The sequence below is a fragment of the Psammomys obesus genome, unplaced genomic scaffold (assembly GCF_907164565.1).
Source record: "Psammomys obesus unplaced genomic scaffold, mPsaObe1.curated_primary_1811, whole genome shotgun sequence".
NCBI lineage: Eukaryota > Metazoa > Chordata > Mammalia > Rodentia > Muridae > Psammomys > Psammomys obesus.
In genome coordinates, this window is record NW_026585644.1 from 12,693,276 (window position 1) to 12,764,804 (window position 71,529).

At 41.5% G+C, this 71,529-nt stretch overlaps 2 protein-coding genes and 1 pseudogene across 6 annotated transcripts; 1 reads left to right on the forward strand and 2 right to left on the reverse strand.

Annotated features, from left to right (window-relative positions):
- The first annotated feature begins 1,372 nt into the window (after nt 1–1,372).
- Cbll1 (Cbl proto-oncogene like 1) lies at nt 1,373–13,628 on the forward strand. Of its 4 annotated transcripts, none has more exons than XM_055624706.1 (6): nt 1,373–1,546; nt 5,474–5,641; nt 8,135–8,235; nt 8,551–8,634; nt 9,512–9,585; nt 10,204–13,628. In XM_055624706.1, exons 1-6 carry the CDS (start codon nt 1,534–1,536, stop codon nt 11,237–11,239), a joined length of 1,476 nt encoding a protein of 491 aa, XP_055480681.1. In that variant the 5' UTR covers nt 1,373–1,533; the 3' UTR covers nt 11,240–13,628. The 4 variants fall into 4 exon arrangements, with proteins under 4 accessions (XP_055480681.1, XP_055480689.1, XP_055480697.1 ...); XM_055624714.1 differs by having other exon boundaries at nt 8,138–8,235; XM_055624722.1 differs by having other exon boundaries at nt 5,474–5,632.
- A 4,189-nt stretch (nt 13,629–17,817) lies between these two features.
- On the reverse strand, nt 17,818–56,425 carry Slc26a3 (solute carrier family 26 member 3). Of its 2 annotated transcripts, none has more exons than XM_055624745.1 (21): nt 56,312–56,425; nt 47,646–47,786; nt 47,006–47,145; nt 44,906–45,016; nt 44,512–44,672; nt 40,274–40,438; nt 38,912–39,064; nt 38,219–38,301; nt 35,104–35,251; nt 34,880–34,993; nt 34,699–34,776; nt 31,112–31,207; nt 29,557–29,663; nt 28,179–28,248; nt 27,996–28,088; nt 26,772–26,867; nt 26,025–26,258; nt 23,740–23,794; nt 20,912–21,054; nt 20,747–20,812; nt 17,818–18,264 (listed from the first exon to the last, which is right to left on the reverse strand). In XM_055624745.1, the coding sequence occupies exons 2-21, from the start codon at nt 47,774–47,776 to the stop codon at nt 18,241–18,243; spliced, it is 2,268 nt and encodes a 755-aa protein (XP_055480720.1). In that variant the 5' UTR covers nt 47,777–47,786; nt 56,312–56,425; the 3' UTR covers nt 17,818–18,240. The 2 variants fall into 2 exon arrangements, with proteins under 2 accessions (XP_055480720.1, XP_055480717.1); XM_055624742.1 differs by having other exon boundaries at nt 47,646–47,863.
- A 10,130-nt stretch (nt 56,426–66,555) lies between these two features.
- LOC129691503 (U2 spliceosomal RNA) lies at nt 66,556–66,656 on the reverse strand (annotated as a pseudogene).
- Between the last annotated feature and the right edge of the window lie 4,873 nt (nt 66,657–71,529).

Here is a 71,529-nt window from a genome sequence, read left to right on the forward strand (position 1 = left end):
TAAGCTTCAGTTACACTTCCCCACCCCAATACCAGAAAATGAAAGCATTCTGAAACACACCCAGAGGTACAGAAACTTATATTTTAACAACAAAGACATCGACTTAGAAATGCCCTTAGTGGTGAGTATACCTACAACCTTGTTTGTAAAGCCACAAGGAGCGGGAGTCTCTGAAAGACCACAATTAAGACGGTCACTAAATAACACTTAGACTATGATCACTACAGTGTTAGTCACAGCTGTTAATGTGCAACACACCGGACACATTGCTACACACACTTTATTCAGAATGGAGTACTGTGAAAACATTTTTCGAAGAGGCCAACATAATAACGTTTTATTGATCCAGGAACTCTGGCACTGAAAGCGTGAACTACCCAAGGTAACGATGTCGTCACCAAGGGACGACCATAGATCCCAAATCCCTTGACTCTCAGGCTGATGTTTTCCACTAACTGCTTCTTTCCACTCATCTGAGAGCTTCAAGTGTAAAGGGCTGGAGAAGGCAGACGACCTATTATGAGCCAAATCTGCGACGTGGGGATGCTCTGAAGGTCCTCAGCAACCGCCGCTGACTCTTTTGTTTTGGCTGAGCAAGATGAAAGCGGCTACCACAGACCCCAGGGACCAAGAACTGGATCTAGGTATAGCCTGTTGTGGTTAACTCTCTTTTCCGTAGTCGGGGCCTGCCCTTTCTCGCCTCTTCCTTCCGGCCAAGCCCTAACGCTCTCACCCCTGACCCTCCACCCTTCGATCCCCATCCTTCGTCCTTCACCCCCACTGCACACCATTGCTCGGCGTCCCCGATGGACCAGGGCCTCCCGGTACTCCCTCCAGCTTTAGCAGGGATTCGCGACGCCTGGCGTTGTTCACGAGAGCGAGGGGGAATCAGCATTGTTCACGCGTTACAGCTGAGAAACTTCGGTGGGAGCCAGGGCAAACGTGCGTGCCGACTGGGTGTTGGGGACAAAGCGGTATTAGACAATGAGGACCTTGCCTCCCCTCCGGCGGCTAACTCAGCTTCCCCTGGGCACCTATGCAGCGCGCGTGTTTACACTTCTCTACACCCGGCGGCGGATCCGGGGGGCATTCCAAACCGTTACTCCGCCCGCTGGGGTGGGACCTGCCCAACGGCTGAGACTGCGCTGTGGGCCGGCCGACATCAGCGGACTACAAATCCCAGAAGGCCTCGCGCCGCAGGGGCGGGCAGCGGCTTACCTGCCCGCCGCGCTGCTCTCTGGTTCCTATTGGTTCCCCACTGCAATAAGTGTCCTTCCTACAGCTGAGGGCTGCCTCTGGGGAGCATTAGTAGACTCGATACCAAAGCCCTCGTGTCCCTGCTCTTCCTGCCTCAGTCCTGGCTATGCCTGACTCCCTCACCGGTGTCGGGTGGTGGCGGCGGCGAGGGAGGGAAACCCATACGAGCAGTCCCGGCGCACTTCCGCCTCTGCGCTCCGGAAGGTAGGGCGCACGCGCTCCCTGCGACTCCGGCGCGACTCACTTCCGTTCCCACTGTGCCCTGCGAGCCGAATCATGGATCACACTGGTAAGGAGGCGGAGGCAGCGGGGGTCCTGGTTTCTTGCCCCCTTGGCTCGTTTGGGACTGGTTGCCCAGCGGGCACGAGGGGCTACGCTCGCCCCGCTGCGCCGGAACGTGGCGGAGAGGAAGCAAGCTCACAGACCCGGTCCCGGGCTGGGCCTGCTGCTCCCCGGCCTACCCTTCGGAGCGATGCCTCCATCCTCGAGACCGGCAGCACCGCTTCAGTGGTGCTGCTGAGCTCGCCTTCGGGACTCTGCGCCGCGCGGGCTTGTTGGAAGGGGAGGGTGCTGGTTGTGTTTTGTTTTGTCATTTTTCCTCATTCCGGTTGCTCTTCACTTTGTGCTGGGGAAATAGGCGGGTGGATTCCACTCTCGGGATTGGAGAAGCGTCCGGGCGAGAGTGGGTTGGAGACTTCCTGCTGCCTCGCAGCTTCGGGCGGCTGCTGCAGTGGTCACCTCCGGTGGTTAACCTCCTGTGGTTATTGTCTGTTTGACTTTTCACGGGCTAGAGGTTAGAGAAGAGAGCCGGATATAGTTTTGGAAGTTAAAAGCGGAGCATCTTTTCTATCTAAACCCAAAGCATGCCCCGCCCTTCGGCCGTGGTCCTTTCACATCGTTTGGGGACATATACAAAAATTTTAAGATCAAGCTATTTTCATCGCATTTTACAAGTAAGAGTCGCTTCAAACCTTTCTGCTGGCTTCGTTTTCTTGTTCTTAGTTAATGAATGAGTGAGTGCACTTGTCTTTGAGTGCTTCAGACAATTATATCAACAAGCAGGAGGAAAGGCTTTTTGTTTTTTAAACTGACCGAGTTTTCAAGCACTACTTAATTATATAATTGCGTGCAGATACTTGTAGGCTTGGAGATAGAACGACGGAATGGTAAACAATAGTACTGCGTCCTTGTCCTCGAGTTTACATTCTGTCTAAGGAGGCAGGCAGGTTGGTTTCTTTTTTAAAAACTGCTTTCAGATTGTGGTGAGTACTTTAAGAAAACAGGTGCTTATGGAGTAGGAAGTTTCAGAGAGTACCAGGGAAAGGTGTTTTTGGAATGGTAGGAAGATACAGAGAAGGCCATATGTCTGTAGCCTAGTTAGCCCTAAGTTGAGATGAGAAGGAAATCATAAGTTACCTTGTTCAGGACTTTGAAAATCATGGTAAAGGGTTTAAGTGGCAATGAAGCAACTGAACAAAAGTAGGAGTATAATGTTTTAAGAAATAATTCCAGCTCTTCTATGGAGAGTGGTGCAGGAGAGGAAGAACAGAAGTAAATGGATAATCTAGGTGGTGGTTGCAGTATCCCACCCAGAGGGAGCCTCTGTTTGGTGAAAGTGTAGCTTAGTGGTAGCCTACTTACCTAGCTAGAGTGGGTCCTTAGTTCAGTCTGTTGTAGGGGGTGGGGAATGGAGCACATACAGCAAGCAATTGCAATAAATATTTTGGTGGAGAATTCCAACAGCTGCTAATGGATTGTTTTGTGGAAGCATGTGAGAGAAATGAGAAAACCCAGAGTTTCCCATTAGACCATCTTGCTACTACATGTGTGAAAGGATTATCCCAGTTTCTAAGTTATTAGTAAAAGATTGCCTGGGGAAATAAGTCATTCTAACAATTAAAAAAAAAAAAAATCACTGATGAGTTAGCAAGATAAAAAATGGGTTTCCAGACAGCTATCCTTATTTATTTCACATTAGCTTTTCTGGATTTTAAATCAGTTACGAGGCAGTCTCCTAAAGCTTCAGTGTTAATTGCTGCACTTTTTGAGGGGAAAGAAATCAAACTAAGCCAAAGACTCAAACTTTCACAAAACTAATAAACACAAATTTGAAAACTATTTGAAGCACAGAGCCTTTTGCAAAACAAGAAATGACAGCTAGTTAACAATTTCCTCACTGAATAGGCTTCTCAAAATAACGATTTTAATGTCAAAGGATCAAGAGGTCTTGTAAATGCAAGTATTGAAATAGACTTTTGCCAGAAAAAAAAATTCCAGAAAACTTAAAAAAAAAAAAAAAAGGCAAACACATAATGCTTTATTTGCTGTTTCTTTGCACTGCAGAAATGTCAGCAGCGGAGGGCACAGAGGGAATTGGGCAAACCTAAGGCCCTCTGGGATAGAGAGAAGCAGCAAAAAGGTGATCTCCCTGCAGCTGCTCCAAGGCCAGCCCTGTCCCTATGCTCCCAGGGCACAGAGGCAGCCAGGGCAATAAAGTCCCTACAAACACTTATTCATGCTTTGGTCACTGTAAGAGTTAGTGCTTAGGTAAAAGTAACCCAAATACTGCTTCATTCTTATTTGGGAGGTGGATGCTGGGGACCTGAATCCAGGATCCACCTTACAGATTTCCCCACTGAGCTACATAGCTGCCTTCAGTTCCTCAACTCCTTTATTCAAGATAAAATACTAAGTGTGTTGTTTTTGAAACTATTTAATAAAGTGTTACTACTTTATTATATATTTTAAAAGGTGTAGTTACATTAAATGGCCAGTTCTTTTTCCCTTATGTAATATCCAGATATTTCTTATTACATGCTTTGCCTTTTGTTACTGTGTGTGCGCGCAGCAAATTGTATGCTACTTTTTTATTCTTAATTTTAAAAACGCTCAAAACAAACCTCAGATTGTTGTGACTTGAAATCTGCGAGACAAATCGTAGGTTTAGAAGCAGCAGGCTCCTTGAAAGTGCTAGGCTTCGGTTCAAAAACTGGAGACCTGGGCTGTGCGCGGTGGCGGTGATTGAAAGGTTGTGCAGATAAAGTGTGTTGTTTTCATTCACAGAGGTAACACACTACGAATCTTTGTTATATCCTAATTAAGGGCAACAGTTTGGTTATTTCAGTTCTTTGGAAAGTCGGGAATACTTTTTGTGCAAGGGGAAAAAAGGTATCTGTCATATCTCTATGGTAGGTACTTCTATATAGACGAGAGAATGCAATGAAGACTGCTGGAATACATGAACAGACATTCCATTTTAGTGCAGTCTTGAAGATTAGTCAAGTTGCTTTGATTATAATTCAAGATTGTAGCTATTCATGTAATCCTTTTTTGTGAAAAATTTTGAGAAGAGTTAGCTGTTTTAAGAGTAGAAAGTAGATAGGAAGATGTTTAACCATTGAGACCCATTTTGAATTTTATGTTCATAAAAAGGGCAAATGGGTATGAATTTAATTTTTTGGGAAATTGCTTAGTCTTGGAAGTCGGTGCTAGCAGACTATCACATTTGGCTTTACTGAAGTTAATGTGGTCACCTCGGCTGTCAGTCTTGATTGTAATTCTTGCAGGAACTCTGTTCATTAATTTGTTGTGTTTCAGACATAATTTTATGGTTATGTTTGCATTTCCCATTTTAAGCATTTTCCTTTTTTTCCCTCTTATATTGTTACATATTTTTATGTACTCGAAAAAGTAAAGTTTTATATAAGTCAGCCCTGTGAAATAATGTGAACTAATCATGGACAAGAATTTTTTTTTCCATAGATGATAAGATTTTTAAGGACTAGAAAACTTCAGTTGTTGAGACCTAAGTGTAAATTATAGTTTTCTATTATGATGTTGGCTGTTAACTAAAGGTCTCTGTTACTTATGTCTCTAGAGTTTTTTATTTTTAAAAGGTTTATGTTTCTGTAAGCTACTGTGAAATTGTATAGAAATTTTTATTGTCCATTTTTAGACAGAGATAAAGGTTCTGTAACTTTTTGTCAACTTTGAACATGGTTCCATGTCTTAAGAGTAACCAGAAGCATTTTTTTTTTTAAGGTTTACCTCAAATAAAAAATATTAGCAGTTATACTTATCAGTCCAGTATTTAAAATCAGAACCAAGATCTTTCCTTTATGGTTTGATGTTGTTGATTTATCTTGATACTTATATAGAAGAGTTTATAAAAAGAAAAGTAAAAGCAATTACGATTTCTTTTCCCTCATTCATACAGACAATGAGTTACAAGGCACTAACAGTTCTGGATCCTTGGGTGGTCTTGATGTTCGCAGAAGAATTCCTATAAAACTGATCTCCAAACAAGCCAACAAAGTTAAACCTGCACCTCGAATTCAAAGGACTATTAGCAGGATGCCTGCAAAGGCCCCACCAGGTGATGAAGGTAACTTGTTAAACTAAGATGTTTAAGAGTTGTTTTGTTGAACTGGAGAGATGGCTCAGAGGTTAGAGCACTGACTTATCTTCCAGAGGAGCTGGGTTTAGTTCTCACAACTGTTACTCTAAGATCTGACACCCTCGAATGACATACATGCAGGCAAAACACCAATGCACATGAATATAAACAAATTCAAAAACAGCTGTTTATCTGAGTGCACCAGATAATATTTGATTTACTTAAACCTACCTTAAAATGTTAACCTTACAGTCTATTTTCTAATTTTTTTCTTCCTTTGTAAGTCCCCTTCCCCCCTTTCAAAGAATCTAATCAATATTGCACAAAGCATTACATTAAAAATAAAATGTGTTTTCACGATCCTCTTAAAGCTGTTGTTACTGTCTCAAGATTTTTTTTTTCAAGTAAGCTGGGTGGTGGTGCTTGCATGCCTTTAATCCCAGTACTTGGGAGGCAGAGGCAGGTGGCTGTCTGAGTTCAAGGCCAGCATTGGTCTACAGAGCAAGTTGGAGGACAGCCAAGGTTATATAGAAAAGTCTTGTCTAGAAAAATAAATTAAAAAATAAAAGGTTTAGCCAGGTGTGGTGGCATGGCTGAAATGCCAGCACTTAGGGAGCTGAGACAAGATGACTATTGTTTAAGGCCAGACCCTGTCTCAAACAGATGGATAGTCTTAGGTGTTTGTTCTATAGATATACTATAATTTACTTAACTTTTTTTTTTAGTTATTTCTTTTGCTGTAATTGTGTTGTAGTATGAACATTAGAAACTTGACTTGGAGGATGGCAAGATTGTTTTAAGTGGGTGAGGGCAATTGCCACATGAGCCTGGTGACCCCAAGTTTCATCCCTAGAACCCATGTACAAGAGGAAGGAGAGAACAGACTTCCAGAAGTTTTTTTCTGGAACCCCCACAGGCTACCGTGGCACATGTGCAAGCCCCTCCCCCTCCACGTCATGTACACAACAAATCAGTGACTTTTTAAAAAAGATTTGATTTATACATTTCAGAATTTATCAGATCCCGCTAAATTACTCTTCAGAAAGGGCTTGTTAGTTTATGCTCACGTACATCAATATTTTGTATTATTAACTTAAAAAATATTTTTTGAGGCAGGGTCTCTAACCCAGTCCTTGAACTTCAGCAGTCTTGCTGCCTCAGCTTTCTAGGCCTTGTGATCACAGGCAGAGAGCACTGTGCCACAGGGACAGAAACTTATATGTGGTTGGTTACCTTTTCATAGTATTAGCCATTTCTTTTCTCAGTTGCATTATCTGTTTTTGATGGTTGTCTTTCTCTTAATTTTGAGTTTTTTATAAAATTTGCTTTGTTAAATGCCTGTGTAGTTCATTTATCTTTTGGATTTTATATATAAAATATTATTGTAAAGAAGTTGAACATTTTAGGCAGTCAGTTAAGTAGAGCTTGCTCTTTCAAGTTTTAACGTAGTCTGAAAAAGCCTTTTCTGATTTCATAACTATAAAAACCTTTTCCTGTCTTCCCATTTGTTAGAAGTCAGCAAGCTGGCCTCAGGCCAAATTTGGTTCCTTTAAAAAAAGTAAAGTTACTTTTATTTGAGAATTATCTATAGCTGTTTCCCCACTATTATGGCAAAACTGACTAGATTTATATGACCTAGAAAGCTTAAAATTTCTACTGTGTGGCCTTTTGTAGCAACAATTTGTTGTGGCTCATGCTTTAGAACATTTATGGTTTTTATGGTTATTATTTTTTTTTAAGTGAGGTCTTTTAAAAATTTTCCCCCTAAACAGTTCACCAGCAACCCAAATATTGGGTAATTTGTCTTTTCCTTCCAGAATGGAAATCTTGCTCTTAAGGTACTTTTAAGCTCTAGAAGGATCTGTCTCACTCCTAAATTCTGTTCTGGTAATCTGTAGGTGGTTAAGAATAAATGATGATGATACATAGCTTTAGAACTTGTTCAGTAAACATGATGGTAATTGGTGAGGTTTTGTCCTAGAGATGGTCTGTGGAGTTTGGAAGAGTGTTGTTAAGAGACTCCGTTATAGGTCTGTTCTTGGTTCTGCCACTCAGCTTAGATGGTGGCTGCTGTAGCCACTGAATGTTGAGAAGTACAAGAATGGACTGAATAATAATGATCACTTCCAGGTGGCATTTAAACTCCACTTTAAAAGTGACAAATGTGCATTGTCTTTAAGTCTTTGGGAAAATGATAAGTATAATTAAGGCCTGGTTTTGTAGAGGTATATAGTTTATAATTTTTATAACATTTTATAACATAATATGTACAAAAAGTTAAAGGAAGTTTTATAATACCATGAATTTAACATAGTTATTCTTTTACTGTTTTAGAATAGCTTCATGAGTGTTGATATTCATGTTCTTAGAGCTTTGAAAGTCATCAGAAACATTTTTCAATAAATAGGCCTATTTGTCATGTAAATATACTTTAAAAATGAAATTAGAAGTTGGAAAATGTAATATACCTTTTTTTCTCAGAAGGATTTGATTATAATGAAGAACAGCGGTATGACTGTAAAGGGGGCGAGCTCTTTGGGAATCAGCGAAGGTTTCCTGGACACCTTTTTTGGGATTTTAAGGTATAACTAAAAATGAAAAATTAAGCATTAAGTATTTTATGAATTTTTAGTATATCTGTAACTTGTAGCACACACAATTCCACTTGCTTGTTTCTACTATCTTCAAAAATAATTTGAAGTAATTTTTATTAAAGCTAAGTAAAATCAGTAACCACTGTTAAAGAAGGAAAACAAACAAATGGAATTATACTAATCAACTTTTATTTCTGATTGTAGTAGCAGCTGTTATGAAATTCTAGCTATTTCACTGTGTGAATTGATAAGTACAATTTTCAGAATTGCCTAAAGAGGAAATTTTAATTATCATTTCAACAGATAAACATCTTGGGCGAAAAGGATGACACACCAGTTCATTTCTGTGACAAATGTGGGTTGCCTATTAAAGTTTATGGGAGAATGGTAAGTACAGTTAAGGCCTAGTTTTGTAGATGAAGGCATTTATGTAGAGGTAAGATTCTGAAATACAGTTTTTATGATTTTTTTATAACTGATTTTATAACATAATATATACAAAAAAGCTAAGGGAAGTTTTATAGCACCATGAATTTAATACAGTTAGTCTTTTATTGATTTAGAATAGTTTCAGGAGAAACACAGTAAGATAAAATAAGTTTAGTGTTCTTTTTCAGAAGCTTTTAAGTTGCAGAGACTATTTCAACATCTTTAGGTTCACATATCTGAAAAGAGAAGCAGGAGCCAGGCAAAGGGTGTATAGTCCTGTAATCCTAGCACTCTGAAGGTTGAGGCAGGAGGATTATAAGATCGAGGCCTGCCTCAGGCACATCAGAGTTTAAGGCAGCCTGAGCTGCACATGAGATCCTGTCTCCAAAAATAAAAAGCAGAGCATTAGCAGATGTGCATGTGTTTATTTATTGGGAAAAGAGCCAAAATTTTCAAAACATTTTCAAAAACTTGTCATTAAAAATTACTTCTGGGTGATGGTGTGTGTCTTTAATCCTAGCACTTGGGAGATAGCGGTAGGTGGATCTCTGTGAGTTTGAGATACGTTTGGTCTACAAAGAGAGTTTAGGACAGCCAGGGCTATGTTATACAGAGAAATCCTGTTTTGAAAATCTAGATACGTAGGTCAGTAGATAAATAGCGAGCGAGAGAGAGATAGACAATTATTAGCTGCTAATGGCATAGAATCTTAATAAGTCTTTATTTAAATAATTCCTGTGTGCCTTCTACAGTGTCTGTAGATCACTGTACTGACTGCTATTGAAATATACTAAGTTGTTGTTCTGTTACTTAACTATGATATTTTTGCCTACAGATTCCGTGCAAGCATGTTTTTTGCTATGACTGTGCTATTTTACACGAAAAAAAAGGAGATAAGATGTGCCCAGGGTAAGATATAGTCATCTTTAGATTATCTGATAGTAGTGGCTTATAAGCAAGCTGGGTTTAAAGGTTATGGAAATAGACAAGGCTAAGCCACTCTCTGTGAACCTAGGGTTGGTTTTAGCCTTCTCTGCAAGCATCATCCAAAAGAAAAGACTTTATCCTATTTAACATGGAGGTGTTTCTGAGTGTCTAATGAATTAGATGGCAGAAAAACAAGACGTGTGCAAAAGGGTCGTAAATTAGAAGCACACTGGCTGCTACAGTGAGGATGGGAAAAGAAACTGCTGAAGTCTTGACTTCTGTGGTTGTAAATGACCGATCCTTTGCTTTATCATTCCTGGCTGCAAACTGTAGAATGGTTAGAGAAAATTAATGAGCTCTAAATATTGAGAAATAGAAGGTCTCTTAAGACATTCTATTTGGGTACAATTCAGTTCTGAGATAAACTTTTCTCAGGTTGGTAGAGATGTTGATGATTAATGTCTGAGGCAGGTAGGGAAGATGAAAGGTTCACTAATTAAATATTCATTGTTAACCTTGCAAGTATCTTAGGTCGTATTTGAAAGTAAATAAAAGTGTTGTTTTATGTTATGGCTTAGCTAATTGTTTTCTTCTGTTTAGCTGTAGTGATCCTGTGCAGAGGATTGAGCAGTGCACACGAGGTTCTCTCTTCATGTGTAGCATTGTTCAAGGTTGCAAGAGAACATACCTGTCTCAGAGAGACTTACAAGCGCATATCAACCATCGCCATATGAGAGCCGGAAAGCCCGTTACCCGCGCTTCTCTTGAGAATGTCCATCCTCCCATTGCCCCACCACCCGCTGAGATCCCCGATCGTTTCATAATGCCACCAGACAAGCATCATATGAGCCATATTCCTCCAAAGCAGCACATCATGATGCCGCCACCTCCTTTGCAGCACGTGCCACATGAGCACTACACTCAGCCGCATGAGGATATTCGTGCTCCTCCCGCAGAGTTGTCCATGGCTCCACCTCCACCTCGTTCGGTCAGTCAGGAAACCTTTCGTATTTCAACAAGGAAACACAGCAACTTAATAACTGTCCCCATTCAGGATGACTCAAGTTCAGGTGCTAGAGAACCACCACCTCCTGCCCCGGCACCTGCTCACCATCACCCTGAGTATCAGGGCCAAGCAGTGGTGTCGCACCCTCATCATATCATGCCTCCACAGCAACATTACGCGCCGCCCCCGCCGCCTCCACCACCCATAAGCCATGCAATGCCACACCCTCCCCAGGCTGCAGGCACTCCTCACTTGGTATACAGCCAAGCTCCACCCCCACCAATGACCTCTGCCCCACCACCCATCACCCCTCCCCCCGGACACATCATAGCCCAGATGCCACCATATCTAAATCATCCTCCTCCAGGACCCCCCCCACCTCAGCATGGTGGTCCTCCTGTTACTGCACCCCCTCCTCACCATTACAATCCTAACTCTCTACCCCAGTTTACGGAAGATCAAGGAACTCTGAGCCCTCCATTTACACAGCCAGGAGGAATGAGCCCTGGTATATGGCCTGCACCAAGAGGGCCGCCACCTCCTCCACGAATGCAGGGTCCGCCTTCTCAGACCCCACTACCTGGACCACATCATCCAGATCAAACAAGATACAGACCGTATTACCAGTGATGTTAGTGTTTGAACTGAAGATGTGACAAGGAAAAAAGATGAAATTATTACTCTTTTAGTTAAGCTTTGACTGGGGAAGGAAGAATACCTCTTTTGAGGTGGCTATAAAACACAAAGTCTTGTCTCAAAATGGTTTTAAATCTTGACTTTAGGGGGTTGCTTTCACGTATCATACTGTAGTGCAGATAAGTGGCTCGGTTGAACACAGCTATATCCTAACAGCTGTTGCTTTGGTGTGGTAAACCGACCCAGAAGTGACTATTTGTAAAAAATTGGAAAAATTTTCACTGTTCCACTTTGAGAAATACTGCTTTTATTAAATCCAATGTTTAGTTTTTCTTGTGATGCATTTTGTTAACCTGTGTAAAAGGATTAAATTTCAAAATGGTTGTAAAAATGCTATTTTTATGTGAATTTAAGTGCAGCCACATTTTTTTTTTAATCCACATGTTTTACCACTAATTTTCCAAAGTTAAAATAAAATCCTAAAAGTAAAAAGCTACTAAAATTGTTACCAGGCAGACTGTTATATGAGAGAATTGTCTCACATTTTAGGCACTGAAATTTCAAGGTGTAGTGGTTGTATAGTGCACTCACTTGGATGCCTTTTCATGTTTGGATAGCCTTGGAAGCACCAAGATTCACCAGACTTCCTACAACTAGTTGTCTGACACAACCGAGCCATTCTAATAATTGGAAAATGACCGGCTTTGCAGGCTCTAAGCTGCGGATGAGATGCCATTCTCATCGTTGCTTTTACCTGGGTTAAAATCACATGATTTGTCACACTTAAAAATCTTAAGTTATAATATTTTATAGGATTTTTTAAATGGTGTTATTTGGATAAAATGTGTTCTGTGTTCACTGTCTTGACCTGCGTGTTTAGGAGTGATGGGGCTTTATTTAAATCCGAATTTCTTCACAGTTATTTGATTCTGGGCTTTAGTCCGTTCTTGTTTATGGGGTTATAAGCTGCAACCTGAATGCTGTGGAGGAATTTGACTAATGTTTTAGCAAATGGTGTTTCTTGTAATCACAAACTAGCATTTACTCAGGTTTCATTGCTGTGGTGAGTTTCTCGTCTAGGTTGAAATCTTAAAACTGTTATTTTTTTTTTTCTTGGTAAAACAGTCTAAAGTTGGAACATTTTAACATGGAATCAGTAGTGAAGACAACCAGATAATTTTGAATTGGACAGAAAAAAAATTAATCAGATTGAATTTCAGTGCCGTGTAAGGTGCCTTTAGAGTCAGTGTTTGCATTATAGGGGCTTAGTGAACTGAAGACAACCACTCACTTACACAGATTTCCTGTGTAAGTCAGCGTTCTTAGGGTATTGTTCATATCCTTTGAATCGACTAAACTCGTGTGAAGTTTTCTTCCTTTAAAATGGTGCAGAATATAAACATGGCAAGTAGTATGCAGATGTCATTTATTAGGTAGCTTGTAGTATATAAATTTAGAGCATTGGCTTTTGACAAAGGGTATACTGATAGCTGATTCACCATTTTATTCTGTCAGGTACAGAAAAACATTCTCATGTTGGATGACCAGATATAAAATCATTTCTGAACTTAGCACAGAAGTAAGAACTAATATAAACGGCCGTTTTCAGCCTTGGCTGGCCAAAAATAACTAATGAAGTTTTTTTCCTTGAGCAAGTGATTTTTTTTTTTTTTTCACATGTAACAGTTTGAGTCTGGTTTGCTCAAGCACTATTTCTAGTGAGAAGTTCTTGTTATTAGAAGCATGGAAGTGAAATAGTGTGACATGGTGGTGAGTGTTTCTGTCATATTACTGTAGGTACTTGGACTGGTGCAAACTTGATTCTTTTCATGCCCCGTTCAGGAGCTGTTAAAATGTTAGTGTTGAAATCTAAGTAACCCTTTGTTTCATATAACTAGAAAATAGCCAGAGTCAGGTCAGAGCTTCTTAGCTGTTTGTGAGAAGCTCTGTATTGAGATTTACTGGGGTGTGTTGTGGTAAGGAACCACTTAACCTCTGTTCTGGACCAAAAATCAGTATCATGAAAAAAATCCCACATTATGAGAATTCTTATAGGCTTTAAAAAAAATTTTCAGTTAGATTAATAAATTAAGCTGGGAGGCAGGTCAGATGAATGTCTTGTAATAGAATTTTAAATGTTAGACTTGAATTCATCAGTTTATTGTTTGAATGAGGGTGGGTGGGTAGACAGATAACAAGATTACTGTTTAGTTTTCTGTTCTTAAGGAAAAAGATGTGAATCCCAGCACATTTCAGGGAATCCTTTGAAGTTATCTATGACGGACGTAAGTCTAAATGTATGTATGTTTCATTAATTGCTCTTAAGACTACTGAGGTGGCAGTTTAATTCTTAAAAACAATAAAATGGAAGCATAAATACTAATTTGCCTAGATGAGTTTTTAACCTAATGATGACACATTTCAGAGACTGCAGAACTTTCCATGGCTCTACAGTAAAATTAGATTGACTTTTTAAACGCTTATGACCAAAAAGTGGCTGGTGCATTTCTTTGGCATATTTGTTCAGAGTATGTGACTACTTTATCGGTGTTTGGAGAAAGATCTTTTTCTAAGATGGTAAAGAGCTGTACTCATTTTGCTTTGTAAAAGCCACCTGGTCAAAATTGTGTAAATACTAGTCAGATATAATGGAAACAAATAGAAAAGAGTGGAGTATTTCTAGTTCTTAAGTAGTGGCTGTTTACTGTGTGAAGCAGACAGAACTACTTAAAGAGTATCATACAAGTTTTAGAGAAGGACCTACATTTCTGATTCAGCTAATTTGCACCAGAAGTACACGGAAATTACTACTACCTAAAAAACGCTTCTCAGGTTGGCCATCAGATTATAAGATTAATACTAAAGGAAGTTTAACACGGTCATACCTGAGTACTCTACCAATTTAATTTTATTCACTGGTTTATTGCTTTTTACATTGGGCTTAGGAAGCAAGCAGAATTGCTCATTAATAGTAGTTGTACAATCTAATAAAGCAAGGCTGGCTGTGCCAGCATTAGAGAGGATTGCTGGTGCGGGCACAGTGGCTTGTGCCTGTGATCCCAGCAGAGGTGGGCAGATCTCTTGTAGATCTTTTGTAGATCTCTGATCTACAAAAAGTGAGACAGCCAAGGCTATACTGAGAAACTGTCTCTGAAAACCAAAAACAAAAGTAGTGCTGTATAAGCCAAGTAACCATTCTAAAGCACTCCTAATAAAAACTGACTTGGTTTTTAAAGTCCCTTCAGTTTTTCCTCATTGAAGAGAAAAGAGAGCACTATACGAAGAATGTTGAAAGTACATACTAGTTTCCAGGTTTCACTGTCTCACCCCCTTAGTTTTCAGACCTCAGAATGACAGGTTTGCAGCAAACATCACAGTTGTGTTCTCACACATAGGGCCTTCCTTTGGAAGAAGTAATCTTCCTAAAATGTGTCCTAAATGTACCGTGTTTCTATTCTAAGTGCTTGTAAGCCCTGCCCTTCACATTGTATTTAAGGTCACAATTCTTACAGTGCCTTAAAAGTTGTCTTTAATTTGCCTTCCTTCAGATTGAAAAGCTGTGTCCCCTTTTACTTTGCTACTTTTAAAACCTTTAAATCATGTAGAAAAAAGTAATAGATAAAAGTTAAGTTCCCCACCCAAACCCCTGGCTTCCATGCTGGTCAGCTTCCCCTGATGAGTAGTTAACCTTTGACCTACATCTAGTTTTAGTTACAAGTCTGACAGCCGAATAGGTTCCATGAACTAGTAAACGTCCTAATCCCTGCTAAATGTATTTCATAAACTTTATTTAGTAATTCTATACTGAGCTACTGTGGGATGGAAAGGTTTGTTAGACAGTATTAAGCACGTGGGGTGCAGTCTTCAATATCTGTAAGTAGTAAATTATATGCCATGTTAGGTGTGTGTCAGTCCTGTGGGAAAACCAGTTAGCATAATTGGGTAGTTTGTAAGAAACTATAGAAATGATTCCTGAACGTATAGTCTTAGTTGGGTAGTTTGTAACTTAGTGGGAATGGCATTGAAAAGGCGGCTTTTGAGCTAGGATTCTAAGTAGGTGAAAGTTTGTTGAATGGGGGCAGAGTTTTACAAACTGCACAGGTAAGGAAAGGATCCAGTGTGGGATTTTGCCTGGCTTATTTTTAGTAATAGAAGAGAATAAATAAAGGTGAGGTCAAGGGCAGGATTGGTGTGGGGAGAATACTTGCCTAGCAGTCAAACTCACAGGTTCTGCTTTGGAGACTTGGCGAAGCGCCTGGTGTTAGATGTGGGTAGGTGAGGACTTTACAAGGCAGACACGACCTCCACTCTTTAGCAGCTTACACTCTTAAATCTTGATTGCAGAAGCATTTGTTTTCACCGTATAGTGGTCAGAAAAAGAATTTCATCCTTAAGAAATGGATTAGCGGGGCTGGAGTAAAGATCACTAGCTGCTCTTCCAGATGGCTCAGGTTCGATTCCAAAACCCCAGTCCCAGAGGATCTGATGCCCTCTTCTGGTCTCTGTGCACCAGGTACACAGATGTACATGCAGCCAGAACACCCATACACATAAAATATTTTTTTAAAATGGATTACCAGATTATAAACAAAAGTAAATAATAAAATTACAAAAATAATACAATTAATAGCTTTGCAGGTTGTGGTTAATTGTACAATTAAATTAGCAACTGGAACAAACATCATGTACCTATATTATTTCTGAGTTAATTCCTACCTGTAATTTTTAGACATTTTCGTCTCTTCTTGGAGGTAACGTATTCTAAAACCAGAAAGTGCAGGCTGTACAGCTGGACTGTCTGACAGTTTCTGCAGCTCTATCGTTTGCCCCCTTCCAACCTTGTTTTAGTTTGCTTTCCTAAATGTGAAGCTGAGCTGGGGGTAGGGGAGGGTGGTGCCCTCCTGCAGGCCAGGGCTTAGAGCATGGGGCAAGAGAAGTCAGGGTTGCAGGGCACCCTCAGCCGCGCAGTTCCAGGTCAGCGTAGGACGCAGGAGTCCTCGTCTCCAAAGCCTCGTCTCCAAAGTAAATAGAACTGGGGTGTCGCTCAGCAGCAGAGGGTGTGACTCTGAACTCAGCCCCTGGCCTCAAGAGTCCTCACTCTGCAAAGGCTATTTGAGAATGAAAGGATTGCATGTTGTATGGATTCTAGTCAAGGTTTCCTGACAGATCTTTGTTTTGTTTTCCTTTGGATCTTGAAGAATAGAGTCCTCGTTCACATAGAAAAGATGCAAAATCGGATGTGCAGGGCAGTTTCAACATGATGAAATTCTCTGCTCATGGATGGTAGAGCCAGGCTGCAGCCCCAAACCTTCGTAAGTGCTGCGCGACTCTTGTCAGCAACAATGCTTTATCAAAGCTAAATTATAAGGTAATTTTGGCAGGTATTATTTCAGCTAATCTCTTACTTTGAGTGATGTATCGGGCCCCGGCTCTTCAGTGTTTCAGTGTTGCCCTGCTTTCCTGAAGTTTGGTTTTTATCTCTACCAACGCCATTCTTAACCTCTCCCTGATCAGGGGTCGGGTACCAGTTTCAGTTTGGACTCTGACGAGCAGACGAGTCAAGGCACGGGTCCATAAATGTCTATACCTCAAAGCATCGCTGCCTTAGAGGAGGAAAGGAACCACTGAGAATGAGTTCTGCGAGCCTGTTGAGATGTTAGCTGTGTTAATAAAGGCACCAGGTCCGGGCGAGCTGTGCAGGCGCCCTGTGATTTCCGTAGCAAGACTGTAGGGGGCGCAATTGCCTGGGATGAAACTGCCATTCGCTACGGTTTTGAAGCTTTTGCCCAACTCCACTTTAATGAGCATCCGGGAAAACAAAAGATCTTATCCGGAGATTTACAGGGGCGTGTACGCGCATCCTAAAATAATGCACAAGCCCTGTAGGGTGAGCATGACTCTAAAAGCTTTAAACAATGTATTCTTTCTGTAGTTTGATTTAAGTCTAATGGACAAGCCCTTCTGGGCTGTCTCAGGAGAGGATGAAACTGTCCTTTGACTGGAGGCCACTGTAACACAGTGGCGGCAGCTTCGCCATTCACAGAGAGGTTTGGTGTGTCATCGAGCGCACTGAGTTATGCATTGGTGCTGCGGGTGAATTTCCAAGAGTCTGGTGAGTAAGCATACAATTGCCAGAAGAACAAGGCCAGTGAGGGACTCCGGAGCGCTGAACCTCACTCTCCAGCAAAAAGCTCGATGACCCTTCCAGCCCTGCGAATTACACACAAAACACGCCTTTTCCTACCAGCTCCTCTCCCGGTGAGACCAGGAAGCAATGGCTAGCTACTCACCTCCCTTTATTCTTCTTGCTTTGTCATTTTATAGCCCCTATTAGCTTATATGGTTTTCATACCAGGAAGGGAAGTAAGAAATTGCCTTTAAAGCCACTTATGTAACGCTTTCATGTATGGGGTTAGGGGCAGTGTTTCTGAATCTAGATGGGTTAAGGAGCCTTAAAAACTGGAGTGATAATCATAAAAGTCTGGCCAAAGAAGTCCTATTGCAAAAGTTCTGTTAAAAGTGTCTCATAGCAGTGTCGTCACAGCACGCAAGAACACATCCACAGCAAATGCTTGTCAGTAAACTAACAAATTTAATAAAACAGCACACACCCATACAACTTAATTGTTTAAAACAGAGATATATTAGCATGACCTGTATAAATTAGAGTCAGAGCAGTGGTGTGAATCCATGATGAAACATTGAGCATGAAGGTAGAGACTTGGCTAGGAATCCGTCAATGCTACAAAAATACATATAAACAAAATACTTTTCTGCCCTTGATAAGTCTACAAGGTAGAAAATTAGAAATATGTACATAATTTCATAACTAGATATGTGAAAAATATACCATGCTAGAACAATCTCGTTCCAAAGTTTGAAACATAATTCTTTCAAAAATATCATCCATACAACGTATGAACTTAGTGATAACTTTCTAGGTATAAAGTTGGTTATGATACGACAGATGAGAATCCTTCCAAACTGTATCTTGATTAGAATTTTGTTTCAACTGGCACCTGGAAGAAAGCAAAGCATTTGAAAATCTTAAATAATTTAACTTTTTTTTTTCAGAAATTCTTTCTTATGATGTGCAACTTAACACTTAGCGGTAAATTTTCTCTTTTAAAAGATTTAGTTATGCAGGTGTTTTGCCTGCATGCATGTGTATATATGTATATATATGTATGTATATATATATATATATATATATATATAGTGTGCATGCCTGGCACCTCTGGTGGCCAGAGGAGGACACTGGATTCCCTAGGACTTGAGCTGCAGATGTCTATGAGCTGCCATGTGCTGGAGTTGAACCCTGGTCCCCTAGGAGAGCAACCAATGCTCTTACTGAGCCATCTCTTCCGCTTGAAAGAATCTGCTTGGAGAGGCTGGCAGATCTTTGTAAGTTCAAGACCATTCCTGTCTACATAGTGAGTTCCAGGACAGCTGGAAAAAAGGTCAAGACACTCTTGAAACTTTCAAGTGCCTGGCCCCTCCCAAGTTTGCACAAGAGTAGTAACAATCGCTGGCAGATAGACTCTCCAAGCAGCTGCCTTTCCGGCAGCTCAGGCATGGATCCAGCATTCAGCTTTTGTGAATTGTCACCCATTTTAAAGTTGGCTTTCTGGTGATGCATCTGCCTTTGAGTCAGCTATTGTTCTGAAAGTGATATCTCATTTATATTCCTGTAACCCCAATAAACTCATTAGTTCACTAAAAAAATAATAATAATAAGAAGAATCTGCTTGGTTAGCACAGACCTGTGTGCTGACTCAAGCTGTGAATGTTTCAAATTTGTAGCTTAAGCAACATGACAGTACAGTATGTTGCCCATTGTATCTCCTTTGTTTTGAGTCACCCAAGCTCCAAGGAGCCTTGTGTGCCATCCGGACATCTTGTTTTTACTTTTCTCTTTACATTCGCTTATTCACTCACTTCTTTATTTTGTGGGGAGAGGGGCATGGCATAGCATACATGGGGAGGCCAGAAGACGATGTGAAGGAGAGAGTTGTCTTCTCCCATCATGTGGGTCTGGGGATGGGCCTTACGTTCTCAGGCTTGACAGCAAGCATCCTCACCCACCGAGCTCTCTCTCTCTGCCCTCACCTTCCATTTTTACGCCACAGCTAGAGGTCTCTCCACAACTATTGTTTTACTTTCCTCTAAGCCAATCCAGCTCCTGGTGTTAAATTTTTCTTTTTCCAGTGTGAGAAGCCAAGGTCTCTACCGTGGTACTGGCCTGATTCTGATGTCGCATTTAAATGCTGTTCTTAGAATTTATCCCTTAGTGCTTGGTGACAGCTCTGAAGCCACACTGGGTGGGTGTGTGCTGACTCGGCCTCGCCCCGCTCTTCTCTCTCCTCTAATGCCCTTTCACTTCTCCCCTGCTATTTGCAGCACTCTTCCCGTCTCAGTTATCTGGCCCTAGACCTTGATTTGCAGCTAATCTGCATTCCTGCTTGCTTTCTTAGGCCTTTCTTCATTTCAGGATTGCCATGGGCCCCCTCCTGTGCTTCTTAATGGACCTCAAGCAGTCTTTAACTGAAGGATAGAAGAGGGTACAGCAGTGAGGCAGGACACAGGATTTGTCATCAGTCCTTAGTTCAAATTCTTTTGCCAGCAGCCAGTGTGACCTTACACAAATCAGTTAAGTTCTTTGAGCCCAATCACCAACATCCTGATTTGAAATAGAAGGTATCATCTTTGTATTTTGTCCTAAGGATTTAAAATAACTTATTGGACCTACCATGTCGTGGTCCTACGAGAGAAATCTCTCTATACTATAGACATTGCCTTAAAGGACTGTATGTTTTAGAAGTCAATGTTCTAGAATGAATTGGAACTATCTAGTCAAATATTTGGCAACTCATTATAGTAAGAAAGAAAAGGCGCTTAACTTCCATGTTGAGCTAAGCCACTATTCTAGGGACTTCCATGCACACGTATGTCAGAGGGGGCCTACTGTTTCCATGCTTCGTGGAAGCTTCAGGTGGACTGAATGGTTCTACTGCCTTGTGAGGTATCTGAGTTAAAATAAGACCATGTTTGAAAATTCTGTTTCAACTTTGAAAACTGAAAGAGATGTGCTCAAGGTGACGCCAACTCACTATTTCCCACTTTTTCTCACCTGAGCTTATGCTACATCCAACTTGCCCATGAAATCAGGAAGCATTCCGTTAGTTCCCAAGGATGTTTCACAGAGGCTCAAGTAGGTACTGGATTTTCTACAGATGATGGCAGAAAACCTACTACTGAAAACTGTATGTGTGTGCATGTGAGGCCTGGTCAGTGAAAATTGCCTATTTTCTCTCATCATGAGGAGTTTGGAGAATGAGCTTTCGATTGTCAGGTTTGGCATCAAGCACCTTTACCTGGTGAGCTATTTCACAAGCCCATATTTAGACACACACACACACACACACACACACACACACACACACACACACACACACATTCCTGTAATGTTTGGATGAAGATAAATCTGTTGAAGAATCATACCTGATATTCCCGATTCCGTAATCCTCCATTTGTATTTATGGTAAAGTCAAATTTCATTTCTTTTTCCTAAAAAGAAGAGTGGAAATGGGGATCAGGGTCCAATGTTGGGATTCAGGGGAAGCACTTGATTGGCTACAACTGTGAATGTCATCAAAGCTCCTGTACCTGGCTGGAATTAAACTTTGAAGTGCTGTAGTCCTTCTTCATCAAAATGTGCAAGACAGCATCATGGATGGTTAAGAAAAATATTGAGTCTTTGACTTCATCATCAAAGAATTCACACCGAGCAAGTTTGTCAATGAAATCATCTGAAGAAAAAGAAGACACTATGTTACTTAGAAAGGAGACCTGTCTCCTCATGAAACTGTTATCTTGAAAATTTGTGTGTGTTTTGTTGACCAAGGGTTGACTGTTAGATACAGCAGTGTAACTTGTATGGCCTTTACATCTTTAATGTCCTCACGAGGGAAGGAAAGAGGAAAGGGTTCTGTGAGAAAACCTCAATGTTTCCTAGAAGAAATGATTGCACATTTATTTAGGCAGGAACCCACTGAGCTTGCTTCCTTATTCAATGACTGCAACAATTATGGCTATTACTAAAAACCCTCGTTCTTCCTAGTTAGAGACTATAGGCGTAGACCTGTATGTATGTGCCACAGTGTTGACTGTCAGATCTGTTATCTACCAGTGACCTAACTGTAGCCCATTTTCTCAGGTTCCTGGGTTTTATAAAACACCTTCCTTAGCTTCTGAGGTTACTTTTCTGATTGTCTTTGAGGAATCCCACATATGTAGGCACTAGCCAACATTTGTTTGCACAGATCACTCAACCAAATATGACCTTCTGTACAAAGCTCTAGCTAAGAAATAAAAAGGTAAAGAAGACTTCAGTCTCACCCATAAAGAACATTTATACATAACTGTACTACTGACAGGAAATGTAAAATAGTGGGGCAGCTTAGTCCCCCCCCACCCACCTTATTGTCTTCTTAGTTTTAAATACAACAACCAGCACACAGTAGGTCGTCACATTGTTTTGGTAAATTAATGAAAGTATAGAATATGCACTATGGAAATTCTGACAGCAGGTGACAACTGTTTCCTCCTGGTGAACATCAAGGAAAACTACAGCTCGACAGCATTTTACAGTGCTGAGGATTTAGAGAGAGGTGGAGAAAAAGAGGGAAAAAGGATGAATGATGGCGTAGTAGTCCATGGGAAGCTTTCAACAGACAGGTGACCTAGAAACATCAGGAATGAAGGTGACATCAGACTGAAAGGGGCACGGGATGGCAGAGGCAGATGGGTACATCTGCAATGGTAGAGAGGGAATGAAGTCCTCCAGTAAATTCACGTTACTGGGATCATGGAGTATTTGTATTCATAAGCCAGGAAAGACGCCAGTTTCTGAGAACCGTCCGTCACCTCTCCCTTACATGCTCTCTGCTGAGATGCTGACAAGATTGACTCCCATGCTTCAGGATGTCCCCGCTCAAGTGCCACGTTCCTTTATTTGATTAGGAAATGGCTTTCCCATGAAACTAAGCTCTGTGAAGTCAGGAACTTGTGCTTCACTCAAAACAGTGTCTGACAAGTGGTAGGTACTCAGAGAGTCTTCTCTGAATTAAATGCTGTTTCCTAAGAACTAGGCAAGAGACAGGGACTAGGAAGATGAACAAGACCAGTGCTGGCCTTGGAGGGGACAAGTGGAGACACTAACAGAACTAAGGGACAGTGTGGCCTGTGACCCAAGCAGCTGCAGGCTGAAGTCCCCGTGCTCTGCCTGGGGAAGGAAGTTTGCAGTTACTGCTGGAAAAACCTTGAAAAAAATCTTGAAGGATTTTTTTTTTAAGTCAGCTTTTTAGAGGAGAAGAGTCTAGAGATAGATAAATAGACAAGTTACATCTTCCCGATGGCTGAGGTAAGACTGAACAAGCGTTTGGAATAAGGCTTTGGAACCAGGGGTAGACTAAGAAGAAATATTTCCAGACCTGATAGCTCACACATTTCCAAGAGAAGGGGAGAAGGAAGGATTAAAGATGGCGCTGGGGATGTACACAGGGAAACAGCGAGGCTCTGATCGAGGTTGGGAAAGTGGCCGGGGGACATCCGGCTAATCTGCACGTGGGTCTCAGATATGATGTGGGTTGGAGATACAGTCCGGGGATTCGTTAACACATGGAAGAGATTGGCTAGGAAGGGTTCATGGAGTCACCATGGTAGATTTTTAAGACTGAAGCCTGGGGAAAGCTGAATGCTAGGCTGTGGGAGTAGCCAGTAGGGAAAGTGTGTTGCCACGAGAGAGGAGGGAGATATCCAAAGGAATGGGCTCAGGAATCAAGTAAGGAGAGTCTGAGGTCAAATGCTCAGGCAGGCTTCAGCTAGAGAGACCTTAAGAACAAGTCTTTAGTCTTGATAAATTGGATATCACCCTTGGATACCTTTGGCAAGAATGGCCTTACCAGCACAGGGAAGCCAAAGCCAGGTTGTTGTGGCTGAAGAATGCAAGGAGCCGAGGAGACAGCAAACAATGTTTCCAGCAAGTTCAGAGCGAAAAGTGGTTAACACACTTGCTCATTTGCTGTATCAATGAAATTAGGACCCAAATCATAACATTTATTTAATCACATGTTAATAACAAAACGTAAGCCTGTGGTTTCCATGGGGATTTTTATTGGCTCAAATAGAAATTCAGTCTCCTTCTTTGTGATCATATGACATAGTTATTCTTTGGATGGCCTGTCTGCATTGGCTGTGAGCCCGAGGTGACTGTCTGAACATTAAATGCAGTGAGAAGAACCAGGGCTGGGGCTGTTGCATGCAGCCCTGGTTCCATCTCCAGCACTGACAGAAGAGAAAACCCTGCTCCACCTCTAACCAGGCCTGATGGCACATTCCTGTACTACCAGCACTTGGGAGGCTGAGGCCAACCTGAGCTATGTAGCAAGATACTGTCTTAAAATAATAAACAAAAAAATAACAAATGAACTTACCATCGGTTCCAACAATATATACATCTACCTTGATCCTAATAAATTCTTGTAAAATCTGTTAAAACAGAAGGTACATCCATTTTAAGGAAGAGTTTTCACTGTGGCAACATAAACTATCATAGTGCCTTATGAGTGATTATTTTCCAAACCATTTACATATTTGAAAGAGTCAATAGGACTATTGTTTTTAACTAAGGTTAAAAACAAGGCTGCATGAGAAATATAAAATGAACCCTGAAGGAAAAAGCCTGCCTTAAAAAGAAATTAAACATTCTTGACAAAAGGATAAATGTTTTGTCTCAAACTTACAATATCACCTCTGATTCAACACAGTATGTTCTATGGAAATGACTAGAACTTTTCCACCCCCCCCCCCCTTGGGTTTTCAAGACAGGGTTTCTCTGTGTGGCCCTGGCTGTCCTGGGCTCACTTTGTAGACCAGACTGATCTCGAACTCACAGAGAGCCTTCTGCCTCTGCCTGCAGAGTTCTAGGAATAAAAGCTTGTGTCACCCCACCCAGCTAGAACTTTCTATCCATATAAGAAGATCACACAAACTAGCCCAAGTATTATTCAATGTTCCCGTCCATTGCAGCTGGCTGCATGCAGTCCCAAGGAGTAAAGGACTCAGGTTCCTGGTGTCTAAGCAAAAAGCAAACACCAGTGATGATGGGAGGTGACAAAAAGTAAGAGGAGGCTTTCATCCTTGATCAGGTTCGGGCATGAATACCACCACCATCAGCAAAAAGCACTTCTAGGCCTTCTACAGGCACATCTGAAAACTGCATTTTTTTTTTAAAGCTAGTTGGAATCTTTTCTCTTTCAGTTGTACTACTAGTATTTTTTTAATATGCATTTTTCTGAGCTAAAACAAAAAATATAAAAGAAAGAAAGAAGAAAGAAAAAGAAAGAAAGGAAGAAAGAAAGAAGGAAAGGAAAAAGAAAGAAAGAATTGTGTAAGTCACGTGATGTAAGTTGGGAAGCTAGGCTTGGTGGCACGCACCTGAGAGCCTTGCACTGAGGAAACAGGGGCAGGAGGATCATGGGTTCAAAGCCAGCCTAGGCTGTATAAGTTCAGGACACTCTGTGATTCATGACACCCAGGCTCAAAAAAGCAAAACAACCCCCCTCCCCCCAAAAAAATCCCAATAGCAAAACCAAATAGTAAAAATAACAAAAGGAAAAAAAATTAAGTTTATTCACTAAATTGACTTGTTTTTAAATTTGTGTTGAGTTCACCCATACTCAGTGGAGCTCAGCTCAGCTTAATTAGGCAGGTACCTGTGAAAACCTAAGAGAAGCAGAAACCAGGGTAGGGCTTATTAAATTCCCTTTGAGTTTTTCACGTCTGTTAGAAATCAGTTATAGAAATGCTGAGGGAATGATGAAAAGGAAGCAGGCCCCATTGCCATATTACACCATTTTTAAATCATGTGATTTTTATTTTTTCATATGGCTACTTAGTATAATTTAGTATTATACACACTTAATTAGCCAAGTGAAATTTCATCAGTTGGGATAAAAAAAAAAGCAGATATACCCACTGTTCTGTTTCACCGCAGACTCTCCAGGTCTCACTTGTTTTTAGAATAATGCAGACAGACACAATGCCCGTCAAGGTCTGTGGACACCAGTGATGCCCGGTTTTGAAAAGGATGTGAGTGTGTGTGGCTGCCTACCTGGAGCTTCTGCACACATTTTAAGTATGGATTCGGCCACCTTCAGAATTTTGTGCAGTTCCTCCAACGCTCCCCACCCCTGTCTGCTCCTCACAAGCTTAACTAAGGCTAAAATTCTAATTAAGTGTGTATTTCCAGGCTGGGGAGTTGGCTCAGAAGGCTCATGCCAGGGAGCATGAGGACCTTTGATCACCAGAACCCACACAAATAGTCAGGCTGGGGGGTGGCCTGGGTCTCTGGCTCCAGCCCTGAGGCAGGTATATGTGTGTGTTAGGGAAGGGGTGTGACACAGAGATGGGTGGCTCCCAGAACGCTTAGGCCCGAATCAGTGACTTCTAGGTTCAGAGAGAGGCCCAGGATCAAAACAAATGAACAAACCAACGAACAAGGAAAGCATCTGAGGAAGGCACTCAATGTTGATATCTGAACTCTGTGTGTGTGGGTGCATGTGTGTGCGTGCACATCTGTGTGTGATATGCATGGATGGTATTCATTTGTGTGTGTGTGATATGTGTGTGTGTGTTACCTAAAGGTGTTTCCTTCCATATATACAACTTTTGCCATTAGTAAATGATTCACTGATTCCACCAAGAAGACACAAATTACCGTTCTGAGGCCCCTCATTGAGGAGATGTCGAGGAAGGACACTGCTGAGAAGTCGAGGATGAGGCTGTGGAGGCTGACTTTGGGGACGGTGATGTTGAGAGGAAGATCCGCATTCCAGTCTATGTCAAAGGGCAAGTCTGCGGTGTTGATCGGCTGATCCAGTTCTTCTATCTGGTTGTTGTCCAGTTCTTCGTCGGAGTCTTTAAAGCCGTCAGAGGTGCAGATGAAGCCTTTCTGCAGGACAGGGGTAATCATGTGAGGAGTCCGGCTGTGAAATGTGCATCATGGACACACAGGAGCCCCTGAGCTTGGAGTCAAAGCTGGGTCAGCAACACGATTTGTAGCTGCGTTGTACTATTTGCTTTTGATACTCTTCCCAGGACAAAATAAATAAGTGAATAATATTTTTAAAAAGGAGATTTTCAAAGACGCCATTATAAAAATATGGCATTAGGGCTAGCAAGATAGCTCAGCAGGTAAGGGAGCTTGGCACAAGGCTTAGTTCAATCTCCAGGGATCACACAGAGGAAGGCAAGAACCAACTCCCAAAAGTTGTACTTTGACTTCCACATGTACAAAAATACACACACACAAATAAATGCAATAAACATGGCATAAGTTAACGCAAGGAATATGTTTAGCATTTCATTTAAAGTAATGGAACCAAGACCTTGAATTATGCTTTACTAAAAGTTTTTTTTTTTTTTTTTAACCCAAAACACATGGAAACGTGAGCAGAAAACTTACAGGTGTCACTTGTAGCAGGCCTTGTTTCTGCAGTTTTCGGATTTTCTTCAGAGCTTTATTGCGCTTGCGTAGAATTCGAAGTGGATTAAAGCCAACCTGAAAACCCAGTTGTTGTGTTACAGCGGAGCCAAGCGGCCTGCTGCTTACAGAACATGATGCCAATGACTGGCTGGGAGGGGCTGAGGGTTCAGGAATAATTGAGATAAAATGTTTTAAAATAAAATTGAGATGAAAGTTAAAAACAATACCAGCAACAATATTAAGACAGGGCTATGATTTGCTTAGCCTGCATGCAATTATCCAAGTTCTAAGATGTTCATACGGTTCAGAATTTACCCATAAATGATCCATAAATGGATTTAAGCTTTATTTTAATCTGGTTTGTGTTTGGACCTACAAATCTCCTAGGGGATTTGATTTTGTTGATTTTCTTTTTGTCAGGTATAGGTGGCACCTAATAAGACTTCTTAAGTTATTTTTATTCTATTAAAGGTTATGTGATTATATTTCTTTTCAGTGTATGTTAGTACAATTTTATAGTTCTGGTATTCAATTTGGGCCTCCTTAACAAACTAATCATTGTAATTAGACACAAAGTATGCCAAAAGGCATTTTTTTTAAGAATGATTAAAAAAAAAAAAAAAGAATGGATACCAAGCTTTTGTTTGCTTGTTTGTTTTTTTTTTCTTTTGAGACAGGGTCTCACTTCGTAATGCTGGCTGCCCTGGAACTTTCTCTCTCTCTCTCTTTCTGCAGAGCAGGCTGGCTTTGAACTCACAGAGATCTGCCTGCCTCTGCTTCCTGAGTGCTTTTGTTTCTTAACCTATAAAGATTGATCCTTGCCTTCTTTACCAGACTACTAAGTACTCATTGTCAATGAGCCAGTTACAGCTGCTCCGCTGCCTCCAGTGATGCAGCCAAACAGTTCACCCGTTTCTGACGTTGCTACCCCAAGAAAATGTCCTAAAACCCAGCTACCTAATGCCATGAGTGAATGTTCTGACTTTACAGCAGGATCTAAAGACAAGGATTCTATCTTAAGCCTCAGAGTAGGAGGCGTATTTTCCAACATATCAACGGGCCCTTTTAAGGTAGTTTTACCTACTCTACCTGTGTCTAAACACTGACACAGCTCAGATTTAACACACAAGGAGTCAGTGACCTTTATGTTAAAGAGGGAATGTTTCGCTTGTGATAGTCAGAAATTTTTTTTTTGAAACTTACAGCCTCAATAAGTTTCTGCTTGAAGAAACCAATGTTTGCAAAGTAGATCGGAGCTGGACATCTGAAAATTTTCACTCCTTCTGGCTCATACACCTATGAGACAGAGACGATGGTTAGATGAATCCCACCGCCTTCATTTGACAACATCTTAGCAAGTAAAAGACAACAGAAGGTCTTTCTTACGTCAGCATAATTTTTTTTATTCTTGTAGATGTTGCTCCTCCCGACGTTAGCCAGTGTGCTGCATTTTGGACTGCGGGGGGGAAAAACAAAACCCCGCCGCGTAAATCATTCCTGCATATGTTACACCCAACACTGATTTTTTTTTTTCTCTAGCTTATCAATACAGTCTTGCTTTTCAAAGTTTGAAGGTGTGGGGTGGGGAATCTTAATAGAGATTCTGGAGAGCAAACACCTTATCTCCATGTCCCAGAGCTTTGTAAACAGTGACTCTTCTTTACTATGTCACAATCTACAAAGCAACTCATAAGGCCACGGCAGTTCAATGCTAAATAGAACTGGTATTTGGTGAGGTAGGGTCCTATGCACTCAACTGTACAAACAAAAACATGGGGGAGGAAAAATGACTTGCCCATGTTTTTTTCTCTGTATTTGATGGACCTTGGATAATGAATCCAAGTCGATAAGAATACAAGGTATGAAAGAGGGAGAGACCAATAGGACTCATTTCCATGCCAGTTATGTTCCATTAGTCAAGGAATCATTTTAACGGTGGTAGCAACTTCAGTTTTAGCATTCCTGAATTTCCATTTCCCTGGCAGTTACACCATGTATTCCAGCTAGGCCATGTGACCACATGGTGGTGACACTACCTGACAAAGACTTAAAAAAAAAAAAAAAAAAAGCACAAAGATATTTGAACTGGATGGCTTTAAGACCCAAGAACGACAAGCTTTTATAGACCTTTTGGGATCGGGACGTCTTTGAGAAGTTCACAGAGCTAGCATTCTCAGCTGAAGAGAAAAGGGACCCCCCCCCAAAAAAAAAAAAGTCTAAGGCAACAACATTAAGCCTGTTAGGATGGAATCACGTCCTGGTCACAGGTGAGCAAAGCAGACTCAGAGATGCTTGCTATTTCTTTGCACCTGTATCTAAGCAGAAAGCAGTCAAGCAGCTGGTGTCCTCCTTGGGCTGGAATCTAGTGCTCCAAGCCTTTAGGTGGGGTGACTTGAGGAGAGTTATATTAGCCAGTCTTTTAAAAATAACCTTTTAGATTTCCTTGTTTTTATGTATGTGTATGAGTGCTTCACTTGCATGAATGTACCTGTACTACACGCACACCTGTTGTTGGAGGGGATTAGAAGGTGGCATTGGGTCCCCTGGAACTAGAGTTGTTGTGGGTGCTGGGAATCAAACCTGGGTCCGCTGTTAGAGCAACAAGCACTCTTAACCTCTGGGCTATCCCTCTCCCTCCCGGTCAGTCCTGATAGGTCCACATGCCTATCAAACACACTACTTTTACTCACTGACGGTTGTTTTTGCTCTTCTAATTGGGCAGGTGAGAGCCTGTGAGGTTGTACAGGGCACAGAGAACACTTACAATTGGGTCCTGAACACAATAGTTAAGAGCTGAAATGCCACACTTGCTGCTAGGCCCAGCCCGAGTCCCAGGACAATGGCAAAGATGAAGGTCATGATCCAAATCAACTGTGAGAAGAGAAAACAACTGAGTTAAGGGAGTACGGTGTTGTAACTCCAGAGCTAGAGAGAGCCTGAGCGTCTAGGGCCAAAGGCAGAGGTTGGAAGTTGTTATCTTGGGCCAGGGAACAAAGTATCTAGAAAGACATGTCTCAAGAGGTCATTTCATTTCTGCTGGCTCAGTGCTGGGCCACAGAAACTCAAGCAAATAAATGGAAAAGCTCTAACAGACAGTGTGTGTATTCCTATCTCATCCCAGAATAGATTCATGAAAGGGGATTGAGTTGTTGGAGCAAAAATTCCAGAGCAGTCTACTCTGACAACTCAGCAAATTAGGGCTTGGGTACAGCAGTGGTAGGACACTGGGCTAGCATATGGCAGGTCCTGGGTTTGAACCCTGGCACTGCAAAGAGAACAAAAACAAACAAACAAATGGAAAAAACCCAGCAGATTGACTGGGACAGCCTGTACTAATCTTAGCTTTGTACTATTGATTTAAGCAATGGCTATTATCATTAAAAAAATCAGTGCATTAAAAACCACACACAATGATCTATCAGGAACACAAGAGAACTGAATGTAGCTTATTACTTTATGCTCTTATATTGCCATAGGGTACGTCAACGAGGATTCTTATACTCAGACTTTGACCCTGATTAAATTATAAAGTCTGCTTTTTCAGACATGTAGGAGCTTTTGAAAAAGAATGAGTGTTTCCAGAAGGAATGTTTAGAATTCACACCCTCCGCTGGTTCTCTGGAGACTAACATATCATTTAACAAAGGGCCGAAACAGCATGCACCCTGAAGTTCAGAGCTCTGGTGTGGTGCTCAGCATAACCCAACAAGGTCGATGTCGACAGAGCGAAGGAAGGGCCCACACTTGTGTTCTATGAGACACTTTCTACTTTCAAGATCCCACCCATCTATTTATTATTGTTATTTTTTGTGTGCATATGAACTTTGTATGTGTGTGCTCGTGTGCCTTTCTGTCTTACTTCCCCTGGATGTCAGAAGAGCCTAATTAACGAATGCTAGGTTACAGGTATTTGTGAGTCTCCCAACATGGGTGCTGGGAACTGAACTCAGAACTCAGTGCCGGGCCATCTCTTTCCAACCTTATTTCTTGTTTTTGAAATAGGATCTCATCCTGAAGTTCAGGCTGACCTCTAACCAATGCTCTTTTTGCCTCAGTCTCCAGAGTGCTGAGACTACAGGCATGTGCCACCATCATTTTAAATTAAAAAAAAAAAAAATCCCATATAATGATCAGTTGAGCATGTAATTTCAAGATAGGAAATAAACTAAGCTTATTTGCAAACAGAGAAGTAGAAGCAAAATCTCACAGCATTTACAATTTAAATATAAACCTTATATAAATTTTTATGTAAATTTTTCATCAGCATTAAACTTACATTCTGATTTTTTGGTTTCTCAAATACCATTATATCTACTTACACAATCATATTTATCCTTTTTCCACAATCTGCCTATTTCAGCAAACTGCATCAGCATTCCCTTTAAGTTTCCAAGTGCTAAGGCTGCCAGCACAGACTGTGAAAGACATAAACCACAGATGTACTTTTAAGTTAATCAAATAAACCACATAGAAGCAAAGGTGAAGGCCACAGATAAGTCCCTGGGCAGGCCTCAAAGTATATCAAGGCACACACCCTTTTTCCCCGTGTGCAGTGCCCGATAGGGCAAGGATAGGGACTCTGACTTGTTTTCCTGCCGAGGTTGTTCCTTCCCAGTGAGCAGCTTTCTGTGACCACGCCATAGATGAGCTGAGGGCACTTACCATAGTCTATATCCTTCCTTCTTGCCATAGAGAGAGGCCAGTCTTAAACCCTCAAATGAATTATTCCCAAGCAAAGCAAAGATGTTTAAACAAAGACATCGGGTTGTTCTTTGAAAAAAAAAAAAAAAAAAAAAGAGGTTGGAGAGCTTGAGGTCGGTCTTGGACTGAGAACACAGACCTTCACTGGTGACAACCATCAAGGTGTTTTATAAAAGGAAGCTGATGATCAAAGAATGATTAAGAGAGGCTGGAGGCAGGCTCTGAGACCACTCAAACCATATCTGCCCTGTTCCCAGAGCGTTCTGCGGTAAATGGGTTATAGGAGGGGCTTAATGATTAGCCACTGCACGAGCAGGTACGCCAGTAAATGTATGTTTCCAAGCCTAGGAGTGCCCATCCACAGCACGGCCTCTTAGGAGGTCCCAACACCGGCAGAGCCCAGTGGTGGGCTCACCAACTTCTCCGATTGTTAACTCAGCCTGCCATAGTCTGCTCATCATCTCTGGTGGTTCACATACTGTAGTTAGTCTTGTAATCTCTGTTCCAGATTTTAAAAAAATGCTAAATAGTGACGTAGATGATGATCATTTGGGTCTAGCCCCATGGCAGGAAGCTTCCCTACCTACACCCCAGTTGGCTCCATTCTGAGCGCAGTGTGCGATGTGTGTGCTGTGGACTTTCACACCAAGAAAGCATAGCGACCAAAGGAAGCCACACAGGGCTTTCATTTTCATGTGAAGATTAAAGGGCCCAAGTATTTTAAATCTTTACAATCAACTATTTTATTTTAATATCTACTTGGTTCATTTGATTCACTGTGAGAACAGAGACTAGAGGTTTCCATGTAGAAGAAACACAGTCTTAGGTAACATTAAAAAGGGGGCTGGATGTCTCAGTGATAAAAGCACTGACTGCTCTTCCAGAGGACCCAAATTTGATTTCCAGCACCTACAGAGTGTCTCACTACCATCTATAACTCCAGTTCCAGGAGATCTGATGCCTCCTGCCAGCTTCCACAGGCATCGCGTGCGTGTGGTAAATAGACGACCTTCCTGCAAGCAAAACTGCCTATCCACATAGAGTAAAACGATAAAAACAGAGCGGAGCGTGATGGTGCACGCCCTTTATTCCAGCACTCAGGCAGGCTGAGGCAGGCGGATCACTGTGAGTTTGAAGCCAGCCTGGTCTACAAAGCAAGTTCAGGACAGCCAAGGCTACACAGAGAAATCCTGTCTTGAAAAAGAACAAGCAAACAAACAATCAAAAAAGAAAAACAAACAAAAAAAAAAAAACAAAAAAAAACAGAAAGTATGTCTGAATGAATGCCATCTAAAAAAAGAAGAAAATAGAATAAAATCATTACCAAATATCAAAAAAGTATTTTTCTATTGTCAAGGTTCTGGTTTTTGTTATTGTGCCACAGATATGAGTTGCCACCTCTGTGGTCACTGGTGAAGGGTATACAGGGCTACACAGTACAGTAGGTTTCCTATTTTCGAACGAGTTTAGAAAATATTCCAGTGCCTGGCTGGAGAGACCGTACCTTTTATTAGGCATTTCCCAAGCATTGTTCCACGGAAAAACAATTTGAAACCATTTACCGAGAAACACATATGCGGCAGAATGCTTGGTGACACAGAAACCACAGGCGAGGTGAGGTGGGAGGGGGGGTGATTTTAGAGTCTGCAGACACTTAGGAAGCTTTCCATACATATTCGGTAGTAGCCACTGCTACTGGCTGTTTTGACTTCATAGGATGAAAAAAAGCAGAGTCATGACTCAGGCCACATGAAGGGTTCCAGGCACAGTTGTACAGAGTTGATCCCTGGATTCTCTATAGCGGCTGCTTTGATTAACAGTCTAGGCAAAGTCCTTGAGTACAGAGAGAGAGGGAGGGAGGGGAGAAAGAGAGAGAGACAGAGACAGAGAGACCGAGACAGACAGAGACAGAGACAGAGTTTTAATGTCGGTTGTTTCTTCAGTGTCTCTCTCTACAATGATATGGGCAAGCAGAACTCACATGGAGGAAGCCCATAGGGCCTCTTCTTTATATAGAGGAGAGGGTGCAAATTTGTTTTTTAATTGAGCTATACACTTTAAAATTTTACTTTACTGGTGATATCTTGGCCTCTTTCATGATGTTTGTTTTGAAACTACAAATTTTGGTGTGTGGAAGACACGGTTTTAGCAAACAGTGCTCTGTGCTGCTTGGAGACAGATTCAGCCACAATGGTTTTTAGAAATGACCCTACCAGGAGTCCAGAGCCCTGGAGGTGAATACACATTCCAGCTACCAATCCACATGGAAGAAAGACCCAGATAGCAAACAATAGATATTGGTAGGCTGGATCCTACCTCTATGTCCTTTGTAGTCAGAGGTATAATGGGATGTTTGGCTAACCACATTAATGACTTCCTTAATCTTAGCGACCTGATTTAAGTACACCATGTGCCTTACATCATTTATTGTCACAGCTTCCCTGTAGGGCAGGTACCATTTCCTTCCTATTTTACACGTGGAGGGTTTGAGGTTCAGAGAGCTTAAAGCATTGACCTCAAGCCACACAGTAAGATGGTCATAGGGCTCCGGACTCATTTATATACACCTTTGAAATCCTAGTAACACCCTCGAGATGCACTTGTATTTACCATCATCTGCTTTCATAGGGGCTCTGTGGTTTCCAGGACACTGGGGCTATTTACAAGGATTAAATGAGACCAAAACAGTTACAGACAGGGAACTCGAGGGCACGAGGCATGTTCTGTGTCTGGCTGTTTACTCCCATCCTACAAGCCGACACTGTTGGTTTTGGAGTCAAACCAAACTCCTCTGTGCTGCAGGGTGTGTTCGTAAGACAGGTGCGGCGCTGGTAGCACCACTCTCTGCCTTAGATAGAGGGCCTGCTGACCCAACCCTTTAAGAAAATGCTCACTTCCATCAATCCCCAAAGCTGCAATGCCAGAGCACCTCCCTGCTTAAACATTAATTATGTTCTGCTCTATGCACCTGCGGAGAGTAGAGCAGATAAAGCAGTTTGGGCATCCACATTCCTGACATTCATAGAAGGCTGCCATAGAAGGAAATCTTTCTTGGTCCATACAGTGTTGACTAAGGAGAATATCTGTGAGTTTTTCAAGCACTCATTTTCCCTAGCTCAGTTTCAGAATCTGAGAGTTAAATTTAACACCTCAAGGAGAGAGATGTCTCTCCCCCCAACCCCGAAAAAAAAGAGAAGAGAATTACCTTCTGTAGTGGCTGCAGAAGGAACCCGATGGCCACAATGACAATCAGCACAATGACAGCTGAGAGAAGGCCTGCAACCTGTGAAGATGAGATAATTCTCAAGGCAGCTGCTGCTTCCCACGTGGCCTGTGTTCCCCCGTCGCCAGCAACGTGCTGGCCTCGCAGCAGAGAGGCTGGGTACCTGTGTTTTGCCGCCTGTGCTCTCCTGGACACCTGATCTGGAAAGGGCTGTGCTCCCTGCAAATCCTTGGAATGCCCCGGTGAATATGTTACTTACTCCCAAGGCAATTAACTCCTGCAAGAGACAAGGGGAGGAAGCTTTTTCTAAAGCGGTCTCTTTAAGAAGAATACTATTTGCGTGAAATAGTATATGTGGTTATGTAACCAGGCCCAGTGTAGACTTACCTGATTACCATCAATCGGATAATCGTATTTGAGGGAATAGACGCTGGCAACCGAAAAGGCCACTGCAAAGCCGACGATCGCGATGCCAAAGCTGTCGCCTATGGTGTCTCGGAAAACTTCCACACTGGGTGTAATAGGGGGCTGAAATCTGAAATCAAAAGCAAGCAAAACCATATGCCACCGACTTTCTCACAACCTCAAAAGATTATTGGGCAAATAAATGAATACAATCAGTGCTGAATTGTTTCTTTCTTTGAAGTATGGCCTAAAGAACTTGATTCCATTGAAAAGTTTGGAATTTCCCTTTTTACTGTGGTGAAGTCATGCTGCTGGTATTGGTAAAGGTTATAATCCAGCCTGACAATAATGGCAAGATGGAAACGATTTTGCCAGTGTACTTGGACGGTTGTCATGTGTTCCCATAGTCCCCTTCAGGCGACTGTCTTAGATTCTGCCTGCTGTCATGATGGCTTTCAAAGCATTGATCTCAGTGCTCTCAATAATTATCCATGGCTGAAGGCTCTTTGAGCAAATACAATTCTGGGACAAGGGAAGTAAAAATCTTCTTCCGATTGGTAACTTTTCATGGCGAACCCTGGTAGGCAGGCCTTGGGCTCTGCCCTGGGCTTTGACGAGCTGCTAGTGTCCACTATGCCCACAGGGGAGCAGCTTTTAGCTTAAGGTGATAAGAGCATCAGAGATGAGTGTGCACCGCAGGGGGTCTTTCCATGTTTATGCTCATACACTGGAGCAGTTTCGTACATTTGCTAGTTGTAATATAAAAGCCGCGTGCCTCAAGCAGCAGCGAACTACGAAAATGTTCAGCTTTCGTCAGCATCCGCTTCGGACCTCAGGCTTACCTGAAGTGCATAACTAGATCCAGTCAACCGTGTCTGTATTATTGTTTCATCTCTTATGTCTTTAATAATAAATACTCAGGTGTAGTCCTGAAAAAGTACTATTATTCCTTGCAAATTAGAAAGGTCGATTGCAACTTAGTTTTTAAAAATGAACCAGACAGCAGAGATACAATGAAAGGGCACATTTTATATCAAAACAATTAGGACCCTATCATTATTATAATTTGGCTTTTGTTTTGACTTCTCAGCATGACAGTGTGGTATGGCAGAGTTAACTGGCCAGACACCTTGGCTCTGCTTTCCCTGAGCCTGGCTCTTCATCTGTCCAATGACACGATCACACTGTTCTCCTGTCTTCACAGCTCTGTGTGAGTGTGGACACTGAATACCATAAAATAGAAGATGCCTGCTGTACGATGCCTCTAACACAGCTTCCTCCATGTTGTTCCTTTACCTCCTCAAGCACATCCCTTGGGCCAGGTTATGTGTACAGATTTGGTGTGTGCATATGTGACCCCCACCACCACACACACAATTTTTTTTTCTAAAAGTGGCATCTGTGTTAGTAGCAAACTAGCAAGAATTAATGATCATTATCTTGAGTAATAGTCTATTTTCAGTCAACAAAAATTTAAAATGCTCACTTGATCAGAAAAAAAAAAAACTGGCATGCATTAAGATGCATCATGTGCCTTGTATCTCATTTAGGTACTAAGCCAGCAAGTAGTAATGTTTGAACTCGAAAGAGATGCTGGCCACTGGCCATATGCATACATTCATTGAATGCTTCCAGGATCTTTACCCTTTTTGGCCCCTTTTTTATAACCAAGTTCTCGGAGGTAGCAGTTGAGTGAACTTGCCAAGGACGGGAGGGGTATCTGAAGTCAGGTGATTGAGGGCTGGAGCACTGAGCCTGGGTACTCCGTCACTGCCTCTCTGGAGAATTCATGGTTAATAAACATGAGCTATGTCCATCCCTGCCCCACACACCTGGTGGGGTAAGTGCACGGATAGCTGATATATTTACTAAATAAGGATTATCACTCAGTGATCTTAACTTTATCGTTTATTTTCAAAACCTTCCACTTCTGGCAAGATTCTCTTTGATTCTTGCATTTGTTTTCTGATGGGGTTTCTGTCTCCAAGTCAGTTAAATGAACTACAATCACTTGAAAATTACAGAGTGGGAAGAAGCCCAGAGACAGCTGTTCCCAGCCTTATTTCTCACAGTTTAAAAAAAATGATTTTTTTAATTAAGTGGAGCACATGAAGATATGCGTATATGTATATCTGTATAAATATATGTTGCTTTAAAAGCCACACATCTATCCGCTCTTAAAAGAATTCAGCTATATTAAGATGGATATAGATATAGTAACTGTGTGTATAATTTCTGTAAGTATCAAATACTTGTTAAGCTTAGAGAAAAGAAAATCAGTTTTTATTTCAAGAGGAAAATGGCTTTCCTTGGCAAGGAAGTCGAAAAGCAACCAATACTGTCTGTGGTTAGAGGTGAGAGAGAGAGAGAGAGAGAGAGAGAGAGAGCACAGCATGAGCCCAGCTCTCCTCACTTTCAGATTTCTGTGCCCAGCTTCCCGATTTCTGTACCAGCCATCCCTCCAGCTTTCCTGAGTGTGATCATGAGACAGGACAGAGCGTGCTGCCTGGGCTACTCAGCTGCTGTGCCTCCTGTGTGTCTGCTGGCTGTTGTTTACAGTAATTTGTGGATCAGGAAATCTGGTTTCAGCTGATTCCTTTTTATAAGAAGAAATGATTCTTTTTTGAACTTTCATTATGTTCCTGATTTTCACTCTTTTATTTTTTTAAAGGTGTGTGTGTGTGTGTGTGTGTGTGTGTGTGTGTGTGTGTGTGTGTGCCTGCCATCAGGGTGCAGATCTTCACTGAGGTCATAAGAGGAAGTCACATATCCTGGAAATGGAATTATAGGTGGTTGTGGGCTGCCATGAGGGTGTTGGGAACTGAACTCAGATTCTCTTCAAGAGTAGCAAGTGATTTTAAGTGCTGAGCCATCTCTCCAGCCCCGGTTTTCACTGTCATGAGTCCTTGGTTGCCTGGTTTGTGAGTTTTTTCTACAAGGAGACTCCTTCTAAGTGCTGAGGATCCTGAGATTCTTTTTGACTGCTTGCTCAAGAGAGAGGGTACACAGATTTCTTAAGGGGCTTGTATGATCCTTGCAACTACGGTTGCTTTCTTCACTGAGAGCTCAAAGATGCCAGCACTGAAGATCCACTTACCCAAGACTCATGTTCCCAACCACGGCCACACCAAACGTCTCTCGAAAGTTACAGCCATAGGACACGCCTGTTGCGATTACAGTCTGCAGAGTTCCAAATTACCCACATTAGAATGTGAGGTGTAACTAAGAGTCATACTTTGGAAAAAAAAAAGTAATTTCCCCAAACCCAAACCACCTAGGTGTCAAGCCTGACTATCTGAACTTGATCCCTGAGATCCACACAGAAGGAGAGGATTGACTCCTGTAAGTTTTTCTCTGACCTCCTCATGTTCCCAATATATATAATAATATATAAATAAATATATATATAATATATATATAATAATATAGAATTATATCCCAATAATATATAGATAAATATAATTGAAAGGTTAAAAAAATAGCCACTGCCTGGGCCCAGTTACATTTTTAAAGCCTCAGGGCAATTCTAATTTCCATGGGCATCACAGTTCAGGCCAGGAGGGTCTTCTTTTTTCTAGCGTGGCTGTGGAGGTCTTGCTCTTCCTACCTTGGAAAGAATAAACCCAGATAATGAGAGGAACTGGGAAATTCTGATGAAGAGAAATCCAACTACATATTAAACCCAGAAACTGGGAGCTAACGCCCGCCTCACGGCAATCTGGGGTACAGACAGGCTTCTCTCCTCAACACTCTAGATTGTAAAAGATACTCTTCTGCTGGCAATCATTACCATGATGAGTTCGATGGGGATGGGCACTGGAAGCTTGTTTCTGTAGCGCTGATTGATTTCTTTGACGACAAACACAACCACGAGAATAACCACAGATGTCACGAGATCTGCAATGTTAGTCTTCTGAATTTGCGTGAAGATTGACTCCAGGACCTGTCGTCAGAAACACAGATGCACTGACGTCCTATATGAATTCATAATTCAAACACATTTCTCTCCAAGACTGAACCCAAATCTAAGGTCTCACCCACACTAGGCAATAGTATTTTTTTAAATTTCATAGAATTTGCTACTGTTCTGTCTAAGGAATCATTTCTAGTTTCTGAGCATTTTCTTAAAGTACATCCTTTCACAATACAGACCTTCTCTGGGTCACATGGGAAATGCCTGCACCATGCAGACTAATTCTTGAAGGAAGTTGGGTTTTTATATCCACCGGCCCAAGACAGTTCAAGCAGACCTAAGCTAGATTTAATGTACACCCAATTTTGGAATACTTCTGTGGGGAGTGGGAGCGCTTGAAGCAGGTGCTATCTCAGAGTCCCAAAGACAATCCTGTGAGAAGTCCTGAGGACGTTACCTGCTGATAAGCGGATAGAACGCCACTGTTTTGTACTGCACTACTTCGCTAAGCCCCTACAGGCTGGACCAAAACAAAATGGAGTCATGTACGCTAAATGCTGCACAACCAAGCTGACAGTTTAAGGGAGCAGATTGATTCCAAGCATAACATTCTTTCACCCCAACAACAACAACAAAAAAGAGCCCAATCTAACTTAGTCTGATAAGGTAGTTGTCTCTGCTTTAATCCAAACTGGGATGGAGTTTGAGAAGGGAGAGTAGCTGGAAGTGACCTGCCATGAACCAATTACATTTCTGTTTTGTCCTATCTGATTCCTACCTTATCAAGCTCACTATTTCTCAGTGGGGTTTGAGACCAAATAAGACCATTCTTGAGGGTAACAGAGAGAGTTGTCAGTATCCAAAGTTCTGGTGAATATATCATAATAAAAAGCTGATCAAAAGGGAGAAATTAAGTATGTGCAAAAGCTGTCCCTATGCACATTTTAAACTTTTTTTGCATATATAATAATTTAGTGTGATATTTAACTGTACTGGAGTACAGACATGGAACAAGGAACTTCATGTACTTGTGTGTATGTGTGTGTGTGTGTGTGAGAGAGAGAGAGAGAGAGAGAGAGAGAGAAACAGAGAGACAGAGACAGAGAGAAAGACACACACACAGAGAAAGAGAACAGGCTGGCCTTGAACAGACACCCACGTGCCTCTGTCTTCCAAGTGCTGGAACTAAAGGCCCCTGTGACTGGCTTTCAGTGTTCTTTAAATGATAGGAATACTTACTTTGAAAATGGAGAAGGGGTCACTGTGCGCTGGGACGTTCAGCTGTAGCATGAATTTCAGTTGAGAAACCAGAACGTGAATGGCAGCTGCTGTGGTGAAGCCACTGATCAGGGACTCGGAGAGGTATATCACCACAAACCCTATCTGCAGAACCCCCAGGAGAAGCTGGAGAGAGGAGAACAAAAGCCTGTGTCAGTATAGAACAGGGCACATAAGCAAACCAAAGGCTTGCACCTGAGGTGCTTCAAAATGTCAAGCGCAGCCTGCGGGAACACTCCTTGAGGAAGCCAGTGCCTCTGTTTCCAGGCACACCTACCAGTCAGGACTCCTCTTGGCCTTCTCTTCCATTTGTCAGGCTACATGCAACATTATATTGCATGGTGTTCCGATAGTCCATAAGTCCACCATGCCTCCAGGAGTATCAGCCCCATCAAGAACTTCTTCCTTGCCTCCTCATTTTTAGGTGCAATATCTTCAGAAGACTCACCACGAGCCCTTTATGGCAAAACCTTACCTGGCATCCACCCTCATAAATGTGTTGTGGCATGCATGGATGAGTGGCAATTCACACCTCAAACAAGCTGCTTCACTTGCTTAGGAAACATGTGATGAGGGCTGGCGAGATGGTTCAAAGGGTTGAAGTACCTGCTGCCAAGGCAGATGACCTGAGTTCAATCTCTGGGGCCCATACAGTGGAAGGAGATAACCAATCCCCAAAAGTTGTCCTATGAACCTATCTCCTCCCATAAATGCATAAATGCAGAAAATAAACATATAACTGCATCCTGCATGTTGGAATTGTGAGGTTTTAGCCAGGGCACAAAGGTGCTTACTGTCCCCAAGGCATCATTGTTTACAGTGAGTGTGTTAAGTGTCCTCTGCTTCCCCTGCAAACTTGACCTGTCCCCCACACTCATGGCCCCAGAACACAGACAGAACTTCGGGTACACAAAATCCAAATTGGGTCCCACCATTTCACATTCAGAAATGTGTGAAAAACAAATGGCCACAGGTTTGTCAATAGGCTACATACATGCACCCTTTTACAACTGACGTTTCCATTTTTTTAAGAAATGGTTCTAAGCAATGATATCACTGGGACCTTAAGGAACATCTTGAGAAACCTAGGATATTTTCTCTGTTGATGATGGTGTTGGCCCTGGAGCTTGGGAATGAAGATGCAGTCTCACTGTAATCTTTTTCAGGTTTCTTCCCAAGTCTTTTATGTGGGTAGTTAGAAAAGCAAAGCACCAATTTCCTCCCAACTAAATCATAGTAGTATCTGGGCATTAGAAAGAAAAAACTTCCAAAGCTAGTGCCATTATATAGTCACATTTGATGACAATTGGATTAAGCATTGCTTCCTTTCCATGTATGCTTTTATCCTGCCGCTTTTATTTCTATCTAGATTGTGCTTATTTGTTTCTATCGAGATCATGTTTACCGTTTGGTTGTGGTTAATGACTCTTCCTAAATACTCAGAGACTCTGGAAGGATCTGGGAGGGAAGAGGAAGGGAGAGAATAAAATTAAGCTACGTAGGTGGGTCTAGTGCTGCACACCTGTAATCTTAGGGCCTTTCAGGGAGGCAGAGGCAGGCGGATCTCTGTGAGTTCAAGGCCAACCTGGTCTACAAATTGAGTCCAGGACAGCCAAGGCTACACAGAAAAACCAATAAATACATAAATAAATAACTTTTTTTATAAAAAAAAAATCAAGGTACATTATATAATTCTCAAAGAATTAGTGAGAACGTTATATAAAAATACTTTTTTTGGTTATTTTGTCTTTTTGTTTTGTTTTCCCAGAGCTGAGGACCAAACAGTGGGCCTTGCGCTTGCTAGGCAAGCGATCTACCACTGAGCTAAATCCCAATAAAAGAAGATATCAAAAGATGGAAAGATCTCCCATGCTCATGGCTTGGCAGAATTAACATAGTAAAAATGGCCATCTTACCAAAAGCAATCTACTGATGCAATGCAATTCCCATCAAATTACTAACACAATTCCTTACAGACCTTGAAAGAAAAAATCCCAACTTCATATCAAATAACAAGAAACTCAGAATTGGTAAAACAATCCTCTACAATAAAAGATCTTCTGGAGGTATCTCCATCCCTGATCTCAAGCTGTACTATAGAGCAACAGTAATAAAAACTGCATGGTACTATCATAGAAACAGAATGGTGGATCAATGGAATCAAATAGAAGACCCAGAAATAAACCCACACACTTACAGACACTTGATCTTTGACAAAGATACCAAAATCATACAATGGAAAAAAAAGATAGCACCTTCAACAAATGGTGCTGGTCTAACTGGATATCTACATATAGAGAAATGCAAATAGATCCATACTTATCACCCTGCACAAAACTAAAGTCCAAATGCATCTTAACATAAAACCTTAACATAAAACCAGACACACTAAACCTGTTAAAAGAAAAAAATGGGGAAGAGCCTTGAGATCATTGGCACAAGAGGCAGCTTCCTGAACAGAATATCAACAGCATAGGCTCTAAAATCAACAATCAATAAATGGGACCTTATGAAACTGAGAAGCTTCTGTAAAGCAAAGGACAGTGTCATCAGAACAAAACGACAGCCTAGAGACTGGGAAAGGATCTTCACCAACCCTATATCTGACAGAGGGCTAATATCCAGAATATATAAAAAACTCAAGAAGTTAAACAGCAACAGATCAAGTAATCCAATTAAAAATTGGGGAACAGAGCTAAACAGAGAATTCTCGATAGAGGAATATCGAACGGCAGAGAAACATTTAAAGAAATGCTCTGCATCCTTAGTCATCAGGGAAATGCAAATCAAAACGACCCTGAGATTTTACCTTAAACCCATCAGAATGGCTAATATAAAAAACTCAAGTGACAACACATGCTGGAGAAGATGTGGAGAAAGGGGAACCCTCCTCCATTGCTGGTGGGAATGTAAACTTGTACAATCACTTTGGAAATCAATTTGGTGCTTTCTCAGACAAGTAGGAATAGTGCTACCTCAAGATCCAGCTATACCACTCCTAGGCATTTATCAAAAAGATGTTCAAGTATACAACAAGGACATTTGCTCAACCATGTTCATAGCAGCTTTATTTGTAATAGCTAGAATCTGGAAACAACCCAGATGTCCCTCAATTGAGGAATGGATCCAGAAATTGTGGTACATTAGAATTGTAATTGTGGTACAATAGAATACTACTCAGCAATTAAAAACAAGGAAATCATAACATTTGCAGTTAAATGGTGGGATGTAGAAAAGATCATCCTGAGTGAGGTATCCCATAAGCAGAAAGACACACATGGTATATGCTCACTTATAAGTGGATATTAGGCATAACATAGGATAAACATACTAAAATCTGTACACCTACAGAAGCTAAGCTAGAAAGAAGACCCTGGGTAAGATGCTCAATCTTCATTCAGAAAGGCAAACGGGACAGACATCGAAGAAGTTGAAAATAAGGAACAATAAGACAGGAGCCTACCACAGAGGGCCTCTGAAAGACTACCCAGCAGGGTATTAAAGTGGATGCTGAGACTCATAGCTAAACTTTGGGCAAAGTGCAGGGAATCTATGAAAGAAGGGGGAGATAGAAAGACCTGGAAGGGTCTGGAACTCCACAAGGAGAGCACTAGAACAAAAAAAAAAAAAAATCTGGGCCTATGGGTCTTTTCTGGAGACTCCAACCAAGGACCATTCATGGAGATCACCTAGACCCCCTGCACAGAGGTAGCCCGTGGCAGCTCAGTCTCCAAATGGGCTCCCTAATAAGGGGAGCAGGAGCCATCTATTACATGAACTCAGTTGCTGGCTCTTTGATCACCTCCCCCCTCAGGGGAAGCAGCCTGACCAGGCCACATAGGAAGACTTGAAAAACAGTCCTGATGAGACCTGATAGGCTAAGGTCAGATGGAAGGAGAGGAGGTCCTCCACTATCAGTGGACTGGGGAAGGGGCATGGGAGGAGGGAGGGAGGGTGAGATTGGGAGGTAATGACTGTGGGGCTACAGATAGGATACAAAGTGAATAAACTGTAATAAATGAAAAATTATATTATTAAAAGAACTATAAAAAATTCCCCCCATAAAAACTTCCTATAGTCCACCCAATGGGGGCATGCAAACCAAAAATGGGGAGGAAGTCACAGAAGAAGAAGAAACAGAAAGATAGGTATAAGACAAACAGATTTTGGTAGAGCAATTACACTAGAATTGGGCTCACCTGGATGATTCCAGAAAGAACGGTTACTGATGCAGCCACCATTATCTTCTCCTGGTCCGTTGCATTTTCTGGAGAGCCTGAGAACTCTGGAGCAGTATTGGTAGCCGAGGCCACTCTTGTCACTACAACTCCCACCATCATACTCAGAACTGGAAACGGACCTAATTAAACAAAGGTAAATGATGGTCAGGATATGCCTTCCTATGCCTGAATTGCCATTCAACCACAAAGTTGCCTAAAACAAGGTACTGTGTACAACCAGCCTTAGCCCTAATTCTCATGGGAAACTGAGAGTCTTCCGAATGAGGCACACTTCGGAATTTACAGGGAGTTTCTAATAGAATTTATGAAGAGTGAACAAAATCAGCACGAATCAAGCCAGCGGTTGACTTACCCACAGATATGTGTCTAGAAGTACCCAAGAAAAAGTAGGTTAGGACTGGGAAAAAGGCCGCGTACAACCCATAGGACGGAGGGATGTTGACCAGCAGAGCAAATGCTAAACCTGGAAAGACAACAGCCGAGCGTTTAGTTTTCAGTAGGTTCTCCTAGTAGTTTAGATTGGGCGTTTGAAGTCACCACATTAACGCAAAATGTGTCAAAGATACAAACACAAGGACTAAAACTAACACTGTTAGAAGAACACAGGAGTATGAATCTTTGCAATCTTGGATCAGGCAACAGTCTCTTGGAAAGGATGCGTATAGCACAAGCAATCAAAGAGTTAAAAAGCCTGGGTGGGAATGTGGATCAATGAAAGAGTACTCACTGAGGTGAGATGCTCTGTGTTTAAGCCCAGCCCTGAAAAAACAAAAGCCTTCTTCCAAGGATGTGATCCTCAAAGACAGCAATGGAGTACTTGGCTAGCAGGCAGGGTGCCTTAGTTTGACTCCTCAGTACTACAAAATAAGAATGTTTGGGGATCTTGGCTGTAGCTCAATGGTAGTGTATTTGTCTTGGGTTTAACCTGCTCTCCTCTATGTCCACTAAAAACACAGGCAATGGCCATAATGGGTCATCTTTCAGGCTGGGCATGGTGGCACATGTTTGTAATCTTAGCATTTGGGACATGGAGGAAGGAAGTTCGGGAGTCTGAGGCCAGCCCTGGCTATATGAGACTCTGTCTCAACCTCCCCTCCACTCTCTAGTTTTAGAAACAAAAAGCGAAAGGACAACACAGAGAACGGAAAAGCTGCCGGCAAATATATATCAGATAAAAGTCTATTGTCCGAAATACGTAAGCAACTCTTGCAATTCCATAATAAAAGACACGGTCTGATGGCTCAGGGTGGCCTCAAACATGCGATATTAGTCAAACTCCTGACTCTCCTGCCTCCACCTCCTGGGTGCTGGGGTTACAGGCATGGAGCCTCACACTTGATTCATATTATGCTGATAACAGAACCCAGGGCTTTGGGCATACAGGGCAATCTCTGTACCAACTGAGGCACATATCCAGCCCTGGAAACCCAAGTGTTTCAAACATCTAGGAGAACTAGGGGTCTAGTCCAGTCATAACGTTCTTGCTTGGTATGTGTCAGGCCCTGGACTTGATCACCAGCACCAAAACAAACAGAACAAAAGGTAAAGGATCTGAAGACTTACTTTTTCCAAAGACACGCAAAAGGGTACTGAGCACAAGAAAAGAGCGACGCCTGATAAACATGATCAGCTGCCAGAGAAACACAAGCCAAGGCCGCAGGGAGATGCCGCTTCTCACTCACCAGAACCGCAGAGAGAGGAGAGAGCAAGCAGTAAGGCGTGGAGGCTTCTGGAGACACGCGCACTGCTCGGAGGCGCGGAAGTGATGCGGCTGAACCTCGAGCTACCACAGGCCCAGCAGTTACACTCCTAGCGACAGATCCAGGCTACCGAAACGTATCTTTACGCAAAGAGTTGCACAGGAGTGTCCATAAAAGCCTTGTTCATCATTACCTCTGAGCAGAAATGGCTCAAACACTCGACAAAGCACTCTATAGCCACACAGTAGAATGTTGTCCCTGCTATAGTATGAATGAGCTGGAGAGCGCTGCGCTGAGAGAGAAGAACCAGACACGGGGTGCCACGGACAATTCTAATTTGCACGAAATATCCAGAACAGGAAAATTCATAGACACGGACGGTGTTGTTAAGGTGACGAGCGAAGGATAGGGAATGGAGTGCTCATCAAAGGATAAAAGGATTTGGTGTGTGCTTGTGTGAAGGGGTGGGCAATGGAAAGGTAATGAAAATATGCTAGAATTAGTGGTGTTGGATGCACAACCTGATGGCTATACTAAAACCCATTATGCACATCAAAAGGGTGGCTGGGTATGTAACGTGTTGTCAGAACACAAACCTAGCGTGTATGAAGCCTTGCTCTAGCACACACACACACACACACACATACATACACAAGTACACACACAAAAGCATTATAATAGTGAGTTTAGTTATATGCAAATTATATCTAAAAAAATTAAAAAGTAACAGAGAAAAAAAAGAAAAAAGTTACCTTGTAGTACAGCCACCAGCCCTGTGCTGATGCCAGAAACGATGTCACTCAGAAGCCATTCCTTTATCTTGTAGGCTGGCAACCAAGATGCTATGGGGAACAAGGACAGGGCAATTTTCTTGGCCTTTTGTGAAGAGCAGCTGAAAACATTGAAAGCCACAGGTCAGTGAATTAATATCGAATTTTAAGTTTGCCTCCTAAGAGTAGGTAAGAAATTGGCAAAGATAACCTCATTTTAAAAGATGAAACTGGTCATTTCACTCCCACTAACAAACTCCCCTTGGCCCCTGCCAAAACCTTGCTGGTCACTACCAGAGAAACTTTTCTGTCTTTGAAGGAAAATGCCAGCTTTTTTCCAGCTATAGCAGAATGTATGTGTCATTCCGAGTCGCGCTGTGCAGCCCTTCGGTTGGGAATCTCCCTGTCTCTGTCTGTTAGTTTGACTTGGAAGAGCTGCGTTTGTGCCGCTAGCTGCAATGGGGTGTTCTTTTTGCCCCTCCACCTCAGGCAGGGAGTAAGGTTTGCAAAGTGAAGACTGACAGATTTCCAGAGCTATGGACTACAGCCAGGAAGGAAAGCTCAAAATTTAGGAGAAATTGCTTTGCTTCTTCCTCATTCCAGGACCTCAAGAGCCTCTTACCTACAGCACCTTCTGAGATGATCCAGGAGCGTCTTGTGATGTCCGTGCGTCTTCTTGAACTCCTCTCCAAAAGTCTTTGTGGAATACACCGGTCTGGCCACCACGTACTGATTCCCTATGGCTTCGATCATTTTGCTTCCCCTGGTGACAGTGGGAAGTAGGAAGACCTTTGAAACTATGTGTGAACGCTTCTTCTTGCCGTTAGCAGGTTAAAATGCCTGAAACCAAACAGAGCTTGCTGCTTCTTAAATAACTCAGAGATAATGTGATGCAATTTACAGATGAGTGAGCTCCGAACTGAATGTTACCACCTTTTGAGATCAAAAGAGGCAGGATTACGGGACCTAGGTCACCTTTTGCTGCAGTGATACTGCTTTTTCCTTCAGTGAGCCGACACAACTCCTTTGGGTTAAGTAAGCAGGGCTTTCTTATTTTTATTTTCTATTTTGGAGACAGGATCTCACCCTGTAGCCCTGGCTGGCTTGGAACTTGGTATGTAGACCAGGCTCACCTGGAACTCACCGAGCTCCTCCTCCCATTGCTGCCTCCCAAATGCTGAGGATAAAGGTACACAGCCAAAAAGCATTAAATTGACTTGCTTTACTTGCTGAACAGTTCTTGAGAATCCATCTCAACTTTTTTTTTTTTTTTTCCTAGAGATATTTCCAAAGGTATGGTACTGGGACAGTGGGACAGATCAAAGAATATTTATTTCCCTTTAGTTCTAATCAGGGTTGCTTTAATTTACATAAGAATTCTGGTTTTTTATAAGACCTCAAAATCAATTTAATTTGTGACAATCAAAGATATTGGCCATTTATATTCCTATGATTCCTGGGAATTAAAAACAAAAACAAAAACACCAAAACGCTCGCTGTAGATACAAAGTATGATTTTGTTTACCTAGCTCATGAGTGACAAGTTCCTGTCTGAGGAAAGGCTGTGGGCAACTGAGAAGCTATTTGAGCCTCTGTTACATGTCGGGACGGTGACCCCCATGTGAAGACAGAGTGCCCGGAAGTTTCCAGACTTCCGCTGGTGTTCACCACATAGTGGTTACTGTTTAACAGTGAACATTTCCTGCGGCTGGGGTTATAGCTCAGCGTGAGACGCTTGCAGCTCTGAGGCCACAGGTTCAATCCCTAGTGCTCACGAGGAAATAGGTCAGTCAAAATAAAACAACGTCTTCTCCAGAAGGCAGCCGTTCTCAACATGGGGGTCGTGACCCCTTTGGCAAACCTCTAGCTCTCAAAACGTTTACATTGCAATGTGTAACTAGCAAAATTACAGTTAGGAAGTAGCAACGAAATCATTTTATGGTTGGGGGCCACCACAGCATAAGGAGCTGTATTAAAGGGCTGCAGCGTTAGGAGGGTTGAGAACCGCTGCTCTAAGGTATCTACATTCATGTTCGTGTCTCTATTTTTGTTGCTGTAATATTAGAAGATCAATTTATAAACTCTCTTATGTACATTATCAGTTCATCACTCACAGTTCAGACACATTAACTATTCTTATTATCCTCATCCTACAAATGAGAAAATAATTATGGACACTACCACCCACCACAATCTAAAGGCCTTTTCTTCATATAGCTAACCATGTCAGAAATGGGACCTCCATTTTCACACCTTTCTGTTTCTTCTATGACGTGCCGTTTATTGTCCAAGATGAGCATAACTGAAGCACATTCTGCTAGTATTTGCCCTCTCGGTTTTGCTTACCTACCAGTTTTGTTCTCTGACTTAAATCACAGAGATTGACGACCATCTCGTGCTGATTGTATCTTGTTACGTAATGCTCCTCCTCACCCCACCGTCTTCCCTGCCTGTTCACAGCCTTCACATCACAGCAGGAACTAGAGGCAGACTTCAGTTCTTGGCCTCACCTGCTCTCTTTGATCACCCCCTTTAGTTCCAGGGAAAGTTTCCTACTATCCTCTAACTTCCCCCGTGAATCAGCCTCTGAGAGTGTGTGTTGCTTCCTCTAGCCTATTGGATCTTGAACTTTACTGTGACTTTTAGACTTCTTCGTAGTCTCTCCCTCAGCCTGTTGTTGCTTGTCTTTGCCCCTCTTTGGTTCTCCCCCTCACTTCCAAGTCTCCTGCCCTATGGGCTGTATAGTACTTCACATCAGAACCTGCTTATGAAGCAGGTTTGGCTTGCTCTTTGCACTAATTGGTATGTTTTTGGCTGTCTGACCAGTTGCCAGCACTGTGGCTGGGACATTAGCACTTAACAATCAGTCTATGGTCAGTGACTTCTGATGCTGTGAATGCCTGGCAAAGGCTGTCTAAAGGGAGGGCTCCAAAGGCCTTAAGATCAGGAGGACTCAAGATGGTCCTTCTCCTGTCATATGTAGCTATGGATGCTCAGGAAGAGTATTTAAGTTTGGCTGCTTTACTCACATTTCCTACCTAGGTGTTCACAGAAATTTACTAGTTTTCTTCCCTATTTAGAAACAAAAACAAAACATAACTCTGACAATGCATCTTTTCTTCTTTTGACCATTATATTTTCTTTCTGCACAGCCATTATTTTATTTCTCTCTCCATTCATTCATTCATTCATTCATTCATTCATTCATTCATTCATTCATTCATATGATTTTTGTCAGTGACAGCGATGGCAGGAATAGCTTCTTAGCTAGCCCCTTCCTGAGATTACCACAGCAGGCTCTTTAAGGCCCCTCCTACTTGCGGATAGATCAAGAGCCTGAACTCTGGCCCTCTCACTGCACAGTGGAGACATCTTCCTTCTCACAGAGAGCTCGGAGGCAAGGGGGTGCTCAAGAGAAAGAATCAGGAAAGTTGAGATATCTGTCCAGACGTATGAGAGATCGAGAACCAGACTCTTTGCCCATTGCTCTCCTGACAAAACGCTGCTGTCTCACACCCAACAGGTAACAAACACCCTGAGTTCAGAGCCAGTCACCCAGGCATGCCTCGGCGGTCCCGGCTCCAGACAGTCATGAGTGCCAGCAGTTCAACGTGTCTGCGCTTCCTGGGAGCAACTTACTGTAGTTAAGAATTCAAGCGATTTTATTAATTTTTTTTTTTTTTCACTCACATGGCTCACTTTTTCTTTCCAGAAACTCTCAGGGAAAAATTATGTGTGGTCCCAGGAATTTGCAATTCCAGCTGCAAGTGTTATATGAACATTAATGGATTCCCATGCTTTGTTTTACATCTTTGTGGTTCGGATCTCTTTGGGCTCCCTAAAGTGTCGGTGACTTTAAGTAACTGGAATTCATTCTTGGAGTACTTGGCTCCCACTGATGTTGGAACTTTGAGATTTATTTGTAAGTGTTTCCATTTTTATTTACTTTCTCAAGCTGTATACTTTTCAAGTTATTTGGTCTTTATGGTATCTATTAACACAGAGAGACACACATGTACATGTATATAGATCTACGTGCGTTGGTGCCAAACCATCCACTTTTATCATTCTCTGCTTAAAAAATATTTTAGCAGAAATTTAATCCTAGGGTTGACTTCTGAAGTCCAGTTTCTCAACTGAACTATTCCTATGTATTAGTAACATTTTGAGAACTCCAGGAATTGGCATTGCACATTCCTTACCCACCCCTGAGTTCCACCTGATCACGTGGGAGCCTCCACTGTGGCTGCCCCGCTCTGCAGAGGTGTGCCTTATGGCCTGACCTTTCAGACCTTATCTAGCATTCTGGAGTCAGAGCCCTAGCCTTTCTCCTGGGAAGCCTCTCACCTGAACCAGCAGTTCTACCAGCAATGCCAGCTCTCACTCTGACCAGCGTGAGGCTAGATGGAATCAGGGAATGATAATGTCAGTATCAGAGAGGTCAAGTGCTGGTCATGAGTAGCTGGAAGGGGAAAGAGGAAGGCTTAGCCGAGATGCCAGGAAAAGAAGTTGGAAGGATAACAGTTTAGAGTGCACAGTACTTTCCTGCTACAGACCATGATTCTCTCGGCTTTCATTTGCTTCTGAAGCACAGCAGGACAGCCATTCTCTGCCGCTGACGTGCAGATCTACGCCGTTGACATACAGCTGAGCTATGTCTTTGGGAGACATAAATATAGGACCACTATTGTATAAAACATGGGAAACATTTGTTTCCCCCCTGCCCTTCTGTGATGATTGCTTGAAGGCCATTAGCGACCCACAAACACTTCCAAGGCTGTTCAGAAGCCAGATCATTTCATGGAAACAGGGTTGAAAGTCTGACGTAGAAGGTGTTTAAAGGTAACAGGACAAGAGCGAGGGACCTGAGGGAGTGGAGGCAGCCTCTCCATGTGTCCAAGACAAGACTGTTAAAGATCATGTTCATATGGCTAACTGACATTCCTCAGTCCACTTTCCATAGTGGGTAAGAGCATGCATAACAGATACCTTGTATTGCTAGTTTAATAGGAATGTTTACATACGATGGTCTTCAGACATCTTTGCAAAACTCAGCTCAGTTTTACCTTGACTGTGAACTGTCTGTTTTTCACCAATTCCATCAATATGTTGTACATTTAATGGGGAGGGGGGGGGGGGAGGAGAGAGAGCAGTCAAGCCTAATTTAGACTTTTAGAAAAGAGTGAAACTTGTGCCAGCCATGACGGTACATATCAGTAATTCTATCATTTCGGAGTTACAGGCAAAAGGATCAGAAGTGCGAGTCCAGTTTGTCTCAAACGTTTGGCAGGCAAGCATGGCTGGCTTCAGGGCTTTGCTGGCAAACGAGCCCAGCCTTGGTTTTCTTAATTTTAGAAGGAAGAAGCTATTTGTCTTTCTGATAGGGTTGTTCTCTAAGGCATAGAGACTTCTTAGCCTTGATTGTTTTTTTTTTTTTTTTTCACATAACAGCTTCAAGACTGAGTTTTAGATGAACAGTACAGACCCAGTTTGCAACACTGTCTATGCAACAAAACCAACCAAGACCTGATGGACACAAATTATGGTGGTTAAAAGAAAACAGCCCCCATGGCCCATAGGGAAGGGTATTAGTAGGTGGTGTGGCCTTGTTGGAGTAGGTGTGGTATTGTTAGAGAAAGTGTGTCACTGCAGGCAGGCTTTGAGGTCTCAGAAGCTCAAGCCAGACTCAGTGTATGTCTGTCTCTTCCTGCGGCCTGTCGATCCAGATGTAGAACTCTTAGCTCCTTTTTCAGCACCATGTCTGCCTACACACCTCCATAACTATAATGGACTAAAACTGGAAGCCAGCCCCAATGAAATGTTTTTCTTTATGAGAGTTGCCATGGTCATGGTCCTCTTCACAGAAACAGAAGCCCTAACTAAAACACATAGTAATGCTGTCAATTTTTCTATGACTTTCATGTTCACTCTGAGCTTATCTCCAAAGAAGTAGCATTTTTCCACCCTCACCAAAGTTTAAACCCCTTTTTGAAGAATCTACAAATCTAAGCTTATTAGCATGGGCTGAGAGACACTTTAAATTTAGGCTCTTATGTATTATACAAATTATTTTCTCCTGCTTTGTCACAAGTCCAGCAGTAAGTTCCTAAAACACCATGAAAGTTCACATCATACGTCTTTGCCCACATTGTTGTCTTTATCTGTGATGTTTTCCAACACCCGCTACATTCCAATTCACTCTTAAAAATATTCGTTTGACCCCACTGCTCTCTCCTTTCAACAGGCATTGATTGACCTAAAGTGTGTCAGAAACTCAGTGATGCATAATAAAAAGATGCTGAAAAGCTTCCTGGGATCCCTCAGCTGGACTTAACCATTTCCTTTTTGGAAGTACCCTAGGCATCTTCCCATTCCACGTCATACTGTATTATCATTATTTGTGTATGGTTTTCTCCCCAATAAGACTGAGTTTCCTAAGAGCAAAGCTCAAATCTCAGTTTTTTTTCCTTTTGTAAAAGCCCTGTAATGTAGTAAGAATGCAAGAAGATTTTTTATAATGAAGTAAAATATGAACAAAATATTTTACATATACATGATGTAGCCCTAACATTCAAGTTTACACATATAAAATGATTGGGACAGTTAATAAATTGAGAGAATGATTGGAATTGAGGAATGTTTCATGCAGCTCTGTGTCACGAGTTAGACCTTAGAAACATCACCCATTTCTTGCAAGGCTGATGAGAAATAAGCATGGACTCAGCAGAGATAGCAAGGCTGTGGGGGCGGGCACGGGACTTTCATACTATTGCTGGAAATGTAAATTAGTGCAGAAAAACAATTAAACATGCAGCTAGTATATTATCTACTCAAACCACTCCTAGGTTTATACATTAATGAATCTAAGTCAGCACACAGAAGAAATGCCTGCAACACCTATGTTTATTACAGCACTATTTCAATCTCTGAGTGAGGAATCAGTCTGGGTCTCCACAGCAGGTGAATGGATAGTGAGAACGGGACAGATATGCATACCTATTTATGTTATTCAGCCTTAAAGAATTACAGAATTATGCAGTTTGCAGGAAAATGAGTGACGTCAGCGGTCATCAAGCAAATAAGCCAGCCTTAGAAAGACAGCTTGTTTTTATTCATACTGTCCTAAATGAAAGTTTGGGAAGAAGGAGGGAACCAGTGGGAGGTGGGCAACAGAGTGATAGGGGAAATATGTGAGAAATATACACATGTATGAAAATGCCATAACGAATGCTGTACAATGACTATGTGCCTCAGAGCAGGTGGGCAGTAAGAGATCAAAAAACTGCACAGAAGACTTGTTGGCCAAAAGAAGAAATGGAGAAATCATTAGAGATATAATGAGAGATGTTATAGCAATTGTCAGACTAGTAAGTTCAGAGGACAGTAAAGAGAACCCCTGGCCACTCCCATAGGCCTTGTGGTTTTCGGAGCACTTTTCATTTCCTACCTGCAGATGAGGTGGGTAGGTGTTATCATTGCCACTTCACAGGCACAGACTGAGATGAGAGACAGTAAATGGCTTTCCTGACTCTTGAGAGCAAGTGACAGAGCTAGGGATGAAAAGCCAGGTTCCGTGACAGACTCACTGTGCTTGCAGCACGTTTTTCTCGGCAAGTTAATGTGGGAACATGCCAACCCTGCTCTGGAGAGAGAAGACACAACCCAAGAGCGTAGGGCTCCTGGAGAGCTGCCCTGTCCTTGAATGGAGAGACTCCGTTCTCAACGCCACACACATAATCGAGGTGGGGTAGCCTGGAAGACTTAAGACTCCATCTTAAGTCACCTGGTTTGTCCCAATCTTTGGGCCTTAGTAGAATGAAACCATGGCAGGGGAAAGCTCTCCTTTCTCTCTCTGTTTGGAGAAACACAACCTTTATTGTAGACAAATGCTAGAGTATGTTATTGGTAATTTATTCTAGTAACTTAAAAATGTCCATTTTGCTAGACGTGGCACATGCCTTTACTCCCAGCACTTGGGAGGCAGAGGCAGTTGGATTTCTTGAGTTCGAGGCCAGGCTGGCCAACAGAATGAGTTCTAGGATAGCTAGAGATACATAGTCAGACTGTGTCTCAACAACACAACAATAACAAAATAAACATTATTAATCAGGATGCTGTGCTCACTCCTGCAATCCCAGCACTTGTTTCCTGGGGCAGGATGATGGCCATGAGTTAGTTCCAGGCCGGCCTGGGCTGCAAAGTAAGACTCTATCTTACAAACAAACAAACATATAAATAAACAAATAAAAACAGGTGACAATGACAACAAATCCATTCTCATTTTGTGAACAGTTTCCTTGGTGGAATAACAATAAACACACAAATAATAATAGCACCCTGCACTATATCGCCAAATGACTAATTTACTTTGAAAAAAAATAATTATTTGGTCTTTAATATAAACAATGATTTAACACATTGTTTATTTATACATTTAAAAACATTATAAAGCTGACTTATACCTGTAATCCCAACACACAGAGGGTTAAGGCAGGAAGATATCTATGAGTTCAAGACCAGCCTAGGGAATTTGAGATCAGTCTGGGCTATGTGGTGAAACCCTGTCTCAAACCAACCAACCATCCAATAAGAATATTGTAAAATGAAATGTTCTGGCTTAAGAGAAAGAAATTGAATCTAGTTAGCATTGATCAATGACAGCACAGGTGCCCTGTGCTATCCTCTGTTAGTCATGGCATCGGGCACTCAACTGCCAGTGGCAATCTCCCCCCTGGCTCCCCTGCCACCTCTTCCTCCTTTTACTCTCTGTGCCCATTACTGTTACCTTTCCTCTTTTTCTCCTTTCCTCTACTGTTGGGCTTTGTCAGGTGTCTGGAAGGTAAAGCTCTCATGTCTGGGACAGGTGGCCTTTCCCAAATCCCTTCTCACAGGCGATTCTCTCTCCTGTTGACAATTTTTCCTAGAAGTTTGCTGTGTTTGCTAGCCTTTCAGAGCAGATAAGCTGCCCGCAAGACCCAGTTTAGGTGAAGAATTAGTGCAATTATCTGAATAATCAAGGCAAAACCCACTCCTATCTCTGAAAAAGCTATGTAAGTCTTAATAATGCACATAACTATTTCCTTGGTAATTAAGGCTCCTCAGACATTGAATTCACATTGCTAGTGTTCCAGATAACTTTTTTAGCCTACTAGTGAAACCAATCAAAGTAATCATGCTTGTAAACTCAAGATTATAATAGTCACCTCTAAATAAGCTGTGTTAAGCAAAACTATTTTTGAGAAATAGCAAATCAGCTTGAGTACAATGATTGTCAAGTTTAGTTCCTACCTGGATATACCCAGTGAGGAGTTTCAGCAACAGTGGAAAATTTTTGAGACAAAGCAGTTCTGCACTAGAAGACCGTATGCATCTGGTCGAGTCTATAGACTCGGCGTGCATCCATGTGTATTATGGATGTCTTTATATAGGTTATATAAAGTGGTGGGCAAATTACCTTTCTGTCAGCTTTAATAATTAACTTTCATTAACTTTTACAACAATGGAAAGATTCCAATATGGTCTTGACCTTTGAGACGCTGATCAGCAGAAGTGATGATGACAACAGCTTCCTTGAGTTCCTGGTGAGATTAAACCACCCACTCACTGCTCGTGTGTGTGTGTGTGTGTGTGTGTGTGTGTGTGTGTGTGTGGCAGAGAGATTTCATTGGCTTGCAGTGATTTGCACAACCATGTTTGAAAAAAATTCCCAAGTGTTATCTCTCTGACATTTCACCTACTAGCTTTGATGGGAGTGCAGAGGTTTGGTTTCTTGGCTAGATGACTTCACAAGACTTAGTGGCTGCAAAAGACTGTGTGCAAGTTAGCTCCTGGTACAATAAAGGCCCTCACTAGAAATGCTCTTTCAACAACTCCTGGCAATAGCCCCGTGTTCACAGTCTGAGTTCTGTCCGGTCCCACCATGGCTTCGGCTAAGAGCAGTAATCCCTCTGTTTTCAAAGTCAATAAATATTTCAGCCCTCTTCATGTTTAACTTCTTAGCCTTTGACCTTGCTGCTGTCCTCTTCACAGTCTCCTCCTGTTAAAAGGTGCACGTGTGTTTTTATCTGACTTCATTTTCCACCTTCCATGTCATTGCCTACCATGTCTACCAGGTCCCCTCTTCAGAGTTCCCAAGATTCTGTCCTGGGCTCTGTTCTCGCCATGGTCCTCAGTGGCCCTCAGATTTCTAGCTCCAGCCTGACTTGCCCAGGAATTCTGCAGGACCACCCTGATGACATCTAGACCTGCCATACCTGAGTCTGAGCCCTTGGTTTTCCTTTGAAATCGGCTTTGTTTTCCATTTCAGAAAGAACACTCCCTTCTGCTCACGTCAGAAAGCATGGGACCATCTTCCTTTTGTAGACAGTCTCCCCACCTCCATCCATCCATCACCTGCTCCATCTTCCCTTTGCCAATACAAAGCTGCCGTTTTACCCCATCATCACCTAAGCTGTCAGCATCTTTTGCAAGAGCCCCTTGCTACCATTCTTGGTTCCTTTCAACAAGTCCTTCATGGCTTTCTCTCCTAGTGACTTACAAATACAGCATCATAACTTAAATATCCACATTTATAACTTGTGTGAAGTTTGACTCCTTCGTCAGAATGACAGGCTCAAGGTTGGAAGTGTCCTTAACTTTGTTCTGAGTACCGACTGCTGCATCTCCAGCACCCATCATGAATCATTTGCAGAATAACTGACAGTTACTGAATGAATTATATATGATATATACAGGTCTAAAAGAGTGGGAAGGTTGCTGAAGTTTGTTCTGAGTTAATTTAACCCATGTTTAAAATCTGTCTCTAATGAATTAGTTGTAGCACCATTTCTCTCTTTATTTTATCCCATTTTCCTTTTGAGACAGTCTCACAGTGTGGTTCTGACTTGCTTGGCCCTGTCTGTGCAGGCCAGGCTAGTTTCAACTTCACAAAAATCTGTCTGCCTCTGCCTCCCAAGTGCTGGGATTAAAGTTTGCCACCACACTCAGCTAGCCCATGATTTTAATAATAATAATGGCTAACATTAATTTAATTCTTACTGTGGACCCAAAACAGTGTATGTTTATTTTATTGGATTTTATTTTATTAAATTTCATTTAATTTTTACAAGGACCAAACATAGCACAATATTTTAATTCATATTCTAGTTACAAATTAGTCTATTGAGATTTGATGTCAGTGGGGGAGCCAGTCAGAACCAGGAGACTTCGCTCTGGCACTTCTTTAATAACTATGGAAAGCCACTTTTGACTACTTAAACAAATGTCTGGCTCATTTGTTCAGAGCAATGTACCTTGATCTGCATGAACGGCATGTTTCGGTTTGGGTGCTGAAAGAAGTGGAGAAGGTTGAACCTAAAAGTAGAGTCTCAGAAGCAGTGATCAGAACCAAAATAGTTTATTTTAGAGCAGATAGGAGAGCTTGTGGCTGGTGAGTGCACTCTGAGCAAAGACAAATGAATGACATTTCTATTTACTCATGATAACCAACTAGAGAACTTAATAGAAAGATTCTTTTGAGACTTGTAACAAAAGCTACAAAGATTACTGTGGCTAAACCTTTATCCATAGGCACACAAGAAATCTAGGGAGGAAATTACAGACTGTCTTTAAGGATAAACAAAGTTGAGGAAAATTATAAAGCCGTATATTTTCGTGGATGTGGAGGCTCAATATCTTAAGTTTAATTTAAAGTAGATGCTATTGTTATAACAATCATCATCAAAAAGTCTACAAACTGAATAAACAACCCTAAAATTTGGACGGTAACACAAAAGGCCAAGTCAAGCTTGAAGTAGAAAAAAAAAGTTTAGAGGCTTAATTTGCACTATATACATTTTGTTTTTATTGCTAATTGATACAGGGGGGTTAGCTAACTGCGGACATCGTGTCACTAGGCAGGTCATCCTGGGCTGTGTAAGAAAGGTCGCTGCCTTGAGCCCAGAGGCAGAGAAGTAAGCAGTGGCTCTCCATGGGCTCTGCTTCAGTTCTGGTTTCCCAGTTCCTTCCCCAACTCCCTTCATTGATAGACTGTAATCTAAGCTGAAGCATTGCCCCTCCAAAATCAAAAGTAAAAGGATGTACATTTTAAAAATAATAAAAAAAATTAAATCTGTAATAATTGTGACAGGGCTGTGTTTGTGAAATGGGAGATAATGAAGTCAATGGGAGCTGACTAGAAGTCTTAGAAGCATATGTTGAACCTATCATGATAGAGGCTCTATGATGGTAAACTGTTTACCCACATGGAAAAAAGTCCAGGTCAGATCTCCTGGTGTTCAGGAATTAGACACAGGAGGATGGTGGATTTGAAGCTAGCATGCTCCTGTGTCAAAATTGTTTTTCTTTTTAGATCTCAATTTTGCAGCATACCTACAAAAATTAAGATAACTAAAAATCCAAATACAAAGAGTAGGAAAACTAATCCTTAAAGGTGTAAAATAACATGCCAATATAATCTCTAAAAATATGTCTTAAGCAACTTATAAAATATACATAGCTCTCTCTTTTTCTTTTTTTATTTTTTGATACAAAGTTTCATTCTTATTTTTCTTTCTTCCTTTCTTCTTTTCTTCTTAGTTTTTATTTATTTTTATTTTTTTTATTCAGGGTTTCTCTGTGTATTCATGGATGTCCTGGAAAACTCGCTCTGTAGACCAGGTTGGCCTGGATTCAGAGATCCACCTGCCTCTGCCTTGAGTGCTGGAATTAAAGGTGTGAGCCACCACCACCCAGCTTAAATATTCATATCTTCAAGGAAAAATAGTTAAATTCAACATCATTAAAATTAAATTATGAAAGGCAATATAGTAAAAGTGAAGATAGGTGCCAGACTGGAGAAGCAATTGGCTCCACTCGAATCTTTTAAGAAGTTTATATTATTATTATTATTATTATTATTTTATATGTATGGAAGTACTTTTGTCTGCATATGTCTATTTACCACATAGATGGTTGGTGCCCAATGAGCCCAGAAGAGGGCAGTGTGTCTCCTGGAACTGGAGTTACAGACAGTTGTAAGCTAAATTGTGGGCTCTAGGAACCACATGCAGGTCCTCTGCAAGAGGACCACTCTCACAGTGCTGTTAACCACTGAGCCATCTCTGCAGCCAGCCAATTGAATCTTAAAAATGATTACTACCATTAGAGAAGAACTCCTAAAAATCAATAAGACAAATGGCAGAACTCACAGACAATGCAAATGCCAGTTAACATTTCAGAACAATCTCAATTACACTGAAATTCAAGAAAATATAAACTAACAATGAAAAACATTTTACATCCAGCAGCGATAACAGCAGAGCTTTCTCTGTGTTTGAGTAGGGCAGGAAGAAAAAGAAAAGCACAATTTCTAATGCAAAATTTGCTATAGGGCCTTTGAACAGATCTTGCAAATCACTGAAGAGTTCTTAAACTTAATCTTTATTTGTTTTGTGGTATATTTGCTTTTGCTTGTCAGACACTAAGAGCAAAATGCTTGTCTAGGGTGTAGCTTGGTGGCAGAACACGTGCTTAGAGGCTCTGCTTTCAAGTCCTCAGAACCAAATAAAATAACAAAACAAACCAAATCAAAACCAAAACCCAAATGGCTGACAATGTTGTCAGGAGTGTGGAAGTTTAACAGTTCTCACATTACTGAGTGAGCACAAACACAGCCATCTTTTTCCTGAACAGTTTTAACTATTTTATCATTAAAGCTGAAGTTTCACATTTCTAACACTTGTGAAATTCCTCTCTCAAGTGTATATCCTGTCGGTAACGTGTGTTTCAGGATGCTCAGCCGTAATAGCTAAAAAGTAACAAAGGAAATAACCTAGACATCAAAAGTCATACATCGAATAAAGAAACCATGCTTTTAAGAAGACAACAAAACAAAATGATTTGTTCCCAAGATGATAGTCTGTACAATGATTGTTGGGGCCTGAGGATGGGGGAGGGATGTTGTTGATTCATAGTTACAAACTTCATATTATAAAAATGAGTATATCTTGAAGCTCTAATATATAGTATCATGGCTAGTATGAACAATAACACTTAAAATTTGCCAAGAGAGTGACAGATCTTGAATGTTATCATACACACACACACACACACACACACACACACACACACACACAGAGAGAAAGTGGCAGAGACGAACAGATGGATGGAGACAGGGACAGAGGAACAGGAAAGCTGGACATAAAGATGCATGCCTCTAATACCAGGACTTAGGAGGCTCGGGCAGGAGGATTGAGAGTTCAAGGAGGTCAGTCTGGGTTACATAATAAGAAACTTTGAGGGAGACAGAAACAAAGGGGTCATTAAAAAGAAAAATGCTTATGATTCATATTCATAGATACATAACAGGTATATATAAACAATGAGAACATAAAAAGAAACAGGACTGTGATTGTCATTGGGGGGATGTATAGGACTAGGAAGTGAGTTTCAACTTTTTTTTTTCCTATGGAAGATTCATTTAAAAAAAAAAAAAGCTAAGGTGTACACTAATTTTCTAGGGCTGCCAGTACAAAGCACCATAAAACACACCTGTAAAGCGAATCAAAAAAGGTATTTCCCCTCACTTCTGAGGACCAGAGATGCAAATTCAAGGTGTTCAGCAGAACTGATTTGCAGTGAGATACTTCCATGGCCAGGATACGACGCTGCCTCCTCCTACCTTTCAGGGATGGCTTCAGTCTCTTGCACCCTTGTCTGGTGGCATCACTCCAGTTTCCCTGGCTGTCTCCATAAGCTGTTCTCACTGTGCCGCTCCATCTTTTCCCTTTATAAGAACAGCATTAGTTACTTTGGATCAAAATCCTGTTCTACTCCGGAAAGAGTTTGTCTTGATTACATGTGCAATGGCCCTGTTTCCAAACACCTGAATACTGAATACTGGAAGTGTTGCAAAGTTTTCAGCATCTTTTTCAGACGTGCATTTCTGTCCATACCAAGATATAACTTTCAAGCAATGAAAAATGCCATTTTCAAATATATATTTTAGTGGGCTTTAACCAATGATTATACCCACATGTATTAATTTTTTTAATTGATCCTATGGCAAATTGCTGCACACTTGATCTGAAACAACACACATTTATAACCTTATACTTCTGCAGGTCAGAAGTCTTCCATGAGTCCTACTAGACTGAAATCTGTGTCCTACAAAGCTGTGTTCCTTGCTGGAGGCTCTAGAGGAGACTCTTACCTTGTCTTTTCTCGTTTAAAGGTCACCTGCATTCCTTGGCTCATGGCTTTTCTGTTTTTAAAGCTGGCAGCATTATATCTCTCTCTTCTTGCTTCTGATGTCAATATACTCTGCCTATACTTGTAAGAGCCTCTCTCTCTCTCAGATAATATCCCCATCCTGAGTCCTTACCCTTAATCACATTCAAGGAGTTTTTTTCTGCCATATAAAGTGACATAGGTTCACAGGTTTGGCATATTAGGACATGGTCAGCTTTGGAAGCCATTATTCTGTCTAGCACCCTGGATGACATCCATCAAAGTGGAGAGCATTTCCATCCCACCAGGAGATGAGATTGTCCTTCCACAGCCAGTCCCAGCCAACTCCCAGGGCAGTCTCCACTCTGACTTCATCATACGCTTGATGAGTTTGAGTCATTCTTGATCTTCATATAAATGGGAGATACAGCATGTCCTTGTGTGTTATCTTGTTTCTGTCTCACAGTTTAATATCTTTGTAACTCATCTAGAATGTTGCCCATTTTTTTATTGTTGTGTAGTAGTGTGTTGTATAAATGTACTAAATTTTGTTCATAATTCTCATGTTGATGAGTCTATGGACTGTTTCCAGTTTGAGATTGTTATGAATATTCTTATATATAATGTTTTGTGAACAGGTGTTTAATTTCTCTGTAATGCTGTGAGAATTTCTAGGCTACGAGACAGAACTATGTGTAAAACTCTGGAGTAGTTTTAGAAAAATAGTTTATTAATTATGATTCTTATCATCATTGATGGAAAATCTTATTTGTTCTGTATCTTGCTAACAGTTGGTATTATCAATTTTTGGTTCTGGCTATTATAATAAGTGTTTATTTCTTTAGAAAAGAAGCAAAAAAAATCAAAACCACCTTATACTAATAGCTGTTTACCTTTATATTTGATTATCCCAAATATCTTAGGAAATAAAGTAATTTTTTTCTCCTGCCAAATTTTATCCTTGGAATTGCATGCCTTGAATAAGTCCTCTTGGCTTTCTATCATTCTGTTTCTTGAAGACGGTCAATGTTTGCCTGTGTGTCTGTGTATGTATGTCTGTATGTTTGGGTACATGTGTATGCCTGTGTGTATGTAGGTCTGTGTGTGATGGGGGTGCTTATTCATGTCTAGGACAGCGGTTGACATCAAGACGTCTTCGTCAGTCATTCATACATCTTACTTTTTACACAGGTTTCTCAATGAACCAGGAGCTCACCATTTTGTCTATGTTGACTGGCCAGCAAGCTCCTGGGGTCTGCCTGTCTTCATCCACCTTCTGCCTCCCCACAAACCTATAGTCCTGGGGCTGCAGACATGTGCCTCCAAGGCCAGCTTTTAAATGGATACTGGCCAACCTCAGGTCCTTATGCTTGAGAGCAAGCACTTTGTCCACTAAGTCATCTCCCTAGCCCATATTTTTATCTCTCTACCTCCAGTACCTAGTACAGTGCTGGGCATGTGGCCAGCGTTCAAACTGCTCTCTCTTTCAACAGACCACTACACTTTTGAGAGTGTGATGAAATCTCAGTTTTATTCCATTTACAAACTTAGATCGAGATAAAATCCATTATTATTTTTTTTCTTTACTAATGGCATGTTCTCACGAACCATCAAGTTTTCTATCCAAGCGCTGTTCAGAAGTGATATGCAAGACTTGGAGCACTGCTGAAAGGCCAGCTGTCATATTTAGTAACCTGGCTTTGTCCTGCCCTCCCACCCTAAAGGACATGGACTCGCACTTAGATTGACTCCTCCTAGAGGCAGGGACTTCTGGATAAAATTTCCAGAACCCCCTTTGTGTGGGCACCCCCTGGATAAGTGGAGCTACCACCCCTCACCAAAGAAGCCTCTTTTTACAACAAAGGGAAAATTCCATAGTTTATAGAAGATTCTCATAGGTAAAGAAATGCGAGAAGTTATATAGCAGGGTTCACAGGTTTAGTATTGTGACAAAATTGATCAGTTATGAGAAGTTTTGCAAAAAAAAAAAAAAAATAGTAGAGCCACTGGAAATAACTGACTTGATGGATCCCTGCCCTCCCTGAATTGACTAAATTTCAATGGTTTATAGAATAGATCAAAACATTTACCAGCTTAATGCAGGTACATTTCCAGATATCACTGTGAAATGGAAAGAAATTGAACTGGGAAAAAAATCTCTTTATCTTAGAAATGAACAATAAGAGTTCAACTCCCTCACACTTCAAATCACAGTCAGCCCTCTCTGTGCCCACACAAATGATCTCTCTTTATTTATTTATTTTTTACTTATGGTCTTCATAAGGACTTTAGCCTCCAAAGAAGTCAAAGCCATCAAAGAAAATAATTCCTAAAGTTAATAGAAATGTTTGTTAATCCCTCTTGGTATCAAGATAGGTCTAGAGACAACAGATTGTAACTCATATTTCAGAATGTCAAGGAAAAGAATCAGGGTAGCCAGTAGCCAACCAGAATCCAGATTTCTAGTGTTGCATTTTTGGTCAAAATCAAAACTTGAGACTGCATGAGGAAATTCAAAATCAATCTTGTATAATATGCTTTTAAAGACTGCCTTTCAATTGGAACATATCCTCGGATATTTGTGTTGGGAGAGGGTACCTGAGGAAAGATTGGTATGCCGCCGAAGCACTTGCAGGAAGTAGTCATTGTACAGATTTGACAAGTCACCTGGGACTCATGACTCTCATTTCACGCATGCCATAGTTTCTTTATGGCTTCTTATTTCAATTTGTTTTATTACGTGTAGGAGTATTGGACTTCTTATAGCAATATTGGAATGAAAGATTAAATTTTATAAGTTTAAATACAACATTATAACTTTCTGCCCTCATCATGTCAGACCTTCCTCGCTTTGCTAGAGTCTTCATTTTAAAGGTAGGCAACCTATAAAAAAATGGGTGTGCAGAGTGGGTGTGGGATGGCTGGATTTGTCATTTTGAAACGACTGCACACTTTATGGCAGACGTTATTTAACATTTGGGAAGTGAGCCAGCTTCATCTTTGGAAAGAATTAAAGAGTTGGCAGGGTTTACACCAGTCCGTTGTGGTGGGATTTTCTACTGAATGACCAAGGCTTCTCGCATAGGCATTGTCTACAAGAGTGCCAGCCTCCGAAGCCGAATTCATCCTTCTCATTTCCCTGCCAGGTCCAGCAACCCTCTGTGGCTAGTCTCCTAAATCTTGATACTTCTTACTTGGTTCCTCTTTTTCCTCTTAGTCTTAACTTTTCTTCGGTTTTCCTGTCCCTGATCAGTTTTCCATCAGCTGGTTCACATCCTTGTTTTCTTTCTTCTAATTCTATACTCATTAGCTTACAGAATTTTAGACTTATGATCATGATTTAAAAAACAGGATCGTGGTCTTCCCCGGGCACTCTGGTGATTGTTACATTTTGGCCTCTTACAAGAATGTGTCTCCTGCTAGGCGACCCCGTGACAACTGGAAGCAGTAGCCTAGCACTATTCCTGTGCTAGTCTGGCAGGAGGTAAAGGGTTATTTCTGACCATGCTGGTACTCATTTCTCAGTTATACTAATACATATTTGGAAATATTTATCAATATTTTTAGGACATTTATTAAAAATTGAAAAATAGAACTTGATTTGGCAATTGTATTTCTAAGAAATTGTCTTGTGATGTATGTTCATAAATAAGTTTAAAAAGCTGAACCTAAGACCTATGTACACCTAAGAAAGCTAATCAGGAAGGAGGACTCTGGATAAGATGCTCAATCCCCATTCAGAAAGCCAAAGAGGATGGACATCGGAGGAGGGAGAAAACAGGGAACAGGACAGGAGGCTACCACAGAGGGCTTCTGAAAGGCTCTACCTTGCAGGGTATTGAGGCAAATGTTGAGACTCATAGCCAAACTTTGGGCAGAGTACAGGAAATCTTATAAAAGAAGTGGGAGATAGCAAGACTTGAAGAGGACAGGAGCTCCACAAGGACAGCGACAGATCCTAAAATTCTGGGTACAGGGGTCTTTTCTGAAAGTGATACTCCAGCCAAGGACTCATGGAGATGGCCTGGAACCCCTGCACAGAAGTAGCCTATGACAGTTCAGTATCCAAGTGGCCTCCATAGTAATGGTGACAGGGACTGTCTCTGACAAGAACTGATTGGCCTGCTCTTTGATCACCTCCCCCCGAAGGGAGAGCAGTCTTACCAGGCCACAGAAGATGACAATGCAGCCACTCCTGATGAGACTTGATAGACTAGGATCTGAGGGAAGGGGAAGAGGACCTCCCTTTTCAGTGGACTGGGTGAGGGACAAGGGTCGGGGAGAAGGAGGGTGGGATTGGGAGGGGAGGAGGGAGGTAGGTACAGGGGGGATACAAAGTGAATAAACTGTAATTAATTTAAAAAACAAATTTAAACTGATAAGAACAGATACTACACTTGATCTTAGCCAAAAGGCCAGGGGTGGGGGGATACAAAGTAAATAAAGTATCATTAAAAATAAAATAAAATTTAAATTTAAAAAATTGAATTTTAAAAAAGAGGAAAAAAAGTTGAACCTAAGAGTTTGTATCATAGCAGTATTTCACAGTTGAAAGCAGTGATTGTGGAAAACAGTAGCCTGGCCAGAAGCATCTTGAATATAGCCACAGTAGCTACCAGCATAAAACTGGTTAAACACGCAAAGTGCATCCGTACAATGCTGCACACTGTAAGTTCATCTCCAGGTTGCTCTGATTCCTTCCACACCACTCTCCTGATGGCTCTCAAGACTATAATCAGCTGTCAGGCCTTTCTCTTTCTGGCTTTCTGGCAATCTTCTCGTCTCTCTCAGTGTTCGTTGGCTTGGCTTTCCCTCTCTCTGCAGCTGTCTAGCCCTGACCCATTGACTCGGACTTGTGCTTACAGATGAAGGAGCCATTCCAACTGTTTGTTCCCTCACAGGTAAGATGAAAAGAGCAATCCCCAACAAGGAGCTATGGTACCTATTTTCAACATTAAATTGAGTAGGAAAATTCTGTTTCCAGCACATAGAGTGTGTTCACTAAACAGTATTTTCTACTTTCTCTATGGAGCTTCATCCTCTAATCCATGCTGCATGCTGATGCCAACGTAATATTACCATACATAGATCGTTTCCCAGAAACCGTTTGCAATCCTAAGTCCCTTTATAGTCATCTCTCAGGGTAACCAACAGCTCTTCCAGAGCCCATCTGTCTTGTCACCATCCTCCATAGGACGTCTCATACTCCATTGCCGGATGCACTTGGCATTTGACTTGTGTACATTACCAGTGTGATTATCTGTTAGATGGGCAATGAATCAGTGTTCAGTGGAATGATGTGGTCATTTTTGTTTTAAAGTATGGAATGTGACATTTGGTTAGGGGCATAAACTTGCTGTTGTAGCGTCGTTCCCATGAGAAAATCAGATCTGATTTGTAGTCTTTTGACTTACTATAGTCTTTGCATAATAGAAATCATTGCAAGTTTAAGGCCTGCTTAGTAAAGGACTACTGTTCATAATTACTAGGGGTTCTGTTGAATTCAGTATGAAATAACTAAACAGGCAAGTTGTTCCGACTTTAATGCATTCTTTATGATGACGTTAAGAATTGAGAGGAACACATAAATTATGAGCAGGAGCGAAAAATAACTCCTGTTGAAAAGTGGGCTTTTTTTTTTTTTTTTTTTGACAAAATGTAATACTGACCAAAAGCTGGTTTTTCTTTCAGTGCTGAGCCCTTACTCTTGCTGGTAAGTTCTCTACCCCTGCACCCATCTGCCAGCCTCGTGATTGGGTTTATGTCCTCCATTCAGGACTGAATTGCTCTATTTTTAAAAATAGGAAATGGGCTTCCCTCTGGACTTTCTCTTTTCTCTCATTAAAGTATTTTGCTGTCGAATCTGTCTGAACCAGCCTAATCTAGCATAGAAGCTAGTCAACATTTAGAAAAAAAAAAAGACTAATGAACTATATATATTCCCTTTACACAAATAGCAATTAGCTCAGGAGATAATTTTCTTAATTCATGACTAACTCCAATTTTTATCTTATATCCCTTTGCCTATTCAGAGAAGCCGGAAAAGCATAGCAAACAAATTCAGTCGCATCAATTTGTCCCTTCACTATCTGAAACAATATTGCCACAGAGAAAGGTTCAAATATGTAGCCTTCCCCAGAGGCTGGAGTGCAGCACTGTGTGGTTTCAGGAATGGTGGCAAATGTTTCTTTTTCTTCCTATGCTTTCTTTGTTGTGTGTTTGGAAGAATCCATTCCTTACTTTTTTTTTTTTTTTTTTAGCACTTAGAGGTTTTTCTTTGTATCTCTCAAGAGAAGGATTCTGACAGCAGGGAACGTGAATGAGGCCTGTTTATATTCATTTGGAGACTCGTGACTATCCATTGCAAGATCTCTAGATTATAAGGCAGACATCAGCACCAGACAGACAATATTCTCTCCCTCTCTCTCTCCCCCCTTGTTCCTTGTCTCTTTCTCTCTCTCTTTCTCATTTCTTTTGCATGTGTATGTTGTACATGTGAGTATACATGTTTGAACACATGTAAGCACACATGTATGTGTGTGTACTCAGGTGCATGTGTGTGTGGAGGCTTGAGGTTGATGTCAGGCATGTTCTTTGTTTACTCCGGACTCTCTATAACTTGCCAAGTCTGATCTAGCTATTCAACTTGCCATGGGAAATCCCCTACTTTCTTCCTGAGGGCAGGGATTTTTGGTGACTTGCCACCCCTGGGCTTTAGCCATGAGGCATTGCCCCAGCTTCTGTTATACTACCAGACTTAAAACAATCAACAAAGAAACTAAACCAGCAGCAACAAACCTCAAAAAACAACAACAAACCAATAACACAAACTAAACAACAACACAACAACTATCAGCCCTTTTTCTGACCTGAATTAATTTTCTAAAATGTTCCTTTACCTTAACATTTCCAAATTCCCATAATTCTCTATTTTATTTTATGGCTGTAAGAAGACAATGTCAATTTAAGGTTCAAATATATTAGGGAAATGATTACATTTATCCACATTCTTATTTTTATAAAGAAAAATTAGTAACACAAAATTTCCTTCAACAGAGACTGTGCCTGGAGAGATGGCTCTGGAGTGCTTGCCAGCAAGCTTAGGTTTGATTCTTGGGACCTACATAGTGGAAGGACAGAAGTTGTCTTTTGATGTGCATGTTTTCACCCTGGGTCTCATAGCTGTCCTTGATAAGTAAATGTAATAAAGTTTTTAATTAAAAAAATCCATGCACTTTCAATCACTGGAAAATGGCTTTCTTCTCTTTTCCCTTCTTATGAGCTATCAGGAGGTGGCAGGAAGCTTTGTTAGGTCACAGGTATACACATAAACACTGTCAACTTAGGAACATGTAATAAAGCAGACAGCATCCCTGAACCTGGTATGAAGACTGTGTCATTCCAATAAAATGTCCTTGGTTTTGTATTGAATCATAGCATAAGAACAATTTATTGATACTCTTACAGGATCCATCCAACTAAAGAAGTTAGACTCATTAATCCATGATGTTCAAGGCATCTCAAAGAAACATGGTTGAATTTTTTGGCAAGTAAAGAGCCTCAATCAGATTAGAACTGGTCACCATTTCCCCCCAAGAATGCTGAGTGGTTGCAGTGTCCAACCATGTGCCTCGCCTTTCCTGCAGTCCACACGAACTTAGAGGGCCCCATGTGTCCTCCTGGTGACTGGGAGAATAGTGCATGGTTACAGATAACTTTGGCTACAAATAAGCGAAACCACAAGTCACATAGAGTGGCTCAGGCAATGGAGAAGTTGAAAGACAGGCTTCGGGAAGGCTTCTTCCTGGGAACTTGACTTGGAGTCATGTCTTTGAGAATGTCTTGGTTCTCTTGTCCTTTTAGTTTCAATTCTCAGCTTGGATTGGCCTTATTAGCACTGAGATAGGGACTAATAATTCATTATAGTAGAACTCTTAGCTTGAATCATTGTTGACCAGTAAAAAAAAAATTCCTTTCTAGCGTCCCTTGAGGTTGGGAATGACTATGTCCAGATGACATACTAAAATGGGTGAGAAGGACCTTCCTTCTACCATTATTCTCCTTTTTATTAGATAGAATTGTGATATGGTAATGAGCAACCTTGAGGCACACAAATAGTGATAAGTTTGAAAACAAAATCACCCGAATCCTAAAGACTAAGGCAGAACATGGAGAAAGCATTCTGTCTAGCTGTGTTCCATGGCAGCCTTGAGTGATTTATGCTGTGAATAAGAAAGAAACATTCATTTTATGAAAGAGAGATTAATTTTATTCTCTGTAGATCAGGGATTAAAATATCCGGGGCCCCAAAGAGTCTCTTGAGTCTTGTAGGCCCAGATTGTGTATGTGTGTGCACTGTATGTATGTGTGAGTGTTCATGCGTGCATGCAGGTATGTGTATACATGTATGTGTGAGTATAGGCCAAAGGTCAATGTCAAGCGTCTTCCTCAAGTACTCTCCATCTTGTTGTTTAGAGTCTCTCACTCAACTCATCATTTCAGCTAGACTGGTGGGCCAATGAGCTCTTGGGAGCTGACAATAGAAAATCCCCTTGCTACCTTCACCACAAAGCTGGGCTTACAAATGCATGCCACCATGCCTAGCTTTTACATGGTCCCTAGGGATGTGACCTCAATTCTCCATGCTTGTGTAGCAGGCACTATACCGATAACGCTATGGTAATTTGAATATTGACCCCGGAAGATAGCCATATCCTACTTCCTGGAACTAGTAAATATGTCACTTTATATGGCAAAAAGGACTTTGCAAATGTGAGTAAGTTGAGATGGGCAGAGTGGCTTATGCAAGCTGTTCCCATAAAACCACAGCATCCTTATAAAAGATAGACAGCCGAGTAAGAGAAGTTATGGTGGTACTATAGCACAGGCTGCGGAGCAAAGTGGGCAGCCTCCAGAAGCTGAAGGAGGCAAGGGGTTGGACTTTGTCCTAGAGGACAAACTATGCCTTCTGATGCCTTCAGTTCAGCCTGCTCTTGGACCTCTGGCCTCCAGTAGTGATAGATAATAAATGTATATTGTTTTAAGCCACTGAGCTTGTGCAACTGTGCTATGGCCACAGTAGGAGACCAGTTAAATATATAACTGTTTGTTCTTTGAACCCTCATTTTCTTCCCAGAATGCAGTGGAGTTTTCCAAAGAGTATCCGACATATTGTAACAATTGACTAGCTGCATTACTTGTGAGAATCCAGTTGTCCTCCAATGCAAGGAGGTATCAAAAGGATGTACAAAAATATAAAATAACACTATTTTCATCACCTTTTAAAACTTAAAACTAGG

Coding starts and splice junctions, on each gene's coding strand:
- Cbll1 (XM_055624706.1), top strand. Junction 8,236..8,550: donor ACCTTTTTTGGGATTTTAAG/GTATAACTAAAA, acceptor TCATTTCAACAG/ATAAACATCTTGGGCGAAAA. Junction 8,635..9,511: donor TTAAAGTTTATGGGAGAATG/GTAAGTACAGTT, acceptor TTTTGCCTACAG/ATTCCGTGCAAGCATGTTTT.
- Slc26a3 (XM_055624745.1), bottom strand. CDS start 47,776: ATGATCGAAGCCATAGGGAATCAGTACGTGGTGGCCAGACCGGTGTAT. Junction 31,208..34,698: donor TTCTGCAGCCACTACAGAAG/GTAATTCTCTTC, acceptor TGTCTTTCACAG/TCTGTGCTGGCAGCCTTAGC. Junction 29,664..31,111: donor AAAAGGATAAATATGATTGT/GTAAGTAGATAT, acceptor CTCTTCTCACAG/TTGATTTGGATCATGACCTT.